Source organism: Telmatherina bonti (genome assembly GCF_933228915.1).
Source record: "Telmatherina bonti genome assembly, chromosome: 9".
Taxonomy (NCBI): Eukaryota; Metazoa; Chordata; class Actinopteri; order Atheriniformes; family Telmatherinidae; genus Telmatherina; species Telmatherina bonti.
Genome location: NC_136627.1, coordinates 5,841,708 through 5,913,796, shown reverse-complemented (window position 1 = coordinate 5,913,796; position 72,089 = coordinate 5,841,708). Strand labels below are relative to the sequence as shown.

At 42.8% G+C, this 72,089-nt stretch overlaps 1 protein-coding gene across 1 annotated transcript; it reads left to right on the top strand.

The window, feature by feature from the left end:
* Positions 1-20,737: 20,737 nt before the first annotated feature.
* On the top strand, positions 20,738-48,971 carry pou2af1 (POU class 2 homeobox associating factor 1; the record flags this gene model as incomplete). Its single annotated transcript, XM_079246648.1, has 5 exons — positions 20,738-20,753; positions 34,278-34,405; positions 46,189-46,228; positions 46,322-46,611; positions 48,537-48,971. 5 exons carry the CDS (start codon positions 20,738-20,740, stop codon positions 48,969-48,971), a joined length of 909 nt encoding a protein of 302 aa, XP_079102774.1.
* Between the last annotated feature and the right edge of the window lie 23,118 nt (positions 48,972-72,089).

Here is a 72,089-nt window from a genome sequence, read left to right as displayed (position 1 = left end):
AATAATAATAAGGAATAATTATAATAATAATAATAATATTTCCCAACCCCCCAGGGAGACGGTTTGCTGTGGCGTCTCCTTCAGAGGAACAAGCCGAAAGGGAACAACAACATTTTTAGGCACCTTTCTTGACACTCAAGGTCACCTTGATGAGAACAAATCGAACAATAAATCAATAAATGATAAGGGTGGGAAAATCTCATCTAAAAATCTAAAATTGGGATTTTTTTTTTTGTTTCACAATTCTAAAATGGATTTTTTTTTTTGGTTAAAAAAATAAAATGAATCCACTATTAATCCACTAATTGTCATTTTTATTGCTTTTATTGATCTTTTTACTTGTCTTCTTGGACATTATAGCAGCAGAATGGTGATCTGGCTACTGTGTTGTTTTTTCCTCATTAAAATCAATAAAAATGATGAGGAAAAATAAACATTTTATACATTCATTTTTTTTTTAATCTAAAAAAAACCTGAAATATCAAAGAATTGCGAGAATCGCAAATATATCAAATCGGCACCCAAAAGATCGAAATAGAATTGAATCGGGACAAAAGCAGATCGTCACAGCCCTGATAAATACACACTTAGATGAGGGATGCATAAAACGAGGATGGGAAACAGTAAAGAGTAACGAGATGGAGGATCTGAGAAAATGGACTGGAATGGAGACGTGGAGGAGGTGAGGGAGGTAGGGAGCGGTGAGGTTTTGGAAGGTCTTGCTGGTGAACAGCAGGATTTTTGGGGAAGGCTGAACAGAAGAGAGTCACAGCGGCGGTGTGAGGTGTGATGGAGGGGCGGAGGCGGTTGATGTTGTGGAGGTGGAAGTGTGCCGACCAGGTTATGTTGTTTATATGTGATGTGAAGGTGTCGAGGAAGAGCTGAAACTGTTGGAGAAGGTGGATTTGGTGCCGATAACATTTCTGCTTTGCTGTTTATTTCAGGAAAAATCGAGGCGAAACAAGATTGAAATGAGGATTAATTTATTTTTATTTATTCCACACATGGCTCTGCACAACTTCACAACACAACAAAAGCAAAACAAAGAAAAAACACCTTATTGCACCACCATGATAGAAGAGGAGCAGGAAGAAGTAAAAACTTATAATACCTGCCTCCTTAATAAAGAAAGAAAAACAACAAACACATGAAAATGGTCAGTCAGGAAATCAATCCCAATACTTTAAGAATACAGTGAGGGATAAATAATCAACGTAAAATCTGTCATTCACCTCAATCATACATCCTAAAAATCCTGTTTTTATACATTCTTTTAAAGTGAAATATATTTGTACCCATCTTAAATTATTCCTGTAACTTATTCCATAATCTAACGCCTCCTTACTGAAATGCACATTTAAAGTTGTCGTTGTAAACTCATGTCTAAAATGGAAATTTCCTCCTCTTCTGATCTAAAAACAAACAACTTCTGTAGATTTTCTGCTGAAACTTTACTTTTTGCTTTAAACATAACCAATAAAGTCTGTAACTTAATTAAATCTTTAAGTTTCACAAGGTTAGACTTTATGAACAGTGTGTTGGTGTGTTCTTTTGGATCTACTTTGTGAATAATTCTTGCTGCTTCTTTCTGTAAGATAAATAAAGACTTTAGATTACAGGTACATGTGTTGCCCCATACTTCCACACGATAGCTTAAAGTATGGCGGAATAAGTGAACAATGCAAAATTAATAAAACACTATATTCCAACACAAATTTCACTTGTGTATTGAATTTGTATTGAATACCAATATTGTGTTATTTATTGTAATATTTATTGACATCTTTTTTTAGTGTAAGCTGTGTGAGATTTCCATGTCAGTTTGTCGTCTATTATCACACTAAACTCAGACACTCTGTCAGTGTTAACTCCTTCTGAAGCCAAACTTACATCCTTGTCCTTCTTTTTCTTGGGAAAAACCATAAACTAAGTTTTTTCTCGGTTAAATAATAGCCTGATGTTTTCAAACCATTTTTTAAGTTCCACCATTTCATTCGTTAGACTCTCTGATGGAGCTTTTAGATCCTTACCTGAACTAAAATAACTTGTATCGTCAGCGAAGAAAACAAACTTCAATAATTTTGACATTTCAGTTCTATCATTAATGTATAAAACAAAAAGTTTAGGCCCCAAAATAGACCCTTGTGGAACGCCACGTTTTAATATGCATGCACTCTGAAAGCATGCCAGCAAACTGTACATGTTGTCTTTTTTCCAGATATTTCTCATTTAAAAGTTAAAATAGAGGGATCTATGGTCTCAAATGTTTTTTTTCAAACCAATAGAAACCCCAGTTGTGTATTTATCATCTTTAATTGCAGTTGTAAAATCTTCTACTATCAGTGCCAGAGCTGTAGATCTATTTGTTCTAAATCTACACTGACTCTCACTCTGTACTTTATTTTTTTCAATAAACTTATCCAGTTTATAGGCAAATACATTTTTCAAGCACTTCTGAAAATTGTGACAGTAAAGACATTATTATGTCTATAATTAGTGAAACTATGCTTGTCTCCTGTTTTAGTCAGAGGAATTACTTTACAACTTTCAGTCTGTCTGGAAAACTGCCTGTTTGAAAAGATAAATAGAAAACGTGACATCATGGTTTGCCTAAACAATCCAGTTGTTTTTACAATAACCACATCTATTCCATTACATGGCTTATTTTTCATTGAAACTACAGTTTCTCTAATATCATTTTTACTCACTTCCATCAAGGAGTGACCACGTCATTTTAATTGCAGTTATTCATTTAGACCTTTATTAGTACGGCAGCTTCTGGACGACTTATTAACTGTGATCTGGCTTTTATAACACATAGAACTGCTTCGTTTCAGAACAGATTTTAGTGTTTTACGTGGTGCAGTAACAATATTAAACATGCATTTTTTTATTTTTTGTAAATGCTGTTAATGTTCAACATTCTGTGTGAAAGTTTATATTTGATTTCACAGTTTCTTTGGTTTTATTTTCTGCCTTTGGTGTCGCTGTGTCCCGTTTCTCCAGATGTTCTGCGTACGGCAGGGTCAAAGTCGGCATGGACGTCGGGACATTTCACCACCAAGTCCTGTTTTTATAAATCCTAAAAGTTGACTTTAACTGACGTACGGCGAGTTTTCTGCTTCATAAATGAGTCCCCGGACCAGGAGTGTCCATCCAACCCTTTGTGCTGAAACCTCACCAAGACACACAACTGTGCATGAACAGATGGCTCCATCTTCAGCTCTGTTTCATGTTTCTCTTTCATGTTTCAGTCTCTCTCACTCCTCCACCCACCTGCTCCGTCAGTCTCTTCTGAGGCCAGAAAGGATTGTTCTGCCTGAGCAGATCCCCAGCAGAGTGGATTCATAAGGACATAAGGCTCAGCCTCAGCAGCAGTGTCCGGTCCTGAGTGAAGACTCTCTCCAGCAGCGTAGCGTCCAGACACACAGAGAGGCAGCAGATCTGTCGGCGCTGCCGTGAGCCGGAGGCGTGGAGGCAACTTTTCTTTGCATCCTGTTTGTGTTCCTTTTGCTTCCAGCAGACAACATCTGTATTTAAAATCTGACCGGGTTGTTTGTTCCTGACTGGAAGCTAAAATGAACAAGAAGCATCTTGTTCCTGCAGTAAATGGTTCATTTACTGACTGAAACATGCAGAAGAGTCTGAGTTTCTGTCTTTGGGTTTCTTCTGCGTTGCTGCTCAGTGAAGCCTGAAGCACATGCAGGTGTTTCCCTCCAGACCAGTTTCAGGCTCAGGCATCAGTCTGAGTCTTCTCTTCATGCCCCTTTATTACAGTAATATGAGGGAATATCACATTTATTCAGCTTGCTTCACTTTACATGATCCTCTTTTTGTTCTAATGCGACCCTCAGTAAATCTTTTGGGATTTTTAACTATTAAAAGTTTAAAACTGGCAGGACCTGAACAGAAACACGGAAATTACTTCTGCACAAGCAGGAATAATCTAACATAATATATCGGATTACACCCAAAAGGGACAATTTATAATTCTGAGTAGTTTAAACGTTTAATCCTGTTTGGACATGTTCATGACTTTACCGCCACACGTTGCCTCTGTGCACACAGAACACTTCCGTCACTGCAGCTGCAGAAGCAGATAAGATTTACTACTTTTTTAGTGGCAAATACAGAAAAAGATGCACTGATTCGCTGAACAGACTGAGTCTTCTATTTACAGTTTTATGAGAACTACTGACGGATGTCTGCTGGTAAAACCTGCATCTGCTGTTTAGCAGCTGAAGCAGATTACGTGGATGTGAAAAACTCAGATCTCTCTTATTAAAAGACTGAAAGTATTTCTGTGTGCTTCCGACATGCAGACATTTTAAAACACTTTTAAACAAATGAAGCTGTTGGCAGGAAGCCTGACAGCTCAGATGCTGTGTTTGACAGGACAGATCCCCCTCTTCATCAGGACGAAGAAAGGCCAACCTGTTTCATTTTATTATTATTAGAGTTAATTACTGTTTTAATTAAGTAAGGCACGTAAATAACACCTACAGAAAACGAAAATGGAAAACTACCGTAGTAAATGACTGTTAAGTAGTAGTACTACTGTAGTAAATGACTGTTAAGTAGTACTACTGTAGTAAATGACTGTTAAGTAGTACTACTGTAGTAAATGACTGTTAAGTAGTACTACTGTAGTACATGACTGTAAAGTAGTACTACTGTAGTAAATGACTGTTAAGTAGTACTACTGTAGTACATGACTGTTAAGTAGTACTACTGTAGTACATGACTGTAAAGTAGTACTACTGTAGTAAATGACTGTAAAGTAGTACTACTGTAGTAAATGACTGTTAGTAGTAGTACTACTGTAGTAAATGACTGTTAAGTAGTACTACTGTAGTAAATGACTGTTAAGTAGTACTACTGTAGTAAATGACTGTTAAGTAGTACTACTGTAGTACATGACTGTAAAGTAGTACTACTGTAGTAAATGACTGTTAAGTAGTACTACTGTAGTACATGACTGTTAAGTAGTACTACTGTAGTACATGACTGTAAAGTAGTACACTACTGTAGTAAATGACTGTTAAGTAGTACTACTGTAGTAAATGACTGTTAAGTAGTACTACTGTAGTACATGACTGTAAAGTAGTACTACTGTAGTAAATGACTGTTAAGTAGTACTACTGTAGTAAATGACTGTTAAGTAGTACTACTGTAGTACATGACTGTTAAGTAGTACTACTGTAGTAAATGACTGTAAAGTAGTACTACTGTAGTAAATGACTGTTAGTAGTACTACTGTAGTAAATGACTGTTAAGTAGTACTACTGTAGTAAATGACTGTTAAGTAGTACTACTGTAGTAAATGACTGTTAAGTAGTACTACTGTAGTAAATGACTGTAAAGTAGTACTACTGTTGTAAATGACTGTTAAGTAGTACTACTGTAGTAAATGACTGTTAGTCGTAGTACTACTGTAGTAAATGACTGTTAAGTAGTACTACTGTAGTAAATGACTGTTAAGTAGTACTACTGTAGTAAATGACTGTAAAGTAGTACTACTGTTGTAAATGACTGTTAAGTAGTACTACTGTAGTAAATGACTGTTAGTCGTAGTACTACTGTAGTAAATGACTGTTAAGTAGTACTACTGTAGTAAATGACTGTTAGTAGTACTACTGTAGTAAATGACTGTAAAGTAGTACTACTGTAGTAAATGACTGTTAAGTAGTACTACTGTAGTAAATGACTGTTAAGTAGTACTACTGTAGTACATGACTGTTAAGTAGTACTACTGTAGTAATGACTGTTAAAGTAGTACTACTGTAGTAAATGACTGTTAAGTAGTACTACTGTAGTAAATGACTGTTAAGTAGTACTACTGTAGTACATGACTGTAAAGTAGTACTACTGTAGTAAATGACTGTTAAGTAGTACTACTGTAGTAAATGACTGTTAAGTAGTACTACTGTAGTAAATGACTGTTAAGTAGTACTACTGTAGTAAATGACTGTAAAGTAGTACTACTGTAGTAAATGACTGTTAAGTAGTACTACTGTAGTAAATGACTGTAAAGTAGTACTACTGTAGTAAATGACTGTTAAGTAGTACTACTGTAGTAAATGACTGTTAAGTAGTACTACTGTAGTAAATGACTGTTAAGTAGTACTACTGTAGTAAATGACTGTTAAGTAGTACTACTGTAGTACATGACTGTAAAGTAGTACTACTGTAGTAAATGACTGTTAAGTAGTACTACTGTAGTAAATGACTGTTAAGTAGTACTACTGTAGTACATGACTGTAAAGTAGTACTACTGTAGTAAATGACTGTTAAGTAGTACTACTGTAGTAAATGACTGTTAAGTAGTACTACTGTAGTACATGACTTGTAAAGTAGTACTACTGTAGTAAATGACTGTTAAGTAGTACTACTGTAGTAAATGACTGTTAAGTAGTACTACTGTAGTACATGACTGTTAAGTAGTACTACTGTAGTAAATGACTGTAAAGTAGTACTACTGTAGTAAATGACTGTTAGTAGTACTACTGTAGTAAATGACTGTTAAGTAGTACTACTGTAGTAAATGACTGTTAAGTAGTACTACTGTAGTAAATGACTGTTAAGTAGTACTACTGTAGTAAATGACTGTAAAGTAGTACTACTGTAGTAAATGACTGTTAAGTAGTACTACTGTAGTAAATGACTGTAAAGTAGTACTACTGTTGTAAATGACTGTTAAGTAGTACTACTGTAGTAAATGACTGTTAGTCGTAGTACTACTGTAGTAAATGACTGTTAAGTAGTACTACTGTAGTAAATGACTGTTAAGTAGTACTACTGTAGTAAATGACTGTAAAGTAGTACTACTGTTGTAAATGACTGTTAAGTAGTACTACTGTAGTAAATGACTGTTAGTCGTAGTACTACTGTAGTAAATGACTGTTAAGTAGTACTACTGTAGTAAATGACTGTTAGTAGTACTACTGTAGTAAATGACTGTAAAGTAGTACTACTGTAGTAAATGACTGTTAAGTAGTACTACTGTAGTAAATGACTGTTAACTAGAACTGCTGTAGTAAATGACTGTCAGTAGTACTACTGTAGTAAATGACTGTTAAGTAGTACTACTGTAGTAAATGACTGTTAGTAGTACTACTGTAGTAAATGACTGTTAAGTAGTACCACTGTAGTAAATGACTGTTAGTAGTACTACTGTAGTAAATGACTGTTAAGTAGTACTACTGTAGTAAATGACTGTTAAGTAGTACTACTGTAGTACATGACTGTTAAGTAGTACTACTGTAGTAAATGACTGTTAAGTAGTACTACTGTAGTAAATGACTGTTAGTAGTACTACTGTAGTAAATGACTGTAAAGTAGTACTACTGTAGTAAATGACTGTTAAGTAGTACTACTGTAGTAAATGACTGTTAGTAGTACTACTGTAGTAAATGACTGTAAAGTAGTACTACTGTAGTAAATGACTGTAAAGTAGTACTACTGTAGTAAATGACTGTAAAGTAGTACTACTGTAGTAAATGACTGTAAAGTAGAACTGCTGTAGTAAATGACTGTAAAGTAGTACTACTGTAGTAAATGACTGTTAAGTAGAACTGCTGTAGTAAATGACTGTAAAGTAGTACTACGGTAGTAAATGACTGTTAGTAGTACTACTGTAGTAAATGACTGTTAAGTAGTACTACTGTAGTAAATGACTGGTAGTCGTAGTACTACTGTAGTAAATGACTGTTAAGTAGTACTACTGTAGTAAATGACTGTGAAGTAGAACTGCTGTAGTAAATGACTGTTAGTAGTACTACTGTAGTAAATGACTGTAAAGTAGTACTACTGTAGTAAATGACTGTTAAGTAGTACTACTGTAGTAAATGACTGTTAAGTAGTACTACTGTAGTAAATGACTGTAAAGTAGTACTACTGTAGTAAATGACTGTTAAGTAGTACTACTGTAGTAAATGACTGTAAAGTAGTACTACTGTAGTAAATGACTGTTAGTAGTACTACTGTAGTAAATGACTGTTAGTAGTACTACTGTAGTAAATGACTGTAAAGTAGTACTACTATTGTAAATGACTGTTAAGTAGTACTACTGTAGTAAATGACTGTTAGTCGTAGTACTACTGTAGTAAATGACTGTTAAGTAGTACTACTGTAGTAAATGACTGTTAGTAGTACTACTGTAGTAAATGACTGTAAAGTAGTACTACTGTAGTAAATGACTGTTAGTACTACTGTAGTAAATGACTCTTAAGTAATACGAGTGTAGTAAATGACTGTAAAGTAGTACTACTGTAGTAAATGACTGTTAAGTAGTACTACTGTAGTAAATGACTGTTAACTAGAACTGCTGTAGTAAATGACTGTTAGTAGTACTACTGTAGTAAATGACTGTTAGTAGTACTACTGTAATAAATGACTGTTAAGTAGTACCACTGTAGTAAATGACTGTTAGTAGTACTACTGTAGTAAATGACTGTTAAGTAGTACTACTGCAGTACATGACTGTTAGTAGTACTACTGTAGTAAATGACTGTTACTAGTACTACTGTAGTACATGACTGTTAAGTAGTACTACTGTAGTAAATGACTTAAGTAGAACTACTGTAGTAAATGACTGTTAAGTAGTACTACTGTAGTAAATGACTGTTAAGTAGTACTACTGTAGTAAATGACTGTTAAGTAGAACTGCTGTAGTAAATGACTGTAAAGTAGTACTACGGTAGTAAATGACTGTTAGTAGTACTACTGTAGTAGATGACTGTTAAGTAGTACTACTGTAGTAAATGACTGGTAGTCGTAGTACTACTGTAGTAAATGACTGTTAAGTAGTACTACTGTAGTAAATGACTGTAAAGTAGTACTACTGTAGTAAATGACTGTTAGTACTACTGTAGTAAATGACTCTTAAGTAATACGAGTGTAGTAAATGACTGTAAAGTAGTACTACTGTAGTAAATGACTGTTAAGTAGTACTACTGTAGTAAATGACTGTTAACTAGAACTGCTGTAGTAAATGACTGTCAGTAGTACTACTGTAGTAAATGACTGTTAAGTAGTACTACTGTAGTAAATGACTGTTAGTAGTACTACTGTAGTAAATGACTGTTAAGTAGTACCACTGTAGTAAATGACTGTTAGTAGTACTACTGTAGTAAATGACTGTTAAGTAGTACTACTGTAGTAAATGACTGTAAAGTAGTACTACTGTAGTAAATGACTGTTAGTAGTACTACTGTAGTAAATGACTGTTAGTAGTACTACTGTAGTAAATGACTGTTAAGTAGTACTACTGTAGTAAATGACTGTTTAGTAGTACTACTGTAGTAAATGACTGTTAAGTAGTACTACTGTAGTAAATGACTGTAAAGTAGTACTACTGTAGTACATGACTGTAAAGTAGTACTACTGTAGTAAATGACTTAAGTAGTACTACTGTAGTAAATGACTGTTAAGTAGTACTACTGTAGTACATGACTGTTAAGTAGTACTACTGTAGTAAATGACTGTTAAGTAGTACTACTGTAGTAAATGACTGTTTGTAGTACTACTGTAGTAAATGACTGTAAAGTAGTACTACTGTAGTAAATGACTGTTAAGTAGTACTACTGTAGTAAATGACTGTTAGTAGTACTACTGTAGTAAATGACTGTAAAGTAGTACTACTGTAGTAAATGACTGTAAAGTAGTACTACTGTAGTAAATGACTGTTAAGTAGAACTGCTGTAGTAAATGACTGTAAAGTAGAACTGCTGTAGTAAATGACTGTAAAGTAGTACTACTGTAGTAAATGACTGTAAAGTAGAACTGCTGTAGTAAATGACTGTTAGTAGTACTACTGTAGTAAATGACTGTAAAGTAGTACTACTGTAGTAAATGACTGTTAAGTAGTACTACTGTAGTAAATGACTGGTAGTCGTAGTACTACTGTAGTAAATGACTGTTAAGTAGTACTACTGTAGTAAATGACTGTGAAGTAGAACTGCTGTAGTAAATGACTGTTAGTAGTACTACTGTAGTAAATGACTGTAAAGTAGTACTACTGTAGTAAATGACTGTTAAGTAGTACTACTGTAGTAAATGACTGTTAAGTAGTACTACTGTAGTAAATGACTGTAAAGTAGTACTACTGTAGTAAATGACTGTTAGTAGTACTACTGTAGTAAATGACTGTAAAGTAGTACTACTGTAGTAAATGACTGTTAGTAGTACTACTGTAGTAAATGACTGTTAGTAGTACTACTGTAGTAAATGACTGTAAAGTAGTACTACTATTGTAAATGACTGTTAAGTAGTACTACTGTAGTAAATGACTGTTAGTCGTAGTACTACTGTAGTAAATGACTGTTAAGTAGTACTACTGTAGTAAATGACTGTTAGTAGTACTACTGTAGTAAATGACTGTAAAGTAGTACTACTGTAGTAAATGACTGTTAGTACTACTGTAGTAAATGACTCATAAGTAATACGAGTGTAGTAAATGACTGTAAAGTAGTACTACTGTAGTAAATGACTGTTAAGTAGTACTACTGTAGTAAATGACTGTTAACTAGAACTGCTGTAGTAAATGACTGTTAGTAGTACTACTGTAGTAAATGACTGTTAAGTAGTACTACTGTAGTAAATGACTGTTAGTAGTACTACTGTAATAAATGACTGTTAAGTAGTACCACTGTAGTAAATGACTGTTAGTAGTACTACTGTAGTAAATGACTGTTAAGTAGTACTACTGCAGTACATGACTGTTAGTAGTACTACTGTAGTAAATGACTGTTACTAGTACTACTGTAGTACATGACTGTTAAGTAGTACTACTGTAGTAAATGACTTAAGTAGAACTACTGTAGTAAATGACTGTTAAGTAGTACTACTGTAGTAAATGACTGTTAAGTAGTACTACTGTAGTAAATGACTGTTAAGTAGAACTGCTGTAGTAAATGACTGTAAAGTAGTACTACGGTAGTAAATGACTGTTAGTAGTACTACTGTAGTACATGACTGTTAAGTAGTACTACTGTAGTAAATGACTGGTAGTCGTAGTACTACTGTAGTAAATGACTGTTAAGTAGTACTACTGTAGTAAATGACTGTAAAGTAGTACTACTGTAGTAAATGACTGTTAGTACTACTGTAGTAAATGACTCTTAAGTAATACGAGTGTAGTAAATGACTGTAAAGTAGTACTACTGTAGTAAATGACTGTTAAGTAGTACTACTGTAGTAAATGACTGTTAACTAGAACTGCTGTAGTAAATGACTGTCAGTAGTACTACTGTAGTAAATGACTGTTAAGTAGTACTACTGTAGTAAATGACTGTTAGTAGTACTACTGTAGTAAATGACTGTTAAGTAGTACCACTGTAGTAAATGACTGTTAGTAGTACTACTGTAGTAAATGACTGTTAAGTAGTACTACTGTAGTACATGACTGTAAAGTAGTACTACTGTAGTAAATGACTGTTAAGTAGTACTACTGTAGTAAATGACTGTTAAGTAGTACTACTGTAGTACATGACTGTTAAGTAGTACTACTGTAGTAAATGACTGTAAAGTAGTACTACTGTAGTAAATGACTGTTAGTAGTACTACTGTAGTAAATGACTGTTAGTAGTACTACTGTAGTAAATGACTGTTAAGTAGTACTACTGTAGTAAATGACTGTTTAGTAGTACTACTGTAGTAAATGACTGTTAAGTAGTACTACTGTAGTAAATGACTGTAAAGTAGTACTACTGTAGTACATGACTGTAAAGTAGTACTACTGTAGTAAATGACTGTTAAGTAGTACTACTGTAGTAAATGACTGTTAAGTAGTACTACTGTAGTACATGACTGTTAAGTAGTACTACTGTAGTAAATGACTGTTAAGTAGTACTACTGTAGTAAATGACTGTTAGTAGTACTACTGTAGTAAATGACTGTAAAGTAGTACTACTGTAGTAAATGACTGTTAAGTAGTACTACTGTAGTAAATGACTGTTAGTAGTACTACTGTAGTAAATGACTGTAAAGTAGTACTACTGTAGTAAATGACTGTAAAGTAGTACTACTGTAGTAAATGACTGTTAAGTAGAACTGCTGTAGTAAATGACTGTAAAGTAGAACTGCTGTAGTAAATGACTGTAAAGTAGTACTACTGTAGTAATTGACTGTAAAGTAGAACTGCTGTAGTAAATGACTGTTAGTAGTACTACTGCAGTAAATGACTGTAAAGTAGTACTACTGTAGTAAATGACTGTTAAGTAGTACTACTGTAGTAAATGACTGTTAATAGTACTACTGTAGTAAATGACTGTAAAGTAGTACTACTGTAGTAAATGACTGTTAGTAGTACTACTGTAGTAAATGACTGTTAGTAGTACTACTGTAGTAAATGACTGTAAAGTAGTACTACTGTTGTAAATGACTGTTAAGTAGTACTACTGTAGTAAATGACTGTTAGTCGTAGTACTACTGTAGTAAATGACTGTTAAGTAGTACTACTGTAGTAAATGACTGTTAGTAGTACTACTGTAGTAAATGACTGTAAAGTAGTACTACTGTAGTAAATGACTGTTAGTACTACTGTAGTAAATGACTCTTAAGTAATACGAGTGTAGTAAATGACTGTAAAGTAGTACTACTGTAGTAAATGACTGTTAAGTAGTACTACTGTAGTAAATGACTGTTAACTAGAACTGCTGTAGTAAATGACTGTTAGTAGTACTACTGTAGTAAATGACTGTTAAGTAGTACTACTGTAGTAAATGACTGTTAGTAGTACTACTGTAATAAATGACTGTTAAGTAGTACCACTGTAGTAAATGACTGTTAGTAGTACTACTGTAGTAAATGACTGTTAAGTAGTACTACTGCAGTACATGACTGTTAGTAGTACTACTGTAGTAAATGACTGTAAAGTAATACTACTGTAGTAAATGACTGTTACTAGTACTACTGTAGTACATGACTGTTAAGCAGAACTGCTGTAGTAAATGACTGTAAAGTAGTACTACGGTAGTAAATGACTGTTAGTAGTACTACTGTAGTACATGACTGTTAAGTAGTACTACTGTAGTAAATGACTGTTAGTAGTACTACTGTAGTACATGACTGTTAAGTAGTACTACTGTAGTAAATGACTGTTAGTAGTACTACTGTAGTAAAGTATTGTTAAGTAGTACGACTGTAGTAAATGACTGTTAAGTAGTACTACTGTAGTAAATGACTGTTAAGTAGTACTACTGTAGTAAATGACTTTTAGTAGTACTACTGTAGTAAATGACTGTTAGTAGTACTACTGTAGTAAATGACTGTTAGTAGTACTACTGTCATCACTCAACTCTGCTCCAGTTCGTGTCCTCGCGCTCTTTTGGAGCCAGGCTAACATTACAGGTGCCATAGTTTTTTTTCTCCACCTTTCCTCTCATTCAAAGCACGTCCATTTCAATGTAAACACAGACGCAAGTGAACAACGTGACGTGCGGCATGACGCTGTGGGCTACAGCAAGTGTTGTCTACTAAATTAAGCTAAACAAGACATGAGGGAGCTAAACAGGAAAAACTACAAAATAAAACAGGAAAACTAAAACACGAAAAGGCCAAACCATTACAGTACCCCCCCTTCAAAGGCCAAAAGGAAACAGTCCAGTGACGGGCGGGAGAGGGGGACCCGGAGGAGGGGCCAGGGGAAAAACAAAATCCAGGGAAACTGGGCCAGGGGGAAAGTCCAGAAGGCCTAGCTCAGGGGAACGGCTCGGAGGCAAAGACGAACGGGGCAGGCTTGTCTCTGGAGGATGGCCTGGAGACCAGGACGACGGGGGTAGGCCTGGTTCAGGAGGAAGGCCGGGAGTGCTGGACGATGGGGCCAGACATGGCAAAGGTGGAAAGGGGGCTTGAATCTGGAGGACGGCCAGGAGGCAGGGACAACAGGAGCAGGCATAGTTCAGGAGGACAGCCCGGAGCCTGGACGGACACCAGACATGGTTCAGGGGGATGTCCTAGAGGCAGACCTGGATCTGGAGGATGGCCGGTGGGCTGGGATGACAGCTCAGAAGGGTTGCTTGGAGGCAGGGGTGGCCAGTGAGGCAGGTTTCCCCAGATGGGCCAACGAAGACGGACCCTCAAGACAGGGCGTCCACAAAACCAGTGACGAAAAGGTTCAGTGAGGAAGGGCGACCAACCTCCTGGTGATAGGGGGAGAAGTGATCTCCTTGGGTACTGGGCAGCAGGAACTGGTGGAGGAGGAGCGACATCCTTGTTGGGCCCAGGGGACGGTGAAGAAGGACGGACACTGTGGACGGAGGAGGAGGAGTGACCTCCTCAACGGGCACTGTGGACGGAGGAGGAGGAGTGACCTCCCCGGGCACTGTGGCAGCTACGGCTGGCGCAGGAGAAGCGACCTCCCCGTCGGGAACAGGGAACAGAGGAGGAGCGACCTCCTCAGACACAGGTGGTAGACTGGTTACAGTTACCAGGTGGAAAAAAGAAACTGGCATGCCAAATCAAGAGACGACATCGGTGCTGGTAGACTGGTTACAGACTGATTACAGTCTACCACCACCAGTAACCCGTGGTAACCACCAGTTACCAGTTGACCAAACTGGATCCTCCTTCTAACACATCAGGATCCAGTCTACCACCACCACAAGATTAGTTGACCAGACCTGATCCTCCTACTACCGCATCAGGATCCAGTCTACCACCACCACAAGACCAGTTGACCAGACCTGATCCTCCTACTACCGCATCAGGATCCAGTCTACTACCACCAGACCAGTTGACCAGACCTGATCCTCCTGAGATTACATCAGGATCCAGTCTACTACCACCAGACCAGTTGACCAGACCTGATCCTCCTGAGATTACATCAGGATCCAGTCTACTACCACCACACCAGTTGACCATATCTGATCCTGCTCCTACGACCACATCAGGATCCAGTCTACCACCAGACCAGTAGACCGCTGCTTGGAACAAACGCAGTCCAGGCCGTAACACAATGCTGGTTTTCTTTCTGTTTTCTGTCTTGTTGGATTTGCATGACCTGCTTCAATGCCTTCTGATACGTTTAAACTTCTGTGATCCTTATGGAGACGTTAATCTTCCCTGAACCCAAACAGTTTCCCTGCTGAAAGCAGCTGTGGGGGAACGATGCTTTCTGATTGGTCAGTAGGGTCCGCTCCAGTTTTCATTTCTCAGTTTAAAGCAATGACATGAAAAAACCGACAGCTACTTCCTGTGGTTTGTGTGGAGAAATGTGTGTTGTTAGGCTGCTTTTTTGGAGAGAAGCAGGAAGTTTGAGTCTGTGGATCTTATTGCCTCTGCTCTGTAATAAATGGATTACAGAAAGGGAAGGATGGAATGATCCCGTACACACCAGCGAGGGCTGGATAAAGTTCGCTGGACCGTGCAACACATCCGAGTCGGCTTACATCTATGTTAATCACCTTCTCTAATTTCCAGATGAAACCTTTAAGGCTTGTCAAAGACTTTCTAATATACTTTCACCATGAAATGTTCTGCTTACTGCTTACAAGCCTGAACAGGTCAGTGCTGGCAAACCTTCCTGTTTGAACATCCAGCCAGATTCATCCAGCTACACAACTCCTATCACACCCGTGTTGGCTCCTCTCTACCGATCAATGTTGAGGCAACAGAGTCATTACAAAATTATGCACAAAGCACTTCTTCAACAAGCCTCAACTTATATCTTGTGCCTTTCTCTTTGGAATCAGGTGTGTCAGATTACCTCGCATCTGTATGAACCTCAAACATGTTATTTCAAATAAAATATATAAAAAAGAGCAAACTAAAGCTCACTTGTTTCACCAAAATATATTCAGACTAGTGTTTTGTGGTAAATCAGTGAGAAACGGTCAGCTCTTCTCCGATCATGCTCACATTTAAATCATTTCTGTATGAGAACAGTGAAACAAACTCATTACTGATTCAAGCTGCAGAGATTTCATTCATACCAGATGAAAAATTAGCTCACTGTTGCTTGGACGTCAACATGTTTCCCAATGATCAATAGATTGGTAAAAAATGTCCTAGTGTTTCCATTTTCTGTCATTTGCGCTCATAATGATGAGTGAATGAATATTTAGAAGATTAAATATGGTGTTTTTCTTGTCTATTATCCAGCCTATGCGGAAGTGCATAAAACTGCAGTTCCTCCTTCATCCACTAGGGGCTGCAAAACAGAACAAATCCCCATAGACTCCCATGTTAAAAAGGCCAACTTCACAGCAGAAATAAACATGTTTACAGCCTGGTTCAAAAATCCATTTTCGGTTTAATAGGTCAGGTTTACCTTCATGACAACTGTGGGGGAAGTGAATTTTTTTCTAACTCTTGCGTTTAAAAGTAATTTAATCTCGAAGCAAATTTAGGGGCATGTCCTTTTGATTGACAGGTTCCAATCTCCGGCTTCAAGTCAGAAGAACGTAGAACAACCACGATTTTTTAGCCGGTTATCAACGTGACTCGGCTTTAGCCCGCTTACCTCCGTTAGGTGGTTAGCTCCCGTTATCTCGGGGCTAGCTTGGTTAGCTCTTAGCTACAGAAACCTCGGAGTTCGCTCGATGTCAATCATCCACCATGACGCTCACGGCTCCCTTCTCAGCTCCACCTCTTTGCCCACATTTGTATTTTCCGGGTGAGAAGACGTGCATGACGCTGCCAACATGGCGACGGTAGGAACCGCCGACCGAGCTTCAATTCAGCTCTTCAGAAACCTACAGGTGACGTCACAGAGGCTCCGTCTTTATATACAGTCTATGCTATGAACACCAAGCTTGATGCAAAATTGCTCATAAATGATGAAGATTCTAACAGAAACTCAGATGGTGGAAAAAAGAAACATGCATGCCACACCAAGGGACGACATCCGTGCGGCAAAAGACAAGAAAAAAAGAGGCTCTGAGTTCATCATGTTGTAGAAAAGAGAGGAGAACTCTGTAGCTTCAGGACAGACTTTAAGACATCCATGGGACACTTTTGTCCATCTCCTGCAGTTACATGCAGAGGTGTTTAAAGTAGAAGTAGAAGTAAATATAAAGTAGAAGTCCTGCCATGTTTTTGGATCTACTTGTGCATTTAGAACTGGTGTTTTTTTTATTTACCTTAAAGTGGAGCTGAGATGATTAAATTCACCTGGTTTAGTGACTGGTTGGAAAGAGCTGCTGGACAGGAATTCTACTTTCTACTTCTACTTTCTAAACCTCTGGTTTCATGTAATTTGGCCTGTTTTCAAGCAGGTTATCTAGCTACCTAGCTAATTGGCTAGCTATATGATGCAGAAAATGGAGCAATACCACCAGAAAATACGAGAGCGAGCGTCTGGTGGCCGGGCCTTCGCCCATGGGGCCTGGTCGGGCTCAGCCCGAAAGGGTTACATGGGCCCCACCTCCCGTGGGCTCACCATCTGCGGGAGGAGCCGTAGGAGTCGGGTGCAATGTGAGCTGGGCGGCAGCAAGGGGCGGGGACCCCCGGCTGCAGAAGCTGGCTCTGGGGACGTGGAACGTCACCTCTCTGGTGGGGAAGGAGCCTGAGCTGGTGCGCGAGGTTGAGCGGTTCCGGCTAGATATAGTTGAACTCACCTCGACGCATGGCTTGGGCTCTGGAACCAGTACCCTCAAAAGAAGGGGGACTGGAGGGTGTGTTCCAATTACAGGGGAATCACACTCCTCAGCCTCCCTGGTAAGGTCTATTCAGGGGTTCTGGAGAGGAGGGTCCGCCGGATAGTCGAATCCCTGATTGAGGAGGAGCAGTGTGGTTTTCGTCCTGGTCACGGAACAGTGGACCAGCTCTATACCCTCTTTGGGGTCCTGGAGGGGGCTTGGGAGTTTGCCCAACCAGTCTACATGTGCTTTGTGGACCTGGAGAAGGCATTCGACCGTGTCCCCCGGGGGCTCCTGTGGGGGGTACTCCGGGAGTATGGGGTACCGGACCCCCTTGTACAAGCTGTCCAGTCCCTGTACGACAGGTGTCAGAGCTTGGTCCGCATTGCCGGTAGTAAGTCGGATTCGTTTCCGGTGAGGGTTGGACTCCGCCAAGGCTGCCGTTTATCACCGATTCTGTTCATAACTTATATGGACAGAATTTCTAGGCGCAGCCGAGGTGTTGAGGGGATCCGACTTGGTGGCCTCAGGATTGGGTCCCTGCTTTTTGCAGATGACGTGGTCCTGTTGGCTTCATCTGGTCGTGATCTCCAGCTTTCACATGAGCGATTCGTGGCCGAGTGTGAAGCGGCTGGGATGAGAATCAGCACCTCCAAATCTGAGACCATGGTCCTCAGCCGGAATAGGGTGGATTGCCCTCTCCGGGTCGGGAGTCAGGTCCTGCCTCAAGTGGAGGAGTTTAAATATCTCGGGGTCTTGTTCACGAGTGAGGGAAGGATGGAGCGCGAGATCGACAGACGGATCGGTGTGGCGTCTGCAGTAATGTGGACTCTGCGCCGGTCTGTCGTGGTGAAGAAGGAGCTGAGCCAGAAAGCGAAGCTCTTGATTTACCAGTCCATCTACGTTCCTACCCTCACCTATGGTCATGAGCTGTGGGTCGTGACCGAAAGAACGAGATCTCGTATACAGGCGGCTGAAATGAGTTTCCTCCGCAGGGTGGCCGGGTTCTCCCTTAGAGATAGGGTGAGGAGCTCGGTCATCTGGGAGGAGATCAGAGTAGAGCCGCTGCTCCTCCGCATCGGGAGGAACCAGTTGAGGTGGCTCGGGCATCTGGTCAGGATGCCTCCTGGACCTCCCTGGTGAGGTGTTCCAGGCACGTCCCTCTGGGAGGAGACCCCAGGGAAGACCCTTCATGCAACTGCTGCAATATATCCTTCATGCAACTGCTGACAGATTAAATAAAAAAATAAAAACATTGACAGGAATAAGAAGACGCAGAAGCTGCTAAATAAAAAACTCCCCCAAAACGTAGAGGACTTTAAGAACAGCAAAAAAAGAAAAGAAAGAAAAAACTTGTCTTTTTCTTCTTCTGGTCTTTTTAGACGGTTATAGATGACTTGATAGTGATGGATTACCACTATAAATCAGTCTAAAAACACGGGAGGGAACTGCCTCCCAGTAGATAAACTGACTGGACAACTACTGCAATGTAAAAAGACGCATGGAGGGAGGGATGAGGGCGGCGACAGATGAAATGATTGTCTCCATTTACACTCATAAGGGAGCAGAAATGGGCCTTTAGTAAACTTTAGAGACCTGTAAAAACTCCATTAGTTGCCCCGACACCTGAAAGCAGTTCTTCTAAACCAGTCATCAGTTCTCTTCATCTAGCTCTACCCTTGAGCAGATCTGGTCAGAGGCCCAAATGGCACCAAGATTTCTGGACTGATATGCTGGTTTTATAAGGAAACGGTTCCAAAGGAGACGGTCTGCAGTTTGTATCTATGTTATAATAAAAAGCAGAATCAACAATATTAATTCTGAAGTAAACAGGACGAATAAAAACTGAGTTAAATCTACTCAGATTTAACTGAATATTTAAACTATTTAAACGATCATATATATTCATTCATTCATTTTCTACAGCGCTCGGCCCAGAGTTACGGGGAAGCTGGAGTCTGTCCCAGCAGCAGACCAGAAGCAGGTACACCTGGACAGGTTGAAGTCAGGGTGTTCCTGACTGTTGTATGGCTAATGGAGTTAAAGGATGATAAATGGTGCCCAGTGAAGCTAAAATGAACTTGATTCTGCTTCATTTCACCTGCTGTAAAATTAAATAAAAATAAAGACCAGCTGCAACGGGCGTAATCATGCAGAAGAAAACCTCTTTTTCTGCAACAGAATTTCAGTTTTGATCTGATTGGTTTGTCTGTTTTAATCTAAGGCCAATCCCTCTCCTCTTTAGTCTGCAGGACACGCCGTCCATGCTGTCCACAAACAATTCCACATCTTCATCCAGGTTTCCACGCAGAACATTTTAAATGAGCTTTGGTCCAGAGAAGACGGCGTGTTTCTGGATCCTCTTCACATATGATGGAGCTTTAACCTGCATGTGTGGATTTCAGGCTGAACTGGGTTCACACTGGTTTCTGGAATCTTCCTGAGTCCATGCACTGGTTTCCAGTAGAGAATCATGTCTGCTGTTAATGCAGGAGATGGGAGAACAGATATTCCTTCTGATTCTCTGAATCTGTAGCTGATATTCTACACTGGTGAAAATCACGTTTGCTAAGCTAAGCTAAGCTATGATAAGCTAAGCTAAGCTAAGCTAAGCTAAACTACGATAAACTAAGCTAAGCTACGATAAGCTAAGCTAAGCTACAATAAGATAAGATAAGCTAAGCAAGGCTAAACTAATTTTTGAGCATTTTTTCTGTTTATTGTCAGTTTGAATGTAAAAATCTTAATAACCTTTTGTTTGTTGTCCCAAACTACTTTCACTGAAAATGTAATATGATCTTGTTTCACCACATTAGCTCAAAGCAAATTTAGTGCTAGCATAGAACTACATTACCACTGCTGCGTAGCTACATGCTAACATTAGGTTAACAGCTTTTCACAACATCAGTAGTTGTTTGATTTTCAATCAGTACAATTCATCTGTTTTCTTTGCTTTTTCTCGTCTAAAGATTTTGTAGTTTAGAAGCAGCTCAAAGCGGAACTACTGAAACTAGCTGCATTGGGAGATCTGCGGTTAGAGAAGCTGCGACATCCCAGGGGGATTGTTGGCCATCTTCAGGCTGTTATAAAACCCCTCAGTCATCCCGCCACTTTGATTGTCTTCCGTTTAACGGTGTGATTTTGGCCAGAACGGCAGCATGCACTGGGAAAAATGTAAGTAGAACATTCTGCTGCTGCTTTACGCTGATCATGCATTTGCTTTGATTTTAATAGAAGAGAAACAGAAGTTTTACAGCTTGTTAAAAAGATGCCTTTGTCTGATGTCTCTTTTTTAGAATACTGGTTAAAAACCTTAACTGGTTGATTAATATGAGCAGAGTCCAGTAAAAACATCCTTGTATGTGCATTTAAATTGTACACGTTTTAAGATGAGTCGTTTTATGTGCAGTTTGTTGAAAAGAAACTTCTCTGCAGAACTAACGTTTCATGCCGGTGTATCTTTTAAACTCATAATTGTTCAGAAAACACTTGGAAAATTGCTGCAACACTGGTAGAAGGGAACCGGGGACCATTGCATGCATTGCATGGTTGGAGTGTTAGAGTGAAACAGAAGCGGACATGTTTTGCTGTTGCTGAAGCGAATCGGGATGAGATGAAGCTGCCACTCTTCTGGAAAGAGGAAGGTTTTTATTTGAAAGCTGGCAGCGTATTGCCATTGGGCCATAATCTTGATATGCAAACAAGCAGCATACCCCGCCGCGGTAAAACGCTGCACATCTGTGGAGCTTCCTCTTTTGTGCTGATTGAGTTCCTGTGCATGTTTATCAGTGTGTGTTTATGTGTGGTTGTCTAAAACAGAGAGCTGAAACCCAGCTGCACACCCACATCTCTGCAGCACTTAAAAAAGAAAAACAGCTGAAGAGAGAAGAATAATTTCCCTTCTAATACCATTAATCACTCAAATAAATCTAATAATTCTTGAGCTGAATGTTCAGTTTAAATTATATAAATAAAGTCCCTCTGTAGACGATTTCTGCTGTAAATCATTTACCATGACAAGCACCACTCCTTGTTTGCGCCTACTTTGTGACTGTTGACTTCAGAGCAGCTTAGCTGAGAACCTCAGCTGTGTTTACACCTGCACAAGGATACAGGAACACTCGGATCACACAGTTTTGCATATGTTCAGTCGGATCTGGATGTCTGTGGCTCAACAGCGGTTTCAGCTTAAAACTAAGACAGAATCTGAAATATTTCTTGTGTAAATCTTGTCAAATTGTTTTTGTTCAAAGACCTGTAAACGTTTAGAATCTCTAAAGGTTCAGTTCAAAGTGCATTTAGTGTGATTTGCCACAAACATAAGGAGCAGTTGTCTTCCAACCAGTAGGTTGGAGGATTAATTCCAGGCTTCCCATGACTACATGCATGTGTGCCCTTGGGCAAGACACTGAACCCTGCATTGCCCCCCGATGCCTATCAGGGTGGGAATAAGGGACTGATATGTAGTGCATGACTGGAAAAGTGCTATTACAAATCCATTTACCATGATTTTTAACCATTCATATGCATTATTTACATCATTGCTGAGAAAACTGACAAAGAAAAAACATAAAGGAAGAGTTTTCAGAGGACACTCGAGTAGATCCTCATCAGCTCTACATGCTCCACTTCACAGGTGTCGAACACCAGTCCTCGAGGGCTGGTATCTTGAAGGTTTTTGTTGTCTCCATGCTCCAACACCTGACCAAAACTTAAAAACAGGTTGACAAGAAGCTGCTGGATGCATTTGATTTGAATCAGCTGCGTTGGTAGAGGGAAACAACAATCCCATCGGATACCGGCCCTCGACACCCCTGCTCTACTTCCTGTCAGCAGCAGTATCTAACCAACCAATCACATGTCAGCGTGTAGTCATGTAGACAACTTGCTGAAGTTGAAACTGAGCATCAGATGGAGGAAAAACTGAGATTTAACCCAATGAAGCCAAATGCATCATATTTGATGCATACAGTTTCCAAGACTTTTCCCATCACGTTATGGTAGAAACTTTATTCAAAACCCTGTTGTGCACAGTATAATACTGGTATTTTGCCTCTTGGTGAACACCACAAAGCAGAAAATTGCATGACAATTATTTTGACCGATCATGTGGTAATAAACACCAAAAATAACAAAAAATTAAAATGTTTATTTTTCATTTCAGATTTTGTTACAGGGACAAATGGAGGCTTCAGATTTTAAAAATTGGGCTTTTCTGCCCATTTGTTCTTTGGTCAGGTGTTAAAGGGTTGAAGTTGCTGGTCTGAGCATTTAATGGGATTACAGGGCATTCTCTGTAAACCATGTCCAGGGTTTCCAGAGAAGGTCTGAAGAAGAGAAAACATCCAGTGAGCAGCACACCGGGTTCCCTCCTGTCAGTAAGAACAGGAAACTGAGGCTACAATTCACACAGACTCACCAGAACTGGACAATAGAAGATGGAGAAACGTTGCTGGTCTGATGAGTCTCCAGTTCAGCTCCACATTCACATGGTAGGACCAGAATCTGCTGGAAACATCATGACAACATGGATCCATCCTGACGTCAGGATCAACAGGATCTCCCTCCATGACCATGTCCATCCCTTTCTGAGCACAGTGTAGCATCTTCTGATGGAAACTTCCAGCAGGATGATGCACCATGTCACAAAGCTCACATCATCTCCACCATGACGATGAGTTCACTGTCCTCCAACGGCCTCCACAGTCACCAGATCTACATCCAGCAGAGCAGCGTTGGGATGTGGAACGGGAGATTCTCATCATGATGAGGTGGAACGGGAGATTCTCATCATGATGAGGTGGAACGGGAGATTCTCATCATGATGTGGTGGAACGGGAGGTTCTCATGGTATTGAGGTGGAACGAGAGATTCTCATCATGATGTGGTGGAACGGGAGATTCTCATCATGATGAGGTGGAACGGGAGATTCTCATCATGATGTGGTGGAACGGGAGGTTCTCATGGTATTGAGGTGGAACGGGAGATTCTCATCATGATGTGGTGGAACGGGAGATTCTCATAGTGATGAGGTGGAACGGGAGATTCTCATCATGATGAGGTGGAACGGGAGATTCTCATCATGATGAGGTGGAACGGGAGATTCTCATGGTGATGAGGTGGAACGGGAGATTCTCATGGTGATGAGGTGGAACGGGAGATTCTCATCATGATGAGGTGGAACGGGAGATTCTCATCAGGATGAGGTGGAACGGGAGATTCTCATGGTGATGAGGTGGAACGGGAGATTCTCATCATGATGAGGTGGAACGGGAGATTCTCATCAGGATGTGGTGGAACGGGAGATTCTCATCATGATGAGGTGGAACGGGAGATTCTCATCAGGTTGAGGTGGAACGGGAGATTCTCATCAGGATGTGGTGGAACGGGAGATTCTCATCATGATGAGGTGGAACGGGAGATTCTCATGGTGATGAGGTGGAACGGGAGATTCTCATCATGATGAGGTGGAACGGGAGATTCTCATAGTGATGAGGTGGAACGGGAGATTCTCATGGTGATGAGGTGGAACGGGAGATTCTCATCATGATGTGGTGGAACGGGAGATTCTCATAGTGATGAGGTGGAACGGGAGATTCTCATCATGATGAGGTGGAACGGGAGATTCTCATAGTGATGAGGTGGAACGGGAGATTCTCATGGTGATGAGGTGGAACGGGAGATTCTCATCATGATGTGGTGGAACGGGAGATTCTCATAGTGATGAGGTGGAACGGGAGATTCTCATGGTGATGAGGTGGAACGGGAGATTCTCATGGTGATGAGGTGGAACGGGAGATTCTCATCATGATGAGGTGGAACGGGAGATTCTCATCATGATGAGGTGGAACGGGAGATTCTCATGGTGATGAGGTGGAACGGGAAATTCTCATCATGATGAGGTGGAACGGGAGATTCTCATGGTGATGAGGTGGAACGGGAAATTCTCATAGTGATGTGGTGTAATGGGAGATTCTCATAGTGATGTGGTGGAACGGGAGATTCTCATAGTGATGAGGTGGAACGGGAGATTCTCATGGTGATGTGGTGGAACGGGAGATTCTCATGGTGATGAGGTGGAACGGGAGATTCTCATGGTGATGTGGTGGAACGGGAGATTCTCATGGTGATGAGGTGGAACGGGAGATTCTCATAGTGATGAGGTGGAACGGGAGATTCTCATGGTGATGTGGTGGAATGGGACATTCTCATCATGATGTGGTGGAACGGGAGATTCTCATGGTGATGAGGTGGAACGGGAGATTCTCATGGTGATGAGGTGGAATGGGAGATTCTCATGGTGATGTGGTGGAACGGGAGATTCTCATGGTGATGAGGTGGAACGGGAGATTCTCATAGTGATGAGGTGGAACGGGAGATTCTCATGGTGATGTGGTGGAATGGGACATTCTCATCATGATGTGGTGGAACGGGAGATTCTCATGGTGATGAGGTGGAACAGGAGATTCTCATGGTGATGAGGTGGAACGGGAGATTCTCATGGTGATGAGGTGGAACGGGAGATTCTCATGGTGATGAGGTGGAACGGGAGATTCTCATCATGATGAGGTGGAATGGGAGATTCTCATCAGGATGAGGTGGAACGGGAGATTCTCATAGTGATGAGGTGGAACGGGAGATTCTCATGGTGATGTGGTGGAACGGGACATTCTCATCATGATGTGGTGGAACGGGAGATTCTCATAGTGATGAGGTGGAACGGGAGATTCTCATGGTGATGAGGTGGAACGGGAGATTCTCATGGTGATGAGGTGGAACGGGAGATTCTCATGGTGATGAGGTGGAACGGGAGATTCTCATGGTGATGAGGTGGAACGGGAGATTCTCATCAGGATGAGGTGGAACGGGAGATTCTCATAGTGATGAGGTGGAACGGGAGATTCTCATGGTGATGTGGTGGAACGGGAGATTCTCATAGTGATGAGGTGGAACGGGAGATTCTCATGGTGATGTGGTGGAACGGGAGATTCTCATAGTGATGAGGTGGAACGGGAAATTCTCATGGTGATGTGGTGGAACGGGAGATTCTCATAGTGATGAGGTGGAACGGGAGATTCTCATGGACGATGTGGTGGAACGGAAGATTCTCATGGTGATGTGGTGGAACGGGAGATTCTCATAGTGATGAGGTGGAACGGGAAATTCTCATGGTGATGTGGTGGAACGGGAGATTCTCATAGTGATGAGGTGGAACGGGAGATTCTCATGGTGATGTGGTGGAACGGGAGATTCTCATAGTGATGAGGTGGAACGGGAGATTCTCATGGTGATGTGGTGGAACGGGAGATTCTCATAGTGATGAGGTGGAACGGGAGATTCTCATGGTGATGAGGTGGAACGGGAGATTCTCATAGTGATGAGGTGGAACGGGAGATTCTCATGGTGATGTGGTGGAACGGGAGATTCTCATAGTGATGAGGTGGAACGGGAGATTCTCATGGTGATGTGGTGGAACGGGAGATTCTCATAGTGATGAGGTGGAACGGGAAATTCTCATGGTGATGTGGTGGAACGGGAGATTCTCATAGTGATGAGGTGGAACGGGAGATTCTCATGGACGATGTGGTGGAACGGAAGATTCTCATGGTGATGTCCCTCAGTACAGCCCTTTCAAATAAAATACAGTATTTTGCTTCACATTACATGACTACATTTTGTATGGTTGCTATCCTTAACTTGACCACTAGGTGTCAGCAGGTGTTACACATTTTACTTTAAACTAGCATAGAAAAGAAAACAAAAAGAAGAATTATGCATCTCCTGACAAAGTCAGACATGTTCAACTTAAATTGATGCATCAAAGCAGATAATCATACAAATCAAATTTCAGACTGGAAGAGGTGGAAAATTACCCTTTTTTGTTTTACATAAGTATGAATTAAGCACATGTAGTTATTGTTTTATTATTTAGTTATGCTGTCAAAGGCCTAAAGGTCGCCAGATACAAAAGCTCAAAGGAAACACGTTTTTGCTCTATTTAAACCTGAATCCAAATACCAGTAAATAAAGGAAGGGACTGGGTGCTTCCACTAAAGACTGGTAGCATTTACAACTGAGGAGCAATATCCTCCTGCATGATAATTCTATCAGTGTGGCCTCACAATGATCCTCACACACTATTGATCCTCACTTATCTAGTCCGTAAAAACCCCACTGACTGCCTTAACATTGTATGTCTACAGGGTTCGTTTTTTTTTGTTTTTTTTTTTGGTCTTTATTGGCATAATTTTTCACCATCATGTTGGATATCTTACCCCACATGGGGGGAATCTTATCAAGAAAGTGTTTGTCTTGAAAGTTTTTTGAAAATATGTTTAATTTTTCATTAAAAAACACCAAAGAAAAATGGACAAATTTTTAATTTAATTTAATTTAATTTAATTTAATTTAATTTAATTTAATTTAATTTAATTTTCAGATATTTAATAATTTATTATACCACTCAGTCCAGTTTGTGGTCAAAATTTTATTTTATTTTAATTTAAGAACAATCCTAAATTTAATAATAATTATAATAATTAATCTGTAAGGTTTTTATGCATGTTCTGATGTTCTGATGAAAGGATGGTATTGTTCTCTCCTGAAAGTTTGAGTAATAAAGATTAATTAAATTTATCATCACAGAGTGGAAGTAGTTTAATGACACAGATAAACCGTTAAAACAACACAGGAAGGGTGAAGAAAACTAACAAAGGAGCAAATTCATCTGACAGAAATGCCTAAACAAGTTTCATGTACCAGACCATTTAAAGTGCTTCATGTAAAACATTAAAAGCATCAGATGGTGCAAAGTTTTAAAAAGTAGTAAGAAGCAGAAACAAATAGCAAAAGTCACAACAAAATGATCATTAAAAGTTTTTTTTACAGTATAAAATATTTAAAAAAAAAAAAAATCAAATAGATTTTAACATTTAAAAAAATAAAAGCTCATCATGATCTGTGTTCCTAATAAAGTCTTGTGTATTTAAAAATGTCTCTTTAGAAACGTATTCAGCTCAGGGACATGAAAATAACTCATTTTCCAGGAAGCTGACGAGGGATCTAACTGGCACATAAAGGGTTAAAATGTTCTGAAACATTGTATGTTTGACTGAAGATGAGTGAGAGAAAAAAGTGGAAGAAATCTGAATCTGTTTGCTTTTTCTATCAGAAAAGATAATTTTTATCCAGAAAGGGTGAAAGAACAGCAGTGAGAGAAGAATCCTTCTCCTTCTGGTTGACATGGCGATAGCATCACATCGAGATGCTGAGAGACGCGGTGGGAGTCTGCAGGCTTCTTCTTTCAGCTGGAAGTCTGGATTTTCCAACCTGACTCCGCTCAGGCCGTTAGCAGAGAAATCTGCTGTCGTTGGTGTAAAATGTTTTTCTGAAGACACAAACTTTGACACGACATCAACGCGTCATGTTTGCTGGGGGGGGGGGGGGGGGGGGGGGGGGGGGGGGGAGTAGAAACGTCCCAGATCCATTATAGCAGAATGCTGCAGGGTCTGGAGAGGCCAGGACGGACCAGTTCTGACAGTAACGTTCAGGTATAATGTTTCCCAGCAGCAGATATGATCAAACACCTGCCCAGGTGTGTTCATTTTACAGCAGTTCCCTCTGCTACAAACAACAAATACCACAGAAGAAGAAAAAAGTCCCTTTTTGAGTTCAGGATCTGCAGCAGGTTGACTTTCAGAGCTGGTCTCATTTAAACTGCAGAAACACCCAGCAGCTTGGTTTCTTCCTGCAGAAGACGGAGATGCAGCGTCTGACCCAAGCGGCAACCTCCAGCGGTTAAAAGTGAAGCCTATGCGGAAGTGCATAAACCTGCAGTTCCCCCTTTATCCACTAGGGGCTGCAAAACAGAGCAAATCCCCATAGACTCCCATGTTAAAAAGACCAACTTTACAGCAGAAATAAACACGTTTACAGCCTGGTTCAAAAAATCCATTTTCAGTTTAATAGGTCAGGTTTACCTTCATGACAACTGTGGGGGGAGTGAATTTTTTTCTAACTCGTCCGTTTAAAAGTAATTTGATAAATAGATAGATAAATACTTTATTAATCCCCCGTAGGGTAAATTCAAGTGTCCAGCAGCTGTACATTCACACAAATTCACATTCAGTACAGGTTAAAAAGTTAAAAGCTACTAGCAATAGTAATAAAAAGTGCACATGATCAGACTGAGCTGTTACACAGTCTTATAGCAGCAGGAACGAACGACTTCCTGAACCGTTCCGTTCTACACCGTAGGGAAACTGTGGTTGCTCTTCTGAGCAGACAGACATTGGTGTAGTATGTGCCTGGTGTTACTCAGGATGCCCTGCATTTAACCTCGAAGTTCGGCATATTTAGGGGCGTGTCCTTTTGATTGACAGGTACCAATCTCCGGCTTCAAGTTAGAAGAACGTAGAACAACCGCGGTTTTTAGCCGGTTAACAACGTGACTTAGCTTTAGCCCGCTTACCTATGTTAGCTGGTTAGCTCCCGTTATCTCCGGGTTAGCTTGGTTAGCTCTTAGCTACAGAAAGCTCGGAGTTCGCTCAATGTCAATCATCCACCATGACGTTCACAGACCCCCTCTCAGCTCCACCTCTTTGCCCATATTTGTATTTTCCGGGCAAGACGATGGGCATGCCCCCGCCAACATGGCGATGGTAGGAACCGCCCACTGAGCTTCAATTCAGCTCTTCAGAAACCTATGGGTGACGTCACATAGGCTCCGCCCATTTCTTCATATACAGTCTATGGTCCCACCTCACACAGCTCCATGCTGGACCTCAGAGCAGGACGGACTCACAACCTGCAGCTGGTTTGTTGGTAAAACCATCAAACTTTGAGCCTCTTCCTGTCATAAATCCATCAGCCATAGATTAATGTGAATTGTGTGTGTGTGTGTGTGTGTGTGTGTGTGTGTGTGTGTGTGCTCAGACAGGACTACATTATGCAAACTCTGCACTCCTGCTGAAAACTCCTCCATGCATGATTCATGACGTTGCAGCATCTCCTTCTTTGTTTTGATCATAAACCTTCATTTCTGTTGTTTAAATTTCGCCTTTTCTCAGCAAAACCGTTTGCATTTGTAACCCTAACCCATAAGGCCCAAAAGACAACGCCAGCTAGGGAGTGACCCAAGGAAAGCAACTGTTCAAGTACCCAGTAGACAAGCTCCACTCAAAATAATTTATTTAAAAGAAATAAAAAAAACAAAACAACTAAAATCAGGGTGGTTTGACTGGCTGGTGATGGAACAGGCGGAAGCGGCATCTCAACAAAGATCACCCCACCAGAACATCACTCTATGGGATTGACCCGACTGGTGAGGGTTGCATTCACACAGCAGTAGCAAAGGAGACGCTCCACCAACACGGCCTGTCCACCACCAGCAGCAGCAAATGGTAAATCTAAAAGACAAATAAAAGAATGTCAACAAAAATAGTTTGGTTAAGATAAAAATACTAAAACATAAAAACAGTATAACACAACTCTACAGAGTTCGGTGCAGTCAGAACAGCTTAAATCATCGTCAGAGTGAAGCGGCTTGTGGATGTGTGGACTGAAACAGGGCAGCGGTCTCGGGGTGGCGGTGCGCTTGGACCAGTTTCCAGCGGCAGCAGCAGGCATTCGTCTAGGTCCTCTGTGTCTAAGACGACACAGGGCATTAAACAGCAAGTTCAGCTCTCACAAGAGTTCCTCTGTCTGTAGCACCGAGTGTAGACAAGTGATCAGTTTTTAACTTTCCCTGCTCACCGCCACTGCTTTTCTGCCACGGCCACCAATGTTGGGGCTGGGGGCCAAATACAATCAGCTCACCAGAATACAATCAGGTGAGCAACCATTACACACTGGAAACCAGTCATCACACACACACACACACACACACACACACACACACGTACCAGTGTATATATTTATTTTATTTACGGGACTGGAGTTCCTCTCCCCGTTGCAGACATGAGTGGGTCAGCTCAGGCAGCCTGGAGTCTGAACCCGGACTACCCCCCCCATCCGTCCAACCCTTTCATAGAAAGTGTGAAAATGTCGTTGATCCTCAGCTCTCTCCATCCTGCAGCTGGTTCAACCGATGAAAGGAGGCAACGGAGAGGAGTGGAGAAGGAGTAGAGAGGGAGGACTGATAGAGGGGGGGTAGTTGAGTGAAGGATACTGTTGCAGGAATTTCACAACCTTCAGACAGAAGGGAGTGGAGCTGCTCGAGCTGAAAACGAATATCTCAGTTTGTGCTTCTCAGGAATTCACTGTGAAGAGACTCGAGTTAAGTTCCCAAACACAGACGATACATGTGGAAAGAGAAGAATACAAATGCTGCGATGGACTGGCGAGCTGTCCAGGGTGTACCCCGCCTTTCGCCCAAAGCACGCTGGGATAGGCTCCGGCTTCCCCGCAACCCTGAATTTGGATAAAGCGGTTAGGAAAATGAATGAATGAATAATACAAATGAGTAGATCCTGAACATCTTCTTCCTGCTGATGGTGTGTAAAGTCTTATCCAGTCCTGCTCGTCGAGCCGCTCGCCTCCGATTCCTGTAACCATCAGCCAAATGGGAACCATTGGCGTGTAGGAGTAAAGACGTGCAGAACGCCCAGTTCAGTGACAGCAGACTGAAAGCTTCAGACTTTACGGCTCTATAACCACTTCACCCATCGTCCGTCTTTGTTTTGGTTTATGGTGGGAGAATCAGAGGGGTGATGCTGTTGTTCTCTGGCTCTGGCTTTACTGACTGATGCCCCCTCTTCAGTCGTACACTGCCGTGCATGAGGGCCCTCAGCGCTGGATCACATTTCCCTTCATGCCTCTACTTGCAGCCGGCCTCTGGTTGGGAACACTTGGAGATGCTCCGAGACCCTTTCAGTCCAAAGTCTCTGCAAACATGATCAGGAAATGTGGTTTTATTTCCACCAATGAGTCACTGAACTAATGTTCCAGAAGCGTTTAAAGTGAGTCGGCTGCTGGGATCTGCATCCGCCGTGTCTGCAAACTGAAAGGATCCATGTTTCCTCTGCCAGGTTTGCAGAGATTCAGCTTCTCTGTGTCTCCTTTTGGACTTGAAGTAAAGCCCACTGAGAGCAGGAAGCTGCAGAAACGAAGCGACAAGCTGCGTTTGCAGCCGATGTGACGAAAACTTTGCTTCTGAGGTGATGAGAAGCTGTGCAAGCAGAGCGGTTCTACAATCCAATCTGACTCTATGCTCATTGTTTTCATGCTCCAGAGTTCCTTTAAATCAGACACAAACAATGAAATCTGTTTTCTGTTTCTGGGATAATGTTTCCATCCATCTGTAGAGAATGTCTGATCCATGTTCAGAGGCGTGTAGGGACCCACAGGGGCCACTACAGAGAGGTTTTATAACTTTTATTTGTTTTTGTACATATTATATGTTTATTTCCAATATAGTATGATTAGAAACAGAATTTTTTTTCCGAAATGCTCCATTCAGGGACTGACGTGGAGGTTTAGGCCCTTTTTTTTTTTTTTTTTTTTTTTTTTTTTTAACATATTAAATGCTGAATTATCTTGATTAACCCTTTCATTTTGACATCAACAAAACGACCAGATAAAAATGTTTCTCTGCGTTTTTCCATTTGTTTTGGACAATAATAATTATGATAAATGTTGTTTGAGGAAATGGTTAAGATGGTAAAAAGAAGAAATAGTGCAACAAGAGGGAAACAGTAGTGTTGTAACAAACATTTTACGTATCCAAACCAGTTGGCAGAGATACTCAGGCAGGTTTATTTTCACAAGTCACTGCAAATTTACCTCCACCAAATGGTAGACCAAGACCTTAAAGGGTTAATGATCCACAAAGTTATGATTTGAAGTCATCTGGTACACCATCATCCTTTATTTGTAATAGTTTTGACTCAAAATATTCGAGTCAATGTTCCTTTTTAAATCCTTATTATTTTTTATATTTGAATTTAAAACATGATTATATTATTATGCCAGTTTTACTTCAGGATCTTTATCAAACAAATGTGTTTTTATTTATTAATAATTCAAATCACATTTTAATCGGTTATGTTCAGGAGAGTCTGCTGCAGACCTCCGCTGTGGTGCAGCGACCTCCACACTACAGCAGAAGGAGAGCAACCATGTTTCTACATGATCTGCAACACAGACCTGCAGAGAAGATTGTTCTAAACAAACTGCAGGGACCAAACGGTGTGTTTTAACCCACGTGTCCCGTCTGGATCACGCAATAAATAACACTAAGCAGGATCAAACAAGCTCATGGTCTCCTGTGCTGCTCATAAAAGCCAAAAGCTCATCAGTAAATAAATAAAACCTCTGAATGTTTTTGTCAGTCTGCAGATTTAATAATGAAAAACATTAATAACTGCATACAACAGGCCAACCGAGCATGTTTCATAGTAACACTTTAGATCTTTAGTTAAATTTCATGTGTTTGGTTTCTGTTCCTGTAGCGGGGAACCTGCACCAGAACTGTCCTTACAGTGGAGCTCCGCAGCCAGACCCCTTTATGTAGACCAAGTCTGATTACAAAAGCTCTTCTTCCTCTCAACCCTCCTCATCATCTCCTCATTATCGCCATCATTAATGTCTCCATGGCGGATGACTTCATCCTCATCCCATCTTCATCCTGAGATCTACCTTAACAATGTCTAATCATCATCTTCATCATCGTCTCATCTCTCAGTGCAAGCTGAAAATGCCTCAGACACGCACCTCATCACTATTTCAGTTATCTACTTATTTATTTAGTTATCATTTATTTTAGGAAGTCTCTACGTATGTTGTGTGTTCGTTTCATGTTGTCTTACAACTACTTTCCAATGTGGTTTAAAAATTATCAACGGCAAATAAACTGAAGTGAACTGAACTTCTCTGAGACGTCCCGTAATGCTGTGTGATGTTACAGCTGAGTCAAGCTGCGTGCACCGCGTCACACCTTAGAATTAACACACACTTTGGCTTTAATCAAGACGCAGAGACAGAGACAGAAGATGAGATTAAGAAAAGGGTTGAGATTAGAATGACTTTTACTGTTTGCAGAGATCTCAGAGAAGAGATGGGACGAAGACGATGCCGGATTAGCTGTCATCAGCGAAGGCGGCATAGCTAGAAAATCTGCAAACACTCTTTCCTTTCCTTTCCTTTTCTTTTCTTTTCTTTTTGTTTCCTTTCTTTTCATTTCTTTTCTTTTCGTTTCGTTTCGTTTCGTTTCTTTTCTTTTCTTTTCTTTTCTTTTCATTTCCTTTCTTTTCTTTTCTTTTCTTTTCTCTTCTTTTCATTTCTTTTCTTTTATTTTCTTTTCATTTCTTTTCTTTTTAACCACCATTAGCTGCACCGCTCTCTGTTGCTAGCCAGCTAGCACCACTAGATCTTTCAGCAGAGGAAGCGAAGGTGCGGACAACCAATCACACTGGCCAGGAACGAAGGAGCAGAGCCAACAGAACAATGGAAGATGGGTTTTTACGCTGTTTGAGCAGTGAAAACCAGTAGGGGACCATGTCCATATCATCCAGACAGACGAGACCAAACCAACCAAACACACATTCAGGTGTTTTCTGAGCATCACTGGGAAAAAGTTGCAGTTCACACTTTCCAGTGAAGTATTATGTTTCATCCGCTGCGGAGCTCTGAGCTCCTTCAGCTCAGGTAGGAAGTTAAGAACTGTAAACCCACCCGTCTCTCTGATACTGGTCTGTACAGCCCCACCAGCAGCACTGGGCCGGTCCAGACCATACCAAGGAGTTCGAGTCAGAGATCCAGTCAAAGAGCTGCTGAGGAGGAAGAGGAGCCTGGAGCTGCACAACGCCAAGACAACGTCCTCTGCAGCGGTGAGAAAACACACATTCTTCCAACTGTCCAGCTTTAGTTTGTGAGGTTTTACAGCAACACAAGCCTGCAGTGAGGGTACATCCACCTTCCCTGCAGGGTTTGGTTACATGAAAGGATCCCTTGGGAAAGAAGCCACTTTCCCAAGGGCCTCTTCAGATTATAACTACGTTATTAGTCATTAAACAAATAAGGATTCATTGTGACAACCCCGATGGGACCATGAGTGAGCTGACTCTGCTGTTGGGTTAACCAAACATCTCTAATCCTGAGAGATTTTCACAAGCGATTCAGTCAAGTGTCTGAAAACTTGCTTAAGATTTTATCTAGCAAATGAAAGATGGTGTGTCAGTTTGCACACAGAAACCAGCATTTTGCCAGCTTTCACTTCCGATCTCACCTCCACTGAGGATTAATCACCGTTAATCACCAGATCAACCTTCTCTGAGACACTTGAGTCACAAAGCTGAACTGGAAGAATCCTTTTTATTCTGTCTGCAGGGAGGTTGCTGCAGATGACATGCACACGAGCCTCGTAAAAATAACTTTGACTGCCGATAACAAAACAGTGTCAGAAAGGTTAAGATTCTTCTTTCAGGAGTAATTAATAATAAATTATTCAGCTCTGGCAATCTAGGAGTGAAAAAAGGACCCCCGTGGCACCAGAGAGCCCTGAGCGCAGTTAGGACCTAGGGCACAGTCGTCAGCATGGAGGGGATTTTGCCTTTATATAATCCAGGTGTTTTTCCATGACAGTTACAGCCATTTTCTGCACGGCTCCAGGGCTGGGCACACTGCCCTATGCAAAATCACTTGCAGTCTTGCCAAAAGAGTCCTCCCACTTGCTAGTTGCTACATTTGCTACACACACACACACACACGTGTATGAAGAAAAAAGGAGAGAAAAAAAAACAAGAATAATAAAGTAAAAAGACGTAATTATCTTTTATTCTGTGACAGAAGTGTTAGTGAAACTGTACAGATTTCACAGGGAGGAAATTATGAAATTCTGCAACTTAAAGTGAAAATTTTGACATTTAAAGTTTCACTTTTTAGGTTTTGCCATTCCCTCCACTTAAATATTAAGATTCATGAATTAAAGTTAATGTCAACATCTCCTAAAACACTGAATTCAAACAGATCCAAGCAAATAAAATGGTTCAGAAGCGTCTTCTCCTTCACTTGTTTGGATTTAGATGAGAAAACTTTATTCGTACTGCATGACTTCACAACAAAATAATCTGAAGGCACTTCTACAAACCCAGTCCAATTTAATCCAATTCATAATTGTAAAACTATGTGTAAATTAAGACAAATCCATCATACTGTAAAGCCAAATATATCATGTTTGATACACAAAGTTTGTCTTGTGCCTTCTAATACACTGCAAAAACTGAAATCTAAATAAAATTAAAAATCTTTAATTGAGTATACATATGCTTATTTTTTTTTAAAGGTAAGATAATTCTTAGTTTTTCTGCCAGAGAATTCCTCTTGTTTTAAGAGTATTTTTACTTGTTTTGGGAAGTCTTGTCAAGCCAAATTTTCTTGTTCTGTTGGCAGATAATTTATCTTATTTTAAGCAACATTTACCTAATTTTTGTATATTTTTTTCTTGTTTTTTAAGGCTGAGTTTTTGCAGTGTATATACCAGAAAGCAGAAGATTACCCATATTAACTTTGACACATCACGTTATAATAAATGGTAAATGCCAAAGTTTGGCAGTGTGTCTTTAAGTTCTGTAGCATAGCGGGCCAAACACTGATGCGAAGAATGACTCATCACAATAAACCAGTTTATTGTGACCAATTTGTACCTTCAAGTGGAGCAAACCTTTCTCTGTTAATCATACATGATCCTCTCGGTTAGCAAAAGAGACGTTTACACTGTTTGTCAGCAGTTAGCAATAACAACACTGTTGCTATGCTAACCTAGCATAGCATTAGCTGACAGTTTAAAGCCAGAAAGTAGCTGCAGGAAAAACAAAAGTGTCCCAAACATTTGAGAAAACAGAGCGGCTGTTCATCGCTCCATCAGCTGCGTGTTGAGACACATTTTCAGAGGAGCCATGAAAACGCAGAGGGGAGTGTGGTTTATTCAGCGTCGGACCGAAACGTGTAAATGATTAAGATTACAGTCTGTCCTCAGCAACTGTCATCATGTCATGTTTTACTTTGTCAGAAAATGTTAGAACGTGGCGCAGGCTGCAACAGCAACCTGTGCTGGTTGTGGAGTAACATTAGTGTCAGACTATTTGTGACCATTATGTATTTAAAATGAAAGTCTTTGAAACAAGTTTTGACATCTGAGAAAGATGTCTAGTTCTTATTTTGGTTCATATGAGTCTTCACTTCATGGCAAACAACATAGGGGAGTTAAGAAAATGTCATTCATCATTAAAGGTTATCAGAGGGCTGCATCAATAATGTGTTTCCAGTAACTTCAGATATCATTTTGCTTGCAGCATACACCTCAGGCCTATATCTAAAGCTAAATACATCAGTGCAGCTGGTAGCTAGTAAAATTTGAGGCTTTGCTGCATGTTTCTGTACTTGAAAATTCTTTTTCTGAAAAAGTTTATATATATATATATATATATATATATATATATATATATATATATATATATATATATATATATATATATATATATATATATGTATGTCTAAAGTTAAACAAGTACTTACAGACAAGATATTGTAAAACAGTAAAATGCCTGTAATTGATAGATTTGTTGTTGTAAGAGTGTTAACGGACCAAAAACACTTAAATTATATATATATATATATATATATATATATATATATATATATATATATATATATATATATATATATATATATATATAATTATTATTATATATATATACACAACATTAACACATCCATAGCACATTTAACTCATTCGTTCTGCTCTGACATGCACAGAAATCCAAATAGAGGCCTGCATGTTGTCTTAGCATGATTTATAGAAGAAAGTCCACATAGGAAAAAAGATTAAATTAGTTTTCTTTTTTATTTTTCCCAGAACCAGCATGAAAAATGTATGAATATCATAATAAGCTAATAAATTAACTGGGCCTTTCATCTTACGTAAAGTTCCATTAGACTTTAAAAATGATTGTATTGACAAATCCAATGAAAACACACCAAGATGGAGAGGTAATGTCAGACACATTTTGATGAAGTGGAGTCAGGTTGAAGTTTAAAATGATCCGTACCAGGAGGTGAAAACTGGGAAACGACTTGTGGAGAAGAGAGTAAACAGTTTTATTGAAACCCTAAATCAACAAAAAATTAGGCTGACTTGACAACATGACAAGCTGACATGTCTCTGCCTGTTACGCCTGCCCCTCACACACACAGACAGACACACACACACACACACACACTGTATATTACCAGACACATCTTGCAACAGAACAATCTTTTTCTGCATCAGAAGCTTCTTGAATTAGCGTGTTCCAGTAGCAGCCACTGAAAGGCTGGTTTTCTATCAAAACTCAGTTGTAAAAATATGTTTAAATATTTTTAATATATATTTAAATAATTTATTTAAAACTGTCAAGAAAATAATCCAGTGGAGAAAAGTCATGTTTCTGCAGTCAAGATGTCAGTTTAAGTGTTCCTGTTATCAGTCCATCATGGTGTCAATAAAAGTCATAAAATCTGGAAAAAAACAAACTATTTTTTCAGTTTCTGTTAATTCTCTTTTCTGAAATGTGTTTGACCACTGTGAGAAAGACAACAGCATTATCCTGAAACAAATGGATGGTCCTGTATGGAAACACACATGGCGACTGTTGGACGCAACAAAGAAACAAGCATGAGGTTATACATATTAAAAGTCCAACAAATACATTTAATTTTTTTGAGGCTTTTTCCTCGTTTTTTTCTTTTTTAATTACAGATTTGTCAAAATTCTCCAACCCCAACGTTTTTTGACACTGTGTGTAAAACAGAAGAAGGGAATATAATGATTCATCTCATCTTTTCCTCCCAGAAGAAAATAAACATCATGTTGGATGATGAAACTGAGACATTTTATCATCTGATGACTGTTCCAGGATGATGTTTAGCATCCCCTCTTCTTCTAACATCTGTCTGTAAACATCTGGGAAGTGAGGAGAGCAGCTGCTGGAGTTTTAGGAGAGGAATGTTGTCCCGTTCTGGTCTGATGCAGGATTCCAGCTGCTCCACTGGACCTTGTTGCTGGATTTCTGCCTCCATGATGCTCCAGATGTTTTGTACTGGTTAAAACATCTGGACTGCAGCAGACCAGTTCTCCTGTTCCACCATCAGGATGTGGTCCAGCATGGTGGAACCTGCAAGGTCTTCCCTGAAAGAGAGGTTGTCTGGATGGGAGCAGATGTTTCAGCATTGATGGAGCTTCCCAGATGTGGAAGCTGCCCACGCCATCGGCACTAATGCAACCCCATCCCATCAGAGGTGCAGGCTGATAACAAGCTGGATGCTCCCTCTCCTCTTTAGTCTGCAGGACACGCCGTCCATGCTGTCCACAAACAATTCCACATCTTCATCCAGGTTTCCACTCAGAACATTTTAAATGAGCTTTGGTCCAGAGAAGACGGCGTGTTTCTGGATCCTCTTCACATATGATGGAGCTTTAACCTGCATGTGTGGATTTAAGCCTGAACTGGGTTCACAGACAGAGATTTCTGGAATCTTCCTTATGAAACATGGTTAAATTGAATATATTATCATTTCTAAACTAAGTTTTCTATAAGCTGTCTATAAGTTTTTACATTTTATTAACCCAAATAAAATCACTACAACTTTAAAAAACGTGCAGAATAATGATCGACATGACAGGTTCTGGCATGAAACCAGGCAGAGTAATAAAAAAAAAAAATATGCCAAATAAATATGCAGTTCAAATATTTAGTGAATCCCCTTCAACGCCAGTCATGTTGAAACATGAAGCTGCTCCCAGTGTTATCAAGGCTGGAGTCAGATGCCAAGCAGTCAGAGATAAGTGCTACATAGTCATCACAATTAGATTGGAGAGAATAGATGTGGACTAAAATATGGAATTTAGGGAAATTCTACTCATAAATAATATTGATTTTATCTGATATAATTAAAGTGCGTTTTTTTCAGCATTGTTCCGACATGATTTTCTCACGCTGGTCATCAGGAAAAGGAGACAGGGATAAGAGAAGAGAAGTGTAGCTTTGATCCTCCTTCAGGTCCAGACTAGTTTCTGTTCAAGGCTGTTATATAAAAGATCATGAATGTTTCTTTAAGCAGCAGAAAAATGAAAAGTTCATAAAAAAAATTGTAACAAGAACACAGAAAGAAGGAAGAAGTGCTAGAAGGTCCCCCTTCCAGTATCGGGTACGCCTTCTAGTTCTGGCTTGGTTGGATATTAAACAAGATGGAAACATCCCTCAGAATTTTTGTTCTATATTGATGTGACGCATTACAGAGTTTCTGCACATCACCATGAAAATCTCCTGTTCCACCTCATCATGATGAGAATCTCTCGTTCCACCTCATCACCATGAGAATCTCCCGTTCCACCTCATCAGGATGAGAATCTCCCGTTCCACCACATCATGATGAGAATCTCCCGTTCCACCTCATCACCATGAGAATCTCCCGTTCCACCTCATCAGGATGAGAATCTCCCGTTCCACCTCATCATGATGAGAATCTCCCGTTCCACCTCATCAGGATGAGAATCTCCCGTTCCACCACATCATGATGAGAATCTCCCGTTCCACCTCATCACCATGAGAATCTCCCGTTCCACCTCATCACCATGAGGATCTCCCATTTCACCTCATCAGGATGAGAATCCCTCTCCCTGAGCCGTCACCTTATCGTGGTGGAGGGGTTTGTGCGTCCCGAAGATCCTAGCAGCTATGTTGTCGGGGGCTTTATGCCCCTGGTAGGGTCACCCATGGCAAACAAGTGTCTAGGGGAGGGACCAGACCAAGCACGGCTCATAGACCCCTATGATGACGACCAACCTGGGCATGAATGTTCCCTTGCCCGGACGCGGGTTACCGGGACCCCCCCTCTGGAGCCAGGCCTGGAGGCGGGGTACGAGAGCGAGCGTCTGGTGGCCGGGCCTTCGCCCATGGGGCCCGGTCGGGCTCAGCCCGAAAGGGTTACATGGGCCCCGTCTCCCGTGGGCTCACCATCTGCGGGAGGAGCCGTAGGGGTCGGGTGCAATGTGAGCTGGGCGGCAGCAAGGGGCGGGGACCCTGGCGGTCCGATCCCCAGCTGCAGAAGCTGGCTCTAGGGATGTGGAACGTCACCTCTCTGGTGGGGAAGGAGCCTGAGCTTGTGCGCGAGGTTGAGCGATTCCGACTAGATATAGTTGGACTCACCTCGACGCATGGCTTGGGCTCTGGAACCAGTACCCTCGAGAGGGGCTGGACCTTCTTCCACTCTGGAGTTGCTCATGGTGAGAGGCGCCGAGCAGGTGTGGGCATTCTCATCGGCCCCCAGCTTGGTGCCTGCACGTTGGGGTTTACCCCGGTGGATGAAAGGGTAGTTTCCCTCCGCCTCCGGGTGGGGGGACGGGTCCTGACTGTTGTCTGTGCTTATGCACCGAACAGCAGTTCAGAGTACTCACCCTTTCTGGGGTCCTTGGAGGGAGTGCTGGAGGGTGCTCCTTCTGGGGACTCCATTGTTCTGCTGGGGGACTTCAATGCTCACGTGGGCAATGACAGTGAGACCTGGAGGGGAGTGATTGGGAGGCATGGTCCCCCCCCTCTGAACCCAAATGGTGTTTTGTTATTGGACTTCTGTGCTCATCATGGATTGTCTATAACGAACACCATGTTCCAGCATAAGAGTGTCCATATGTACACCTGGCATCAGGATTCCCTGGGCCGCAGTTCAATGATCGACTTTGTAGTCGTATCGTCGGACCTGCGGCCACATGCCTTGGACACTCGGGTGAAGAGGGGGGCGGAGCTGTCAACTGATCACCACCTGGTGGTGAGTTGGCTCAGATGGTGGGGGAGGAAGCCGGTCAGAGCTGGCAGGCCCAAACGTGTTGTGAGGGTCTGCTGGGAACGTCTGGCTGAGTCCCCTGTCAGAGCGAGCTTCAACTCCCACCTTCAGCAGAGCTTCGAACATGTCCCGGGTGAGGCGGGGGACATTGAGTCCGAATGGGCTGTGTTCCGTGCCTCTATTGCCGAGGCGGCCAGCCGGAGCTGTGGCTGCAAGGTCGTTGGTGCCTGTCGTGGCGGTAATCCCAGGACTCGTTGGTGGACACCAGCAGTGAGGGATGCCGTCAAGCTGAAGAAGGACTCCTATCGGGCCTTCTTGGCCTGTGGGACTCTGGAGGCAGCTGATGGGTACCGGCGGGCTAAGCGGCATGCGGCTTCGGCCGTTGCCGAGGCAAAAACTCGGGCATGGGAGGAGTTCGGCGAGGCCATGGAGAAAGACTTCCGGACGGCTTCGAGGAGATTCTGGTCCACCATCCGGCGGCTCAGGGGGGGGGAAGCAGTGCTCCATCAATACTGTGTACAGTGGAGATGGGGAGCTGCTGACCTCAACTCGGGACGTTGTGGGTCGGTGGAGGGAATACTTCGAAGACCTCCTCAATCCTACCAACACGTCTTCCCATGAGGGAGCAGAGCTGGTGGACTCAGGGGTGGACTCTCCTATCTCTGGGGCTGAAGTCGCTGAGGTGGTCAAAAAGCTCCTTGGCGGCAAGGCCCCGGGGGTGGATGAGATCCGCCCGGAGTTCCTTAAGGCTCTGGATGCTATGGGGCTGTCCTGGCTGACACGCCTCTGCAGCATCGCGTGGACATCGGGGGCAGTACCGCTGGATTGGCAGACTGGGGTGGTGGTCCCCCTTTTTAAGAAGGGGGACCGGAGGGTGTGTTCCAATTACAGGGGAATCACACTCCTCAGCCTCCCTGGTAAGGTCTATTCAGGGGTCCTGGAGAGGAGGGTCCGCCGGATAGTCGAATCCCGGATTGAGGAGGAGCAGTGTGGTTTTCGTCCTGGTCGCGGAACAGTGGACCAGCTCTATACCCTCTCTGGGGTCCTGGGGGGGGCATGGGAGTTTGCCCAACCAGTCTACATGTGCTTTGTGGACCTGGAGAAGGCATTCGACCGTGTCCCCCGGGGGCTCCTGTGGGGGGTACTCCGGGAGTATGGGGTACCGGACCCCCTTGTACGAGCTGTTCGGTCCCTGTACGACAGGTGTCAGAGCTTGGTCCGCATTGCCGGTAGTAAGTCGGATTCGTTTCCGGTGAGGGTTGGACTCCGCCAAGGCTGCCCTTTATCACCGATTCTGTTCATAACTTATATGGACAGAATTTCTAGGCGCAGCCGAGGGGTTGAGGGGATCCGACTTGGTGGCCTCAGGATTGGGTCCCTGCTTTTTGCGGATGACGTGGTCCTGTTGGCTTCATCTGGTCGTGATCTCCAGCTCTCGCTTGAGCGATTCGCGGCCGAGTGTGAAGCGGCTGGGATGAGAATCAGCACCTCAAAATCTGAGACCATGGTCCTCAGCCCGAATAGGGTGGATTGCCCTCTCCGGGTCGGGAGTCAGGTCCTGCCTCAAGTGGAGGAGTTTAAATATCTCGGGGTCTTGTTCATGAGTGAGGGAAGGATGGAGCGCGAGATCGACAGACGGATCGGTGCGGCGTCTGCAGTAATGCGGGCTCTGCGCCGGTCTGTCGTGGTGAAGAAGGAGCTGAGCCAGAAGGCGAAGCTCTCGATTTATCAGTCGATCTACGTTCCTACCCTCACCTATGGTCATGAGCTGTGGGTCGTGACCGAAAGAACGAGATCTTGTATACAGGCGGCTGAAATGAGTTTCCTCCGCAGGGTGGCCGGGCTCTCCCTTAGAGATAAGTGTGAGGAGCTCAGTCATCCGGGAGGGGCTCAGAGTAGAGCGGCTGCTCCTTCGCATCGAGAGGAACCAGTTGAGGTGGCTCGGGCATCTGGTCAGGATGCCTCCTGGACCTCCCTGGTGAGGTGTTCCAGGCACGTCCCTCGGGGAGGAGACCCCGGGGATGACCCAGGACACGCTGGAGGGATTATATCTCTCGGCTGGCCTGGGAACGCATCGGGATCCCCCCCGCAGAGTTGGCAAATGTGGCTGGGGAGAGGGAAGTCTGGGCTTCCCTGCTTAGGCTGCTGCCCCCGCGACCCAACCCCGGATAAGCGGCAGAAGATGGATGGATGGATGGATGGATGGAGGATGAGAATCTCCCGTTCCACCTCATCATGATGAGAATCTCTCGTTCCACCTCATCATGATGAGAATCTCCCGTTCCACCACATCATGATGAGAATCTCCCGTTCCACCTCATCACCATGAGAATCTCCCGTTCCACCTCATCATGATGAGAATCTCCCGTTCCACCTCATCACCATGAGAATCTCCCGTTCCACCTAATCATGATGAGAATCTCTCGTTCCACCTCATCATGATGAGAATCTCCCGTTCCACCTCATCATGATGAGAATCTCCCGTTCCACCTCATCATGATGAGAATCTCCCGTTCCACCTCATCACCATGAGAATCTCCCGTTCCACCTAATCATGATGAGAATCTCCCGTTCCACCTCATCACCATGAGAATCTCTCGTTCCACCTAATAATGATGAGAATCTCCCGTTCCACCTCATCCTGATGAGAATCTCCCGTTCCACCTCATCATGATGAGAATCTCCCGTTCCACCTCATCCTGATGAGAATCTCCCGTTCCACCTAATCATGATGAGAATCTCCCGTTCCACCTCATCACCATGAGAATCTCCCGTTCCATCTCATCATGATGAGAATCTCCCGTTCCACCTCATCATGATGAGAATCTCCCGTTCCACCGCATCACCATGAGAATCTCCCGTTCCACCTCATCACCATGAGAATCTCCCGTTCCACCTCATCATGATGAGAATCTCCCGTTCCACCTCATCATGATGAGAATCTCCTGTTTCACCTCATCACCATGAGAATCTCCCGTTCCACCACATCCCAAAGCTGCTCTGCTGGATGTAGATCTGGTGACTGTGGAGCCGTTGGAGGACAGTGAACTCATCGTCATGGTGGAGATGATGTGAGCTTTGTGACATGGTGCATCATCCTGCTGGAAGTTTCCATCAGAAGATGCTACACTGTGCTCAGAAAGGGATGGACATTTCCTCCTTATTCTGATGTCTAGTTTGAACTTCAACAAGTCGTCTCCATTATGTTTACATGCTTCCATTCTGATTGGCTGGTTGGATATTGGCATCAAAAACAGATTAATATAAATTTTTTCTGCTTTCTCTTGGTGCTGAAGCAACATCAGTCTATCGGTTGGATCAATAATGTTCATCTTATTCTTGTTAGGAGAATTACTCCCAGATTATTTATCCTTATGGGGATGGGGACGACAGCTCTTCATTTATGAGGTGTTGTCTCTACACGCTTTGCAGCTTATGTGTCACGCTTCCTTCTTCCTACAAACCATAACTATATTCATCGTTGTATTAGCTAAAAAAATCTCCAGACGTTTGGAAGCTGCATAGGCAACTGTATAATACAACCCATGGAACTGAAGTTTACTTATTTTTTTGCCGTTTTTTAATGAAAAAGGTGGAGACTGCTAATTTTGATACCATGTAAATGCAAGTATTACCGATACCGACACAAAATACTGATACTTTTAACTTGAAATTTCATTTTGTGCTTTTGATTATTCATCCTAATTCTGATTATATTTAAACAAAATACAAAGAGTTTTGTCAATTTTTAAATGAAAGAACTTTCATTTTAGCTTTTTTTTTTTTTTTTTATTATTCATAAGCAGTATAAAACAACATAAACAATGTAACATTATCTTAAATAACTCTCATTATTCCCTTTTCATTGCATAATTGTTTAAGAAAAACAAAGCAAGACCTGCTTTTTGTTCTCATTCACAATCTTTGGCTATTTGCCCAAAGCCCCCTGCAAGAAAAGCATTGCTCTAATCCTGCTGGTATTAATGGAAACCAATGCCAGTCATGGTATTGAGACTATGGATATTTGGATTGACCCACCGAGCCAAATATCCGAATGGATCAGCTGAAACTCAGTGTGTCAGCAGCTGCTCATCCTGATCGGAAGCTTCTGCCATTCTCTGTCATTAAAAACTGTCTAGTGACAAGAACAAGTTCAGTTTCTTTTTGTTCTTTTCGTCAAACCCTCTGTGCAGCCGTTCATTTGATTTCAGGAAGAGCATTTCTAAAAAGCCCGCCTTGCATTTGCAGAGCGTGGTCCTTCCTGGCGCTGTGCTGTTGTAAACACATGCAAATGATGATCAGATGATTTGTGCCTTTTAGCGTTTAGAATATATTGTCATTGTGAATAAAAAACAAAAAGTTTAATGGACATTTTAAACTTAATAACAATTTTTCTTTTGTAAAATATCACATAGTTGTGGTTTAAAAGGAGTTCATGGAGGCAGGAAGCAGATATTTGAACACGGTTCGGGTGTTCAGAAGAAACTGCATCTTTTTCTCATCTACAGCTCATGGATGGACATGACTGATGCAGATGTCAATACTTTCATTCATTCATTTTCCTAACCGCTTAATCCAATTCAGAGTCGCGGGGAAGCTGGAGCCTATCCCAGCTGTCTTTGGGCGAAAGGCCGGGGTACACCCTGGACAGCTCGCCAGTCCACCGCAGGGCCATGTCAATACTTATTAATAATAATAATAATAATAATAAATTTTTATTTTTAATTAACATTTATGCATAATGTGCCTCTATAAATGTACTTTCTTTACTGATTTAATCTCTTCTTTCACGCAGGATATGGTGGCACATACCAACCAGTCATCATTTGCTCCAGGTACGCCGCACCTGCTAGTTGCTGCAGACATCCTCCATCTTTGTCTCTGGGTGTTTTATTAGACTCACAATCAACCCTGTCTTTGATTTTCAGGTGGTTTTGGCTGCGACGTTGCTGGAGGGCCACCAGCTGAGCTGTCAGCTGCAGCCGCTGATGCAGGGCTGCAGGGTGCTGGGTGGAAAGCCACCCCCTCAGTGTCCAGCGCTGGGCTCCAGCCTGCTGTCATGCCCTGGTCCTCATCAGACTACAACCAGCAGGACTCGGCTCAGACTCTGGCCTACCAAGCCGCCCCTGCCCTCACTGCTGATGTCTATATGCAGACTCTGTGTCCCAGCTACACCATGCTGACCTACACGCACACGCCACTGCTCACTAACTTTGGGGTGAGTTTATGGAAGCCATACTGGAGGGAGGGTATATCAATAAAATAAGGAAGTGGCTCTTTTACTACCTCGACTTATAGGCAAACGTCTCTATTAACGGTTTAAACGTTGGCATACCGGTGGGGAAGAGACTGAACTTGTGCGGGAGCGAGGCTGTAACAGCTGGATAAGGATCATATCTATCATGTTTGACGTAACCAGACCCAATATGCCAGACAGAAACACAATAACAAAATGTTCACTGGGTGAAACAAAGGCTCTTCATTGCTCAAAAATGCAAAAAAAATTCAAGGAGAAAAGAAGCCAAAGCAGTGGGAAATGCAGGCAGCAGTCCTGTGCTGTTAGAAAACCCAGGTTTGTGGGGAACTGACAACCATGTGGCTCTAAATGAGCGTGGCACCAGTCCTTAAGTACTGGAGGAAACGATCATAGAAAGCAGGTGTGCTGACACGCCCAGGACGGCTGAACAGCTTGGAACAAAGGGTGGAAATAAAATATCTACCTGAACAAATACACAAATCATACGAAAAAACCCCCCCAAACCAAACGTGTCCTACTGGAGAAGGAACTGCCATACCGCAGAATGTAAGACATCCCAGTCCTGCACACCAAAGCAAGGTGTCACTGGTTGTACTGGTGCTGGATGGCTCGTAGGACGGACTCAAGCAATGCTCCAACTCAGCTGCAGCTATCTGTGCTAGCATCACTAATTTCACCACTTTCTACTGTTTTCCATGGATTGCAGTTGTGTTATCTTGTAGCAGCTGGACAAGAAACGACCTTTTTTCAGTGGAAGAGCTCAGAAATGAAAGCAAAGCATCTCACGGTGCTGGTTGGGGTTTAAATGAGCCTCTCTTGTCTCAGGAAGATGATGGGAAGTCTTGTTGTCGTCTTAAGCTGAACTTACACGTGCTTTTGATTATTTATCAGGACTGCATGTTTGCTGTTGGTTTGAAGTATCATTTGAGCCCATCTTTAGAAAATACCGCTGTGCGCTAACGAGCTGCTTCGTGTGTTTAACTGTGGAGCTATGATGTGACTGGTCTAAAGGCCACACAAACCATCTCCCCCACTGCTGCTGTTTTCATTTTCATCTGAATATTGAAGTCTCCTCTTTTGTCTGCATGTTTATTCATCTGTTTGCTATAAATTCAGTGACTCCGATGCGCCCCCCAGTGGAGACATCTGGTAGGAAACGTAGCCCGCCGTCACGTATGGGAACACCGATGCTAAGAGAATATGACGTGAAACTGCAAGCATTATTTCACCTTTATGTCGTCTGATAATAAAACATAAAGTAAAACATGTGGAGCTGTAGAGAAGTTGGAAAAAATTACATGATGGTTTCTTGATTTAAACATGATGCTGATTAAATCAGCTGTTGTTAGATTAACAGCAAGGAGGCCATGTATGAAGAGACTACCAAGGCGAAAAGCAGCACATCCTCGTAGGTAATTAAATAATATTTATAACGTTTACATTCAGACACAAAACAAAAGAAAAGATGGATTCCACGTATTTTTAGGTGATCAATATTTATCAGTTTATTGCTGTTAGCAGGAGCCTGTGTCACCCAGCAGTACAGAATGACACCGTAAAATAGTTCCTTTGTTTGTTTTCTTTGCTGCAGTTTAGCTGGAGTCTCTCCCAGTAATCACTGGGCGAGAGGCAGGTACACCAGGACAGGCCACCAGTCCACCATTGGGCCATAATTATAATAAAACGTGTTGATTTTCTGCAGCTGAAATGCCAGAAAAATATGCTAAAAACAGAATCAAACATTCTATGATCGAAAATCATGAACCTTTATTCGGACTTTGTAACGTAGATTAAAAACTCACCAGGTTTCTTCAGATAAATAACGAGGAAAACGTTTGTTTTTGTTTGTTTCGGTTGTTTATTTTTTGTTTCTTTTGCCATTTCAGACAATACCAGTGGCCTCCGCGCCAGCCTCCCTCCCTCAGGTGGAGCTCCCTGACTCAGGCCTGACCTACCTCCCATGGGCTCAGCCCCTCACCACCATATCCACCATGTCCAACCCAGGGGTCCAGTTCTCTCCTGGTTCTGCAGCCTTGCCTGGGTCTCCACTGGTCCACATGCCCTTGTCCATGTCTTTGACCACCATGATCCCACAGCTGGAGACTCAGGAAGTGGACCCTCAGCCTCAGATCCTGGACCTCCCACGGCATTCAGACCATCAGCTGGACCCAGTCCGACAGAGTCCATCTCTGAACGAAGATCCAGACGTAGAGCCGGAATCACCAAACCTGCTGGACAAACTTTTGGAGGATCAGAAATGCGACAGTGAAGAGGACGACAAAGACTCCTATGGCGGCTCGCTCTTCATACACAACACCTGAAAACATCCTTTTTTAGTTTGTTTTCCTCTCAGGGACCATCTTCTCTCAGACTTTTCAGCCATTTCACCGAGTTATTATCTCTATCATTAATATTAATAATGCATATCTAGAGGATTATCTTACATTTGCAGAAGTTCTTTGCAAACCTCATTCAGGAGCTGGAGCAAGACTGAAAAGAGATCAAAGTCACTTTTTGGGGGCAGAAATGTCGTAAATGTGTTTTTTTGCAGATGAGTGTTAGATAAAAGCGCATTTCATTGCTTCAATTTAATCTGACTTTTTCAGCTTAAATGTTTGATTTTTTAGTATATTTTAAATGCTAATGTTGCTTTTCCCAACCAGCAAACTGTTTATATTTTCCATTTATTAGCAGCTTTTTTTCTTGTTGTAACAAAATCTCAAATAAAGATGCACAGTTTTCTTCTGCTGACTTGTTTTTCTGTCCTCTTCATCGCCCCGGGGTCTTCCACGTTGTCTAAATGGTTTTGCATCTATGATGTTGTGATTTATACCTTGTGCTTTACATCAAACCAGAAGATAAAGGGAACTCACGATTGAAAGAACAGAGATGACACCATGAGACAGGAAAACGAAAATGTTTTATTAAGACACTCTGGAACTCTGAACCACAGAAAACCATGAAAAGTTGTTTAATGAGAGAAGTTTCATGCTAAATTCCTTCCAGAAGAAAGATTTAAGGATTTCAGGAGCCATCCTGACAGAATGAATTATTTGTTTTGTAGTTTGGAGTCACAGATGTGCCAATCATCTGATGCTTTGCTGTTTGGCATTCGCAGAAACATGCAGTAGAGTTAAAAAAACTCAAGACTTCAGGTGATCCTGGTGCCATGCCCCATCCGACAAACCAGCTTCCGCTTGGTCATGGCTGCGAACACCTCCATGTCTCAGATGATCCCCCAGGGGAAACTGACACGGGGGGATGGACTGCAACTCATTTGTCAAATCCAACACCTGGAAACACCTGAGATCGTATCACTGGCAGAATATATGGCAGCCCTTCAGATGGATGCATTGGATGTGGGCGCCGTCGCTTCATGCAGACTTAAAACTGTTAAAACAACAAACAAATGCAGAGAAACTGCTCGACTCTTCAACAGACGAGACAGAAAAAGGCAAGAAATGACGATCACCTTGCATGTTCACGAGAAGCTTCAAATGGATATGTGATAAGTACTGATGGACAATGATTTATTGGATGACTCATTTAGGAAACTTGTGCTGCTCTTTGTGTCAGTTAATCATGAAACTAAAGATAATCTCTTTGGTTCAAAGAAGGTGCAGCTGGGTCGCTGTTTGTTGACTCAGCTTAAATTTACGTCTTCAGGGTCTCTGAGAAAAACAACCACAACAATCAGAAACGCAGTGTGAGAACGCGGAGCTTCACCAAGCAGCTCATATACACCCATATAGTGATTCCAGCCCATGCTCTGGCCAATGATAAAAAATCCATCCAGTGATTCCTGGATCCATCCCAATCACTCCCAAAATTCAATGGAATCTAAGTCAGACCAAGAGCTGTTCTCAGGAAAACATCGTGAGAGTCTGTCCAGAATTTTTGCATGAAGTTGATAACAAACAAAAAAAACATACAAACAGAAGAACAGACAGATGAATGCAGGTAAAACCAGAACACCATGTTAAATTAAACATCCTGATCTAAGGAGAGCAGTTTTATAAAACGTCAAGTTTTCAGTCACAAATACATCATTTTGGATGAAAGAAGCCACATTCTCACTGTACCCGGTACCCCACAGTAAACCAATACCCCACAGTAAACCAATACTCCGCCGTAAACCAGTACCCCACAGTAAACCACTACTCTGCAGTAAACAAGTAACCCAAAGTAAACCACCAACCAACAGTAAACCAGTACCCCACAGAAACCAATACCTCGTGGTAAACCACTAACCTGCAGTAAACCAGTGATCACTGTAAACCAGTACCCTGCAGTAAACCAGTACCCACAGTAAGCCTCTAACCCATAGTAAACCAGTAACCCACAGTAAGCCAGTAGCTGCAGTAAACCAGTAAGACAGAGTAAACCAGTAACCCAAAGTTACTAACTAACCAACAGTAAACCAGTAACCCAAAGTAAACCACTAACCCACAGTAAACCAGTACCACACAGTAAACCTCTAACCCGCAGTAAACCAGTACCACACAGTAAACCAGTAACCCACAGTAAACCAGTACCACACAGTAAACCACTATCCCGCAGTAAACCACTAACCCACAGTAAACCAGTACCACACAGTAAACCACTATCCCGCAGTAAACCAGTAACCCACAGTAAACCAGTAACCCAAACTTTCCCACTAACCAACGGTAAACCAGTAACCCAAAGTAAACCACTAAACCACAGTAAACCAGTACTCCACAGTAAACCACTAACCCACAGCAAACCAGTACCCACAGTAAACCAGTAACCCAAACTTTCCCACTAACCAACAGTAAACCAGTAACCCAAAGTAAACCAGTAACCCACAGTGAACCAGTACCTCACAGTAAACCAGTAACCCTCAGTAAACCAGTAACCCAAAGTAAACCACCAACCAACAGTAAACCAGTACCCCACAGAAACCAATACCCCGTGGTAAACCACTAACCTGCAGTAAACCAGTGATCACTGTAAACCAGTACCCTGCAGTAAACCAGTACCCACAGTAAGCCTCTAACCCATAGTAAACCAGTAACCCACAGTAAGCCAGTAGCTGCAGTAAACCAGTAACACAGAGTAAACCAGTAACCCAAAGTTACTAACTAATCAACAGTAAACCAGTAACCCAAAGTAAACCACTAACCCACAGTAAACCAGTACCACACAGTAAACCTCTAACCCGCAGTAAACCAGTACCACACAGTAAACCACTAACCCGCAGTAAACCACTAACCCACAGTAAACCAGTACCACACAGTAAACCACTATCCCGCAGTAAACCAGTAACCCACAGTAAACCAGTAACCCAAACTTTCCCACTAACCAACGGTAAACCAGTAACCCAAAGTAAACCACTAACCCACAGCAAACCAGTACCCACAGTAAACCAGTAACCCAAACTTTCCCACTAACCAACAGTAAACCAGTAACCCACAGTAAACCAGTACCTCACAGTAAACCAGTAACCCTCAGTAAACCAGTAACCCACAGTAAACCAGTACCCTGCAGTAAACCAGTACCCACAGTAAACCAGTAACCCAAACTTACCCACTAACCAACAGTACCCCGCAGTAAACTTGTAACCCAAAGTAAACCACTAACATGCAGTAAACCAGTATGCTTCAGTAAACCAGTACCCTGCCATAAACCAGTGCCCACAGTAAACCAGTACGTCACATTAAACCAGTACCCCGAGGTAAACCAGTAACCCACAGTAAGCCACTAAGTCATAGTAAACCAGTACCTCACAGTAAACCAGTAACCCTCAGTAAACCAGTAACCCACAGTAAACCAGTGCCCTGCAGGAAACCAGTACCCCACAGTAAACCAGTACCCTGCAGTAAACCGGAACACTACAGTATTCTGTACCCACAGTAAACCAGTACCCTACGATAGACCAGTATCCCACAGTTAACCAGTACCCTACGATAGACCAGCATCCCACAGTTAACCAGTACCCTACGATAGACCAGCATCCCACAGTTAACCAGTACCCTACGATAGACCAGCATCCCACAGTTAACCAGTACCCTACGATAGACCAGCATCCCACAGTTAACCAGTACCCTACGATAGACCAGCATCCCACAGTTAACCAGTACCCTACGATAGACCAGCATCCCACAGTTAACCAGTACGCTACGATAGACCAGCATCCCACAGTTAACCAGTACCCTACGATAGACCAGTATCCCACAGTTAACCAGTACCCTACGATAGACCAGTATCCCACAGTTAACCAGTACGCTACGATAGACCAGTATCCCACAGTTAACCAGTACCCTACGATAGACCAGTATCCCACAGTTAACCAGTACCCTACGATAGACCAGCATCCCACAGTTAACCAGTACCCTACGATAGACCAGTATCCCACAGTTAACCAGTACCCTACGATAGACCAGCATCCCACAGTTAACCAGTACCCTACGATAGACCAGTATCCCACAGTTAACCAGTACCCTACGATAGACCAGCATCCCACAGTTAACCAGTACCCCAGAGAAAACCTCTACCCTCCAGTATAGCTGTACACCTTAGCCAGCATTGATGAACACTTTATTCACTTTATATCACTGATTGTGGCTTTGAAAGAACTTGTGATGATGTTGTAATGGAAATGTTTGTGTGTTTTTAATAAATGAGATAATTTTAATGGTGATCTGAATCGGTAATGACTTCCAGGCTGCATGGAGGTGCACCATCACCTCCAAGCCACTTCCTTTCTGCATCTTCTGTCCATTTCCACAGACAAGCATGATAACTGATTGGTACTTTGTGTCTGTGATGAACAGGTGACCATATCCAGTTGTATGATAAAAATAAGATGAGATAAACTGTATTTATATAGTGCTTTTCACAGACACAAGGTCACGAAGTGCTTCACAACAATAAAAACATAGAAAACCTGCAACGTGTGGAAAAAAAGAAACGGTATAAATACACAGCAGTGTTAACGAGTCTGTTTGGAGCTAAAATGTTTTTAAGAGGTTTTTTAAAAGCATCTATTGAATCCAGAGAGCGCAGATCAAAAGAACGGTCTCCCCGAGTTTTAAAACGGCTTTGTGGGACCATCAACAGGTGTTTCCTGGTCGACCTTAAACTTCGAGCCGGACTGTAAGTCCTCAATATAACTAGGGCCCTGTTGAAGTAGGGCTCGGAAAGTAAGTACCAGGATTTTAAAGCGAATCCGATATTCAACAGGAAGCCAGTGAAGAGACTTTAACACGGGTGTGATGTGAGCTCTTCTGCTGGTTCTAGTCAGAAGCCTCGAGCCAGTGCTTTCGTGTTAAGGCATGTAAATAAGCTGTTGCAGTCGTCTAATCGAGAGGACACAAATGCGTGTATAATCATTTCGAACTCTTGCTTAGACATCATTGGTATCAGTATTGCAATATTATGTAGTTGAAAAAAGCTATTATTAACCAACTGTCTTGAATGATGGTTTAATGACACGGATTCATAGAATATTACCCCTAGGTTTCTCAGCTTAGGCTTGGCTGAAGAGCTCAGTTTGCCTAGATGTTGCTGATTTCACTATCTGAGCAATAATAAGTGTCACGATCTTAATTTGCTTAACCACTGTTTTACTTTTGAGAGACAGTTCAATAAAGAGCTTTATTTGTGGGTTTTAGAAGATTTAAATGAACAGTACAGTTGGAGGTATTCAGCAAATAAGTGATAGGAAACATCCTCACACTGCTGGATAATCTGACCAAGAGGAAGGATGTACAATATGAACAGAAGCGGTCCCAACACAGAGCCCTGAGGCACCCCACACAACAATCTACTGAGCTTAGAGAGTATGTGGTTGGCAGAAACACTAAAGCTTCTACCCACTAGGAATGGGGTAAACCATTATAAAACTGTGCCAGACATCCCAACCAGGTTCTGCAGCCTGCCTCTTAACTTGTAGCTGCTGGGATAGGCTCCAGCCCCCAGTGACCATGCACTGGAACAAGCCAGTATGGATGATTTATACACTGACTTCCACAAGTAGTTGAAAGAAATTAAAATGGTATGGTTTCAGTAAACTCATCAAAGACCCATGCTGTGTCAGATGGGTAAATAAAAGCTGAAACATTATGACTGGCAGAACATTGTCTCAGAATGACTCAGCATCCAGGTCATGGACACAGCATCTCCTGGGCTTCAGAAGCATCGGTCCAGGTGGTCTGGCACACTGAGTTTACAACGATGTGGAATCAGTAGCAGTTCATGTCGAACCAGGTTTAATCAGTTCTCTCACAGTGTCTGTGTCTGTTGTGTGTGTTCATGCCCAAACCAGTCCAGGCAGACCTTAACCAGTCTTGAGTCAGGTTCTGTTGGAGGTCTCATCCTGTTAAAATGTGTTCATGTTTCTTCAGATGTGGATCAGAGAAATGAATCAACCTGAAGATTCAGTGTGACCCGTGGGCTTGGAGAGAGTTAGGAATGAAATGTGCTGAATTAAATTGTTTGTAATTAACTTGTTCTCTCGCTCTTGTCCCAACTTTTAGCAACGTGTCTAGGTATTAAATTCCCAATGAGGAAATGTCGGCATGCAGGGTCTTGTGAAATGTGTCTAAGTTTAGATCTAGAGTAACCCTTTTAAAAGACATTTACAGAAACAAGCCCATGACTTTGGTAGCGCGCGGTACCGTAGACAGGTTTTAGAAATACAGAGGTCCACCACCCACTGAGACCCACACACTTTAAAAGACCTTTTATTCCCTGGCCTCTTCTTTCCTCTGAACGTCCCATATCTATCTATCTATCTATCTATCTATCTATCTATCTATCTATCTATCTATCTATCTATCTATCTATCTATCTATCTATCTATCTATCTATCCATCACTCTTTGTCTATAAAGGTCACAGTAACAGTTTTATTCTCAGTAATATGAATATTTTAATGTAAACTCATTGATGTTTTTAATGTAGTACTTACTTATTTTATTACTTACTGTGCTTCACAGCCAAACTGTTTACCACATGTGAACAACTTGGTAACCTTTAGTTTTAAGATTGCAGGAACTTTGTTTGATTATCAGCATAGAAACTTAAACCAGCAGACAAGCAGAAATGACTTTCCTAGTTTTCCCAATATTCCTATGAATAAAAAGTGTTGCATGTCACCCAGCAGCTCCCCCATTTCTCCCTCTGCACCTGATAGTACCTAGTAGTATGGTGATAGTACCTGCAGCACCTGACGTCTGTCTCGGCCTTCAGTAGCACCTGTCTTCATCTTCTCCGCATAACCTCTGCTTCTGTGTTCTGGATGTTCCTCGGATGTTAAAGGGTGTTAATGGGAACTTTCCACACACCAGGCTGCTTGTTGTTTAAGATGGCCACAGTGTCTTTCAGATGTTTGTCGCTGCTCGAAAAGTAGTTTCTATTATGTTTAATTTTTTCACTCTTTTATTTGTGTTGTATCCTTGTGTTAGTTGATCCTATTCACTTCAGGCTGTTATTTGCTGTTAAAACATGCATGTGGCAAAGAAAACGCGGACTAAGACACTTTTGAGGTCCAAAATTTCAAAAGCCTTTATTAAAATGGATAATGCATGAAAAAAAGTTCAAATGTGTCCCTTCTGCTACTTGGCTCCAGTGGCAGTGGCAGACCACTCAATACTGCTGAGAAGGGCAGAAAAATTGGATTAACACCAGAATTATCAGCCTACATGGATACATCAAAGCCACAGACTGAGACTGCCCCACATCCACAGCCCCCAGCATGAATGAACGAGGAGACACATTCTATCATCTCCTTCTGCCTGCCATCATTCCCATTAAAATGATCACCGTCTTCCCCTACAATAAGCCCTGAGTGACGAAGATCTGAAGGAAATCCTCAGTGACAAAACAAAGCTTTTCTTCACTGGCTCAGAGATGGATGACAACCGGGGTCAAGTGGACCATTAAAACCACCAAGCTTTATGAAGACAAGGTGGAGTGATCCTTCACTCAGCCCGTCAGGACCTGAACAGCATGGCTTTCAGGCCTTGACCTCATCTTCAGCACAGAATACACTCACCACCTGGTCCAGACAGCATGAGCAGAATAACCCTGAGGTGCTGCGCTTTGCAGCTAGAAGCCATGATCCAGTTCCTGCTGCACAGCCCCTGAGCGGTGGAGGCAGGCACCATCAAACTCTACATGACCTCTGCCCTGTGGTCCTCACCACCCTGGCAATGAAAGCAATGAAGGGAGTCATCAAATCACACATAATCAAGAAGATAGCCTCCCAGCCAAACTCCCACCTGGAGAGGTGTCCACATGTCTCTGCATCGTGGCTCAGCCTTGGACGACTTTGTGGAGTGGTGTGATGGCTCCTGTCTGCAACTGAATGTGGATATAGTCATGGAAATGGTGGCGATGTGCTCCCAGCAGCACTCACCTGCCTCTTTAATGGAAGGTCTGGTTGTGGCAGAGTATGGACATCTGGACCAGTGCTGAGCTTGCAGATATCTGACTGTTGTAGCTCTCCTTCTGGTCTGGTGTTGGAAGGTACCAGTAGCTCTCCTCAGCATTTGCTATGCTGCCCTTTGAAAGTGCAATGGTTCCAGTATGGAATATATCTTCCTCTCATTATTACCAGTGGCAGCATGTCTCCAGTCTGAATGACATCCCGATGTCCCTGCTGTCATCCTGGTGGTGTGGACTTATTGGTAGGAGTTTTTGTCAAAGCATGTGATTAATGCACATGTAGCTTCAGGAGGTGAAGCAGATATCAAGTCGTGGTTCTGGTGCAGATATCAGGTCATGGTTCTGACATACTGGAATTGATTGACATGCTGGAGACATACTGGAATCATCAGCTGGAGTCATACTGGAACCATCAGCAGGAGTCATACTGGAACCATCAATCGGGGACATACTGGAACCATTAGTCAGGGACATACTGGAACCATCAATCGGGGAAATACTGGAACCATCAATCGGGGACATACTGGAACCATTAGTCAGGGACATACTGGAACCATCAATCGGGGAAATACTGGAACCATCAATCGGGGACATACTGGAACCATTAGTCAGGGACGTACTGGAACCATCAATCGGGGAAATACTGGAACCATCAATCGGGGACATACTGGAACCATTAATTAGGGACGTACTGGAACCATTAATCAGGGACATACTGGAACCATTAATCAGGGACGTACTGGAACCATTAATCAGGGACGTACTGGAACCATCAACCGGGAACAAACTGAAGCCATCAGCTGAAGTCATACTGGAACCATCAACCGGTGACATACTGGAACAATCAATCGGGGACATACTGGAACCATCAGCAGGAGTCGTACTCGAACCGTTAGCAGGAATCATGCCGGAGCCATCAGCTGCAGTCATACTGGAAGCTAGAGCCAGCTAGATTTGTACTGGAACTATCAGCTAGATTGGAACCATCAGCTTAGAGTCATACTGGAACCAGTAGAGACCTGTTGGGGCCCGCTCCTTCAGCTTATCTCCCACAGAGAACTAAGTGAAGTTCACCCTGAAGCAGTAAAAGATGACACGGATGAAAACAGACAACATACAGGTGTCATCTAAAAGCAAAGTGAGTGTAAAACAATCTGATCTTTGCAGAGTTTATTCAGTTTGAATTTAGTTGTGCTGACGGACATTTCCCCAGACAGAAACAGAGCTTTACTACCCAAAGTCCAGTGTGTTTGTTGTGTAATTACAACTTCCTGTCATGTTCAGTCTGGCTGCAGGCTGCACAGCCCGCCAACAGGCCTGCGTGTGTTGGTGTTGTATGCAGAAAACATGAATGAGCATAAACTGCCCCTGATTTACTGAATAAAGAAAAAGCTTGTGATGTGAAAACACATAAGTTCAGGGCCTCACTTATCAGTTGTTGCAGAATATTGTGCAACGTTATTTACACAACAAAGCACACACCTTCCCTGCAGGTGCGATAACATTTCATTTAAAGCTGCCAAAGTTTATGCTGACATGGAAAATACCTCAACCAACAATTTGGACAGTCCCACTTTCAGGGACTCAGACAGTCATTAATCCTGTAACTTAAATATTAACAAGCACAAACAATCCAACTGTGTCAAGACACAAAGGACATTATTCACCAAGTTTATGATAAAACTTCAAAGGACGCTCATAAATGGGAACAATCTTTGCACCGTACAGGACAGGCGCATTGATTCCAGATGTTTCATGGCTGGAGCCTGAAAAAAGCCTGTGGCGTGATAAAAAACACACCATGCAATGACACACTTTAACCCAGCAGTTAATATTTAGCACCTCCCTGCATGTTGAGAGGTACAGTGTACTCTCAGCATGTTGAAACACAACAAGTGCAATTTAACTTCATACGCCTTTATAATTGTTAAAATCATAAATTAAATAAAAATATTTAACAATTCCTGCATCGAGTTTGTTGTCTCTGTTGGAAAATAGCAGACCGAGAACAACCCGAGTAAACTTCTGCAACCACACGGTCTGTTTGGCTACACTGTGGAGGGAACTTGAGCGAGAGGAAAAAAGTTTCAGGTGAAATCTCCATCTTCCTCTATCAGATCATAGATCAATACGTGATCCTTAGCGCTCTGCTGAGGGGAAGCAGAACAGCCGTCTTGGCCTCGTTTGCTCCCACCATCACCCAGCTGGGGGGGCCTCAGATGTTTAAAGATTAATGCGGCTGAGAGAGATTCAGGGAAACGAAGCCAAGTTGTTATCTGGTCATAATAATACTCATAGCATCACATTATTAATCCTCCCACAGAGCACACCTGGAGTCTGCTGGTATTACTGGTGTGGATTCAGGCTAAAGGAGAAGATTCTCAGGCATCTCGTTTAGAAGTCTGACATGTCAGTGGTCAGTCATTAGCTATTACATTCAAACTTCACCTTGTCCTGATACCAAGGAGGCTTCATCAGACCTCCTGCTATCTCTTATCCATCCACCTGCATCTACACCCTGTGGGTTCCCGTCCTTCACGTCCTCAGTTTATGTGCTGTGACGTACATCAGAATCTAACTGGCAAAACAATCTTCTCAGATTCAGATCTATATTTCCCTCACAACCTTTCTTCATGTGGGATTTTATATATTTACATCTTGTGTCACAAAACATGAGCGATTTTTTTCGTAAGCATTTCATATCTACATCACATGGTTAGAAGTTCATTCATTCAAATGACCAACTTCATTTCTATGCAGATGATACGGTGTTTTACTGTTGAGATGCTATTTTTGTTGTCATATTTGCAGAATGCTTTTTGCTGGATTTAAACATGTGAATAAAGCTCTGTTGTTTTATAATGCAGAGAAGGCCGCCATCCCGACATTAAAGCCTTGCAGGGCAGTCATATCCAGTATTTATCAATTTTAATTGATGAACATTTAACTTTTAGATCACATATTGAAAAACTTGTCATGAAACCTCAGCTTAAACTGAGCTTTTATTATAGGAATAAATCTTTCTCTTGTCCTACCAAAAAAAAAAAAAAAAAAAACCTGGTGGAAGCTATTTGATATGGAGACCTGTTGTTGTATATCTCTCTGTTTAATCCTAACGTTCTCTGGACACTTATGAAAGGCTGCAAAGGTGTTTAGTAACCTTCCTCTCCATACACAAACTTTCATATTGGTAATATTTGATCTATAAATCAAATGTTGGCCTGTTTCCCTCTCAGCTTTGTGAAATATTTCATTAAACTCAAACAACTATTGTCTGTGCGCTAACAAACGTCCTTAACTGACAGCCCACAAAACTGAACTGCTCCGGCATCCTGGAGCAGCTTAGGGCACATTAAGATCAGCCTTTTTGATTAGAATCTGAGAGATATAATCCCTCCAGCGTGTCCTGGGTCTTCCCCGGGGTCTCCTCCCACAGGGACTTGCCTGAAACATCTCACCAGGGAGGTCCAGGAGGCATCCTGACCAGATGCCTGAGCCACCCCAACTTGCTCCTCTTGATGCGGAGGAGCAGCGGCTCTACTCTGTTCTCCTCCTGGATGTACAAGCTCCTCACCCTATCTCTAAGGGAGAGCCTGGCCACCCTGCGGAGGAAACTCATTTCAGCCACCTGCATACGAGATCTCGTTCTATCGGTCACGACCCACAGCTCATGACCATAGGTGAGGGTAGGAACGTAGATCGACTGGTAAATTTGGAGCTTCGCCTTCTGGCTCAGCTCCTTCTTCACCACAACAGACCGGCGCAGAGTCTGCATTACTGCAGATGCCGCACCAATTTGCCAAGACCCCAAGATATTTGAACTGGTTCCAGTTCTAGAGTGGAAGAAAGTCCAGCCCCTCTCGAGGGTACTGGTTCCAGAGCCCAAGTCATGCATCAAGATGAGTCCAACCATCCTAGCCGGAACCGCTCAACCTCGCACACAAGCTCAGGCTCCTTCTCCGTCAGAAAGGTGATGATTTTACGTCCCTAGAGCCAGTTTCTTCCGCTGAGGATCAGACTGCCAAGGTTTTATACTAAATATTTTATGTTGTTGGCTTTTTATTAATGGGTGTCTTTTTTTTTTTTTTCGATGCAACCTACCCTATAAAATAAAATAATTTATTTGTTCCTGTAATGTCATACATTTTTTTTGCTACAATAATTTCTTAGTATAGCTGTAGTTATTTGTTATTTGATTATATCCTTTTCTGTTATGAAGAGCCAGTTGTCCTGTGACCGGAAGTGTGGTAGTTTGAGTCCAGCTCCCCAACGCAGCAGCCCCGAGGGGGACATAAGTGTTCTCTGAGGGCCTGTCCCAAGTATAATAAATCCCATCCCAAACTACAACAGTGTGAGAAGGGCTTCTGCATCAGCTCAGTCATTTGGAAGCCAATGATTGAAAACCGCTTCTGGAGGGAAAAGCTGAAAGGAAAACAACATTCTTCTCTGTTATTAGTTAAAATAATATCTCCTGGCGCTAAAAGAGAGTCATCAGAGTTTAACATCTTCTTCCAGAGAAACATGTAGAACAAGTATAACTACAGAGAAGGACAACCAAGGCATTTAGTTTCTACATGTTGGTGCAGAGCAGACTAAAACATTAAAGTGATAAACCATTAAACTCACCTGCAGGCGGGAAGCAGAACTGCAAGCAACCTGCAGTGTTTTGCTCTGTCGCCCCCATCTGGCAGCGACACCCATCAGTCTTCAATTGTAGAAGCTGAGATCTGTTGTGAATGAAACATGACTGCATCCAGCACAGTTTGCACATGAATAAACCTCTAAATAACTCAAGTGATGTCATAAAACCAAGAAAGTGCAAACTGTGAATGAAATTCTTTGGTCATGAAACAGAAAATAAGCATGAAATCTCCTGCTGTAAGCACAGGAAAGTCACCTAGCATGAACAAGGTCAGAGTCAACCTTATCTGCATGCCCTTCAGTCATTTAGCTCTCCTGTTATGCCCCAACAGTGCCAGGAACATTGCTGTTAGTAATTGACACCAGTTGTTTCTGGGTATTTTAGGTTTCTGCTTGTCGCACGATTTTTTATTGCAACAGTACAGCGTGAAGGTTGACTTGCCAGAGGCTGTGAAACTCAACCTGTGTCCTGTCATGTTGTGCAGGCGCAGCCATGAGCGCCATTGTTACATCAGCATCAATCAGCTTTCAATTTAAAATAATTTTGCTGCTTTTTTTTACATGTAAACTTTGTTTTTACAAAGGATGATGGTGTCAAACATTCACACGCTAAATGATGATGTTGCCATGGAGATAAGCTTTAAATTTTTTTATTTTCTGCACTCACTTTCATTTAGATATACGTCGTTTGTTGTCCCACTGCTGTGGAACTTCTGAAATACACAACCACACATTCCTTTACCAGATTAAACGAGGTTTAGTTCAGTGTTTTTCCTAAAAGGATGCAGAGAAAAGTTGGTGTGTTGGATCCAGGCAGAGAAGCTGTAGGCGTTGTTTCTGAGCCAGAACTGTGGAGCCTCAGGAAGGGGATTTCTACAAGTTCTGGCTCAGCAGGAGGAACAAGATCTGCCATGCTGCACACACACACACACACACACACACACACATGCAAACCCAAATCCAGCCTTACACTTAGTCACAGGACCCAGAACTGAGGAGCAGACATGGGGGGGATAAGAACATCTTGTACTACGGTTGTGTGTGTATGTTTTGCTTGGCAGACAACTTCCCAAACCTTTTAAGTGCTGAGATGAGCTTCCGTGGCAGAAGGGGTTAAAGTATTTACTCGAGTGTAAAATACACAAATAATGCTTATGTTTTCATAACCAGACACAACTCGCTTGTTTAATGTGTGACAGAAAGCTGGGTTTGCTGCTGCTAGATTATCTGATGACAGGCATCGATATTCTGCAAGGGACCAATGAGATGAGGGGTGACGGATGAAGACACAGAGACAGTTTCTACTGTTGGTGTTCAGAGTCTGAAATGTGATAAAAAATTATGCTTACAGCATTAGAATGAAGCTAGCCTACAGTTATCGACCATTCTCAGCTTTTGTCACTAATCATGTGACCAGCATGTCGGCGACAAAGCAGGCGGACTGCGGCCGGCTCGGCTTGCATTTCGTGATGACAGGAATAATGGTACATTGGTGCTGGGCCCAAGCAGCAACCTCCTATGCGGTAGTGCATAAAACTGTAGTTCCCTAATGAACAGGAATGAACAGGAAAGCAAAAAAGACATCAGGGAACTAAACCAGGAAAACTACAAACTAAAACAGAAAACCAGGAAGAGAACCTGAAACATCACATCCTGACAGTTATGATCTCTAACTACGTCTATTACATCTAGAATTGCGTAGAACCCATAGACCACATATGAAAGATGGACGGAGTCTTGGCGGTAAAAAGTGAAGCCTGCGTGGAAGTACATAAAACTGCAGTTCCCCCTTCATCCACTAGGGGCTCCAAAACAGAGCAAATCCCCATAGACTCCCATGTTAAAAAGACCAACTTCACAGTAGAAATAAACATGTTTACAGCAGGAATAAACAAGTTTACAGCCTGGTTCAAAAATCCATTTTCGGTTTAATAGGTCAGGTTTACCTTCATGACAACTGTTGGGGGAGTGAATTTTTTTCTTTTTTTTTTTTTTTTTTTTTTTTTTTTTTTGTCTTGTCCAGCATTTAAGCAAGCAGACTGATGTTCTGGATGCTGTGTTCTGCTGAGCAAATTTATTTTGCCAAGGGGAACTTTTGTAGATGTAATGATCCCCTTGTATTTCTTGATTCTTATTTTATTTTTCAATTTGTTTTGGATAATAGCTTGTATTACAGAGTTTATGCTACTGGACCCGACCGGAAAGGACAGGAAAGGGGCAGAAAGAGAACAGAAAAGAGAACATAAAAAAAACAAAAAAAAAAAAACAAAAGAAAGAGATCAATGCATACATGTATATGCACATACATACCCACCTACATATATATGTATATACACTCGCACATACATTATATATATACATATATACATACATACATACATATACACATACATACACATGCATACACACACATGTACACATACATGCATACATAAAGATAGATATACATACATACATATACACATACATACACACACATATATATATATATATATATATACATATATACACATATACATACTCACATACATACACATACACTCACACATATGCATACATATATACATATCCATACACATACATACATACACATACACATACACATAAGTACACACACATACCCACCCACACACATAAATATATACACCCACACAAGCCAACTCTAGATTCGTGGAGAACAAAACCGTTGACAATCATGAAGACCAGAAACTAGCAAGTTAAGTCAAAAAGACAGAAAGAGAGGTACCTGCTGTTAGTGAATAAACTTGCTGGATGACTCAGTGACTGTGACACATGCAGAACATTCATGCAGAACATTCAGAGTGGAACGTGTTTAGAGAAGAGTGATCATGCCAATGTGACCCCGCCCGCCTACAGCTAGAGGAAGGCCAGGAGAACCCAGAGACCCGGGTAACCGACAGTCACCCCCAGGTACAGATCCCAACCCCCCCACTCCAGAGCCAGCCATGCATCTGCCCAGGAGGTGGCAAAGGAGGTGCCCAACCAGAGTCCCCCGCAGTCAGGGGGAACAGGCCCCAGCAGGCCCAGGCCGGCAAGGGCCGATCCCGCCGGGCACCGGCCACCTAGGGCAGACAGAGCGCAGGCCCCAGGGCCCCAAGAGCCCGTGAGCAGCCCCCCGCCCCCGCAGGCAGAGGGCACAGCCCACACCGACGGAGGACCAGGATCCCCAGACCGCCACCCAGCGGCAGCCAGGTCGCACCCCAGCGCACCAGCTGCGCCCCCGGGTACAGGACACCACCCCCCCACCACCAAACCACACACACATATACATGCATACCCCGCCCCCCCCCCCAACACGCACTCCCCTCACACATATACATGCATACCCCCCCCCCCCCCCAAACACGCACTCCCCTCTCAACCCCCATCCACACAACCCTCTGCAATCCATGCACATCATCCATAACATATACAACCCCACCCCACCTCTACTCACTCACCCATACCAAGTCACACGAACCCCAATCGCCCCCGCCCCCACACACGCTCACCCCCCCCCCACACACACACACACGCTCACACCCCGCCACCCCATCCCTCTACTTCTACCCAACCACACATGCCCCACCAAACACCCCTCCACCACCCATAGCCCCCCTCCAAACTTCACCCTCACTCACACATCCCATTCCGCATATACACCCCCCCCTACACACACACACACACACACACACACACACATACCCTCACTCCTCCAACACAGGCACACCCCAATACAACCCACGCGCCAACATACCCCTCCACACACACATCTACTCATCCTCACACATCCCTATCCCCTACCCACCTATATCCCCAACCCTAATCCCCCCCCCAGCCATCCCACCATCCATCTGTAACCCCATACACCCACTCCCACACATCCTCACCTCACCCCTCCATCATGTCCCATGTGAGATACCTCAGAGGGGGCAGAGGACAGGATGGCCCCGATCAGGGCCCCCATAATTACCGCCCACCACTCCCAGCGTCCCCCCCACCACCCCACAGATGCAGCCGACCCAGCACCCCCCCAGGGCCGGCGACAACCCTCCTACAGCCAGGCCAGCCCAGACTTAGGCCTAATGGACGGCACTCTTCCCCCACCCGTACCCCCCCCCAGTAAAGCCCCGAGAGCAGGGGCATGAGAAGACCCTATCGTCCCTGCCTCCCCCCCGCTTATGACTGATTGTGAAGTATGTATTAGTTGCAATTAAAACTGAGGGAATTGCCACGCGGTGCTGGGAGAGGGACCACCTAAGCAGCCCCGCCCACCATACACCGCATGCTCTTCCCCCTAATCATGTGAGTCGTCAGTGTTTTGGTGTTTGGTGTCTAAGTGTAATTAAAACTGGGAGGTGAGCCGAGGCTGGGTGCAGCGATCAAGACCACCTTGATGGCCTTTCTCACCACCCAGCGCCACGTGCACACCTCCCAATACCCTGCCTGTGTGTGATGGGGAGCGGGGAGGAAGAGGGGTTGAGGGATTTAAGTCTGGAGGAAAGTGAGCTTTCCTCCAGAAGGTGAGCCGCCCGCAGCACTGGGCATGCCCCCTACTCCCAGGGCCCCCCAAGGACCAGGACAAGCCGGGGACAGCCATCCCCGTAACCAGAGCCTTCGGCGACTCTAACCAGAGAGTCATCACCGACCTAAGAGGGGACCAACTCACCACATGCAGAAGGGGGGCACGAGGACAAAGAGGAGGCGGGGCGGCAGAAGGGGAATCCCAGACCGACTGTCCACCGCCCCCTCACTCACAGAGGACACCCCCACCTGGGGACATGAAGTCCCCACCTTGTCCACACATCGGCACCTCACACTGTCTCAGCACAAACCTACAGCCACACACACACACACACACTTCCGGACACATTCAGGTCCACCCAGCCACCCGTTCAGCCCACCCTTAAAACCATCCTCCTGACCCCCACGTCACATCCAAATCTCCCCCACTCCCATCCATCATATCTACACTTATCCACCAACCTACCACACACATGCACCACCCACTCCCCCATACATACACCCCTGCCCCCCCCCACACACACACAGACAGCACGCCCCCCCTCCCCCCTCCTCCCCCCCCATACACACACCCGTATACATGCACCACCGCCACTCCCCACATACACGCATCACCCCACTCCCCTACACACACGGCACTACCCCCCCCACAGACACCACGACACCCCCCCCACACACGCATCATCACACTTCCCCACCCACACACATCCACATACCTATGTACCGCCACCAGTCCTCAACGCACACCCCCTACACACATCCCTCCATACACACTCACATCCCATCCACACTATCAAACACCCCCCACTCAACAAGTCCCAGGGTCGCAACCAGGCACCAGAGCACGTACCTGCCCGCCGCCGCAGCGGCAGGTACAGGTCAGCCCAGCCCCCCCCCGGCACAAGCCGACCCCCCACCCCCAAGAGACAGGGGACAACCCCGGGCACCGGAGCCCGGGACCCCGCCCAGCCCACCCCACGGCGGCACAGGCGCCCGTTACGGAGTCACGCCCGCCAACCCATCCCCCGCCAGCGACCTCGCCCCGCCGCTGCGCGGCAACTCCAGCCGCTGGCCCATCCAGGTCCACAGTAGGGCTAGAAACCTAGCCACTCCAGCAATGGAGCAGTCAAAATCCCCCCCCCAGGAGCCCACCACAGACCCACAGCCCCCAGAGACCCCCAACCGGCCACCAACCCCGAGCACAATTTGGTCACATTCTCCCCCCATACTAAGTGATGGAGCTGATCACAGGGGACCAGAGGGAATAAAGTTCAGCTGACTGATCTCTTGAGGAGGCAGACATCATCTCGACACTGATGTGATCTAATAAGAGATTTCTGAACTGCTGGATACACAGACTTTGTTTGCTTTTCCAGTTTAGAAGGATAGTTTTCTTTGCGATACATAAACTGGTGAGGATTAAGTTTGCAGAATTAAATTCTATGTTAATTTCACCCAAGTAACCCAGTAGGCCCAGTTTGGGGTTTGTAGGGATGTTACATTTGAAGCAATTTGACAGATCTTTACATACCTGAAACCAGAATTCCTGGACAGGTGGGCAAGACCACAAAGCATGGTAGTAGCTGTCAGTCGTGTTGCCAGTGCAGTGTGGACAGATGTTTGATTGTGACAGACCCATCCTGAACATCCTGTGTCCTGTATAATGAGTTCTATGCAGAATTTTAAATTGTATTAGTTGCATGTTTGAATTCTTAGTCATTGTAAATGTATTTGAACAGATTTGTGACCATTCATTTTGGTCAAAGTTACTGGATAAGTCTGCTTCCCATTTAGAAGTTGGGAGACATATGGAATCGTCTAGCTTTGATAGTAATCTATATATTTTGGATAACAGTTTCGGGGCATTGAGATTTAAGAATTCTGCAGCCCTGATAGGTAGCTGCAAGTTTAATTGATCAGGGGTGTATTTCTTACCTATAATAGATTTAAGTTGGTGGTATTCTAAGAATTTTGTGCTGCTGATTTCATATCGTGAAGTAATTGTATCAAAAGGGAGAAAGTTCCCATTTTCTATTAAATGTTCTAACTGTTTTATTCCTTTATTCTTCCACTGAGGGAAGTTTATCATTTTCCGGTTTTGCTGGATGTCGGGACTGTTCCAAATAGGTGTAAGTTTGCATGGAATAAGCAAGGATTTGGTTAGTTTAAGAAATTCCCACCAGGCCATTAGTGAGGAGCTGATATTAATGCTTTTAAAGCATTTTTGGCGTTTGACAGCTGTGCTGATAAATGGCAGGTCTGAAATTGCCATATCCTCACACATAGCTTCTTCTATATTAAGCCATGGTTCATCTAGATAGCTAGGTTTAAGCCATTTAGAGATGTATTGTAGTCTATTGCTTATAAAGTAATTTTGGAAATTAGGCAAGTCTAAGCCACCGCTATCTTTAGTCTTCTGGAGTGTTTTTAGACTAATCCGTGGTGGTTTGTCTTTCCAGAGAAATCTAGTAACATTAGAGTCCAGTGATTTAAACCAGGTGGAGGGAGGTTTAATGGGGATCATTGAAAACAGATAATTGATTTTAGGTAGAATCATCATTTTTATAGTTGCAACTCTTCCCATTAGTGATATGGGTAAAGATTTCCACCGTGTGAGATCGTCCTCAATTGTTTTTAGTAGAGGGACATAATTTAGCTTTATAAGGTCTGACAGTCTGGGTGAGATGTTTATTCCCAAGTATCTAATATCTCCTGACTGTAAAGCAGTGTCAGGAGTATTATGGAAGGAACAGTTGATGGGTAGAACGGTGGTTTTAGACCAATTAATGGAATATTCAGAAATTGATGAGAATTTATTGATGAGTGCGATTGTCTGACAGATGGATGATTGTGAATTTTGAAGGAAAAGTAATACATCATCAGCATAAAGACTGGTCTTATGCTCCATATTTCTACAGTTAATGCCTTTAATGTCTTTGTTTTGTCTAATGCTAGCTGCTAAGGGTTCAATAAAGATTGCAAAAAGTGAGGGGGAGAGTGGACAGCCTTGTCTGGTGCCTCTCTGCAATCTGAAGCTGTGAGAAGTTTGATCATTTGTCCTGACGCATGCATTTGGATTGCTATACAGTATCTTTATCCAGTCGATAAACGATGAGCCAAACCCGAATTTTCTTAATGTTGCAAATAAGAATTTCCAGTTCACCCTGTCAAATGCTTTTTCAGCATCTAGAGAGATTATTGTAGTTTCCAGGTTATGTATGGTGGCATAATCAATTAGATTTATTAGTCTGCGCGTATTAGTGGTGGAATGTCGTCCCTTGATAAATCCTGTTTGATCAGGATGTATGATAAGTGGAGTTATTTTTTCTAGTCTTTTTTTTCTAACTCACCTGTTTAAAAGTAATTTAATCTTGAAATTCTCCATATTTAAGGCCGTGTCCTTTTGATTGACAGGAACCCAATCTCCCACTTCAAGTAAGAAGAAATTAGAACAACCATGGTTTTTAGCCGGTTAACAATGTGACTTAGCTTTAGCCCGCTTACCTCCGTTAGCTGGTTAGCTCCTGTTATCGCCGGGTTAGCTTCGTTAGCTCTTAGCTACAAGCAGCTCGGAGTTTGCTCAATGCCAGTCATCCACCGTGACGCTCACAGCCCCCCTCTCAGCTCCACCTCTTTGTCCATATTTGTATTTTCCTGGCGAGAAGCCAAGATGATGATGGTAGGAACCGCCCACCGAGCTTCAGTTCAGCTCTTCGGAAACCTATGGGTGACGTCACGGAGGCTCCGTCCATCTCTTTATACAGTTAATGCTTGTGCCTTTGGATGTTCTAATCAACATCTCAATGACCGGGTTTCATTTTTCAGACCGCCTGCTGACCCTGAACGACAAGATAGAAGGTTTTCTGCCATCACACCAGTTAACTGGAAGCTGTTGGGGATCTCCACGCTGTGTAGTGAGCAGTGTGTTGGTGTTACACAGCAAATGAGCAAAACAGCCTTAACTTTCTATCAGTGTAAACGCTACTGTGTTGAATTTCACAAACTCAACCTTAGTCGAGGTGTAAATGTGAGATTTCGGGACAGTTCCAGTGTTTTTCTTTTGCAGCGTCTCAGTCGGAAAACAGAAGTGTTTTCTCTAATGTTAACTACTAAATATAATACAGAGACATCTCTAATTTTTACACTGTAGTAGCATTATCTGTGTCAGCTGTGCTTTTCTTTACCCACCTTTGACATGAAGAAGAAATGCTTTGGGGAACTTTGGGATTAGTGGGAAGTTGGATGTCCAACCTGCCAGGAAATACTGGTAAGCCTCTAACAACTTGTAAGCTTTTAATTCTGCTCCTTTGAAGGTTGACGAGCTAATTGTGAATGTGATACTAATTTAAATCAGGTCACAAAATCCCATTTAACAGTTTTGGAGGTTTGTGAGATTTTGGAAAACCAACAAACCCATTTGTCTGACCTGAACACATAAATGCTGAACTTGTTTGGGAAGTGGGAAGTCCACCGATTTAAGAAGCATTTAACACATTAATGGCAGCTAACATTCTGCCATCCAGTATGGTGGCGTAGCGAACATGGTGACGTCACTGAGAATCGTCTATTCGTGTGGAAGATGGATTTACCAACAGGATTATGTGTCTGCACCAGTAAAGCTTCATATATAAACACAGAGGAGCTAGGCTCTTGTTATTGAGGCCATAAGAAGAGGAATGAGTTTTGGTCGGTTCAGATCTCATTTTGTTCCAGATCATCAGAACATGACACTGTCAGACTGCAGGTTTACTTATGAGTCCTTGAGTCTCATTAAAGAAAACAAAACTAAAGGAACAGAACCAAGGCCCTGAACTTTCATGGTGTGCGTGCACCCTAAAACTGGATTTATACGCGCATGGCATGTGCACATGGTAACACCAACGTCTGAGTGTGTTAGGGTTGGCGTCAATGTATGGATGGACCACCGTCTGCCTACAGCAGAGCTGGTGTCTGCATATGGTAAGGCTGGTGTCTGGGTATGGTTGTACCACCATTAGCTTACAGTAGTAAGGTGGGGCTGAGGTTCGCATACGGTATGGCCGCCATCTGTGTATAATAGGCCCAGCATCTGCTTATGGTAGGGCATCTGTCTACTTATGGTAGTCCAGCCATCCGTGTATGGTAGGGCCAGATGGCTCAGGCTGCCCTCCCTGAGCCGGGTTTTGTTTCTGGTTCTGCTGGAGGTTTTACCTTCCAGGTAAAAGGGAGTTTTATACTTTCCACTGTCTCCTGCTGCCCGCAGAGCTGAGGATTGAATTGAAGACAAGATCCCATTAAGTCCATTGGTTTCCATAGCATGGTAATCATTTCTAGTAAAACTGACTTGTAGGAAACCAGTTCTTATACTGGACTAATGTGGATTTGTTTTAACTGGATCACAATGACTTGGCTTGAGATGACCATGTTGTAAACTGATGCTATACAAATAAAGCTCAACACCTGACCAGAAAGGCAGAAGTGGAAGACAGCAAAATATATATTTTCTGCTAAAAGCGATTAAAAAGACAAAAAAAAACAAGCTTTGTCTTGTAATATTTCCCTGTCAATTTTCCCAATCCTCCCAGTTCATATTAAGGAGTTTGAGAGAAAATCCTCAGGTGCAATGACACAACATCTGTGTGGTGACATAAAAAAGCAGACCTTGCCTCTCCTCCAGTTACACCGTTGTGGTGCCCTTCAGCAAGACTTAACTGCTTAACCTCCACCGAGGAGGTCAGGGTGTGGTTGCAGCGAGCGGCCTCCAGGTGTAAATACGATGAAGGCATTCCTGAAACAAGGAGGTCAGCCCTCAGCTCCAACTGCCTCTGAATAAGTCAAAGATGAAATCAGAAAGGATTCTCATCATGAACACAACAAAGCGACCGG